At 41.1% G+C, this 66,474-nt stretch overlaps 1 protein-coding gene and 1 pseudogene across 2 annotated transcripts; both read right to left on the bottom strand.

Annotated features, from left to right (window-relative positions):
- Positions 1 to 24,782: 24,782 nt before the first annotated feature.
- Positions 24,783 to 65,376, bottom strand: LOC139016232 (aldo-keto reductase family 1 member D1). 2 transcript variants are annotated; one of them, XM_070423982.1, is made up of 9 exons: positions 65,266 to 65,376; positions 46,254 to 46,421; positions 45,813 to 45,929; positions 40,763 to 40,840; positions 34,639 to 34,761; positions 31,566 to 31,675; positions 30,789 to 30,954; positions 28,275 to 28,357; positions 24,783 to 25,720 (listed from the first exon to the last, which is right to left on the bottom strand). In XM_070423982.1, exons 1-9 carry the CDS (start codon positions 65,356 to 65,358, stop codon positions 25,678 to 25,680), a joined length of 981 nt encoding a protein of 326 aa, XP_070280083.1. In that variant the 5' UTR covers positions 65,359 to 65,376; the 3' UTR covers positions 24,783 to 25,677. The 2 variants fall into 2 exon arrangements, with proteins under 2 accessions (XP_070280083.1, XP_070280084.1); XM_070423983.1 differs by lacking the exon at positions 34,639 to 34,761.
- On the bottom strand, positions 33,414 to 34,000 carry LOC139016637 (small nuclear ribonucleoprotein G pseudogene; annotated as a pseudogene).
- Positions 65,377 to 66,474: the final 1,098 nt, after the last annotated feature.

The following is a 66,474-nucleotide window of genomic DNA, read 5'->3' as shown; positions in this document are numbered from 1 at the left end:
TAATCAGCCCTTGAAGTGACTCAGCTCCAGCTTCAGGTCCACTAACACAGAGCTTACCTCCTCCATAGCTCAACCATAACTCAGGAATGGAGTCTTTTTTGCCTCAATAGTCTTTTTTGGTTGAACCATCCATCGCTAAATCAATCAGAGTGGTCAAAGGAAATAAAAGACTGATTTGATTGCCTTAAGAGAATACTAGTAGAAGCCATTTCTACATGTGGAGTTGGTGTTAATCCAGTGGTTCTCAACTTTCCTAATGTCGCGACCCTTTAATACAGTTCCTCATGTTGTGGTGACCCACAATGTCATTGTTACAAATTGAACATAATTAAAGCATAATGATTAATCACAAAAACAATATGTAATTATATATGTGTTTTCTGATGGTCCTAGGCGACCCCTTTGAAAGGGTCTTTCGACCCCCAAAGGGGTCGCGACCCACAGGTTGAGAACCGCTGGGTTAATCCCTCCTGGGAAGATTCTGGATGTTGTTAATGAAAGGGAAAGAAGTAGTAATTAGGGAAACAATGGTTATTTATTTTAATCTTCCTCTAAAGGACTGTGCAACAGTCCATGATGATGGAAGTGTCCTGAAGTTTGTCTGAAATTGACTTACCCTCTTTCTAGGAAATTCATTCTTGCTAATATACACACAGGCAGTGGACACAATAATTTCCACCAACGTGGGGCAGTGTGCAATGTGGGCAGTAATGGTCCTCAATATCAATTGTCAAATCAGTCCATCACTCATTGCCACCTTTATGTGCTAAGATGTTAGCTAGAATATCTCTTTATTATTGACTTTCTAGCTCTATGAATTTTAGCACATGTACAGATTTATATAACAACCATCACATGTAGGATACTGAAACATTCTATAACCCAGAGAATGCCTTCTTGTTATTTCTTTATAATCACCCCCTCCACCACCTGAACCCCCTGGAGAAGTCACTTCCTGTTGTTCATTCCTATTGTTTTATCTTTTGAGAATATCATATGAATGGAATCATACAGTATATATAGTCTTTTGAAATTGCCTTCTTTCAGTGAGTATAATCTGTTTGAGATCCAACCAGGTTGTGGCTTGTATCAATAGCTTCTTTAGTTTTTATTGTTGCATAGTCTCCTATATAATAAAAGCACAGTATGCAAATTGTCCCCTCAACTGGGATTTCATCTGGGAGTTCGACCAGGGGGCTGGGCCAGCCGGGGGAAGGGAGGGAGGCCCCAGCTGGCAGCAGTGGTGGCAGCAGGCAACTTGGGGAAGGGAGGGAGACTCTGGTTGGCAGCAGTGGCAGCAGCTATAGGCGGCTGGGGAAAGAGAGGGAGTACCGGCCAGCAGCCGGCAGCCACTAGGGACCCTACCAGTGCACGAATTTCTGCACTGGGCCTCTTGTTCCATTATATATTTGTACCACAGTTTGTCTATTTGAAGGACCTTTAGTTGGTTTTCAATTTTTGGTGATTGTGGATAGAACTGCTATAAACATTTGCATACAGGTGTTTGTATGAACATTAGTTTTCATTTCTCCAGCAGTGAGATGGTTGAATCATGTGGTGTGTTTGACTATGTAGGAAGCTGCCAAACTGCTTTTCTCAATGGTTGGAACATTTTGCATCCCCACCAACAATGCATATGAGTTACAGTTGTTCTTCATCCTTGACACAATTTGCTGTTGTTTGTATTTTTTCACTCTTGTCCTTCGATAGATTTGTCATGGTATCCCATGCTTATTTTAATTTTCAATTCCCATGTGGATAATGATGTTGAACATTTTTCCATGTACTTACTTGACAACTTCATTTCTTCTTGCTAAGTGCCTTTTCTAGTCTTTTGCCTATTTTTTAATTTTTTGTTTGTCTTAGTGTTGCGTTTGGAGATTTCTTGGTACATTTTTCATACATGGTATTTACTGTACATGTGGTTTGCAATTTTTCCCCCAGTCTGTAGTTTGCTTTTTTCAATCTCTTAATTATGTCTTTTATGGAGCAGAAATTTTTAAATTTTGTAACGTTCATTTTTTTGTATTGTGTTTTGAATCTGACCTCCAGATTCTCAGGTCATTCAGACTGTGTATGTGGTTAAGTTGAAAGCACACTTGTACCTTACCTGTACAATGATGAGATTAGTAGTATTTAGTCACATCAACATGCAGTTTCACAAAGACTATGACTAGAGAGGACATTCCTAAATGCACAGGGTAATCTGACATTGACTCATAATGGGAGTGCTGACGTCATTAAAGCTAATGGGAATACCTTGAGATGTGGAAATTTAAGTCTTTGAGAACTTCAATAGTTTTTAGTTTTAGAATTTGTTTTCTACATTTTTCAGAAGAGCAAGGATGACGATAGTAGTATTGGGGTAAAAGGCAATAGTTTTCAAAGTTTTTAAAAGACAGTCATTCAAGAAACCAAGATGGTGGCATAGGTAAACACCGGAGATAGCTGCCTCGCACAACCACTTCAAAACTACAACTAAAAGATGGAACAGACATCATCCAGAACCACAGGAAGGCTGGCTGAGTGGAAATTCTACAACTAGAAGGAAAGAGAGAAGCATACCGAGACTCAGAGGAGGTGTGGTGCAGAAGTAAAATACAGAGGTACAGAGGTGCATGCGGAGAGGGTTGGCAGCTGAGGGCACGGTTGTCTTTTTCAATCGGAGGGAGTCTCAAGCTCTGAGCTCCAGTTCCGGGCGAGTCTCTGGGGACCCAGACTCATACGGGAGAAACTGAGCTGTCTGGCATAGATCAGAATTCGAGGGCAGCTTTCTCTTGGGGGTGCTTGCAGCGATTTCCAGAACACTGAGAAGCAGGGCATCTGAGGGCAGGACTGAGAGCAGCCCTAACTGCTCGCACCACCCTGTTGATCCCCTGGGACCCCGCCCCGCCCATAAACTTAATGAGACCCTCAAGAAATCTAATGAGACCCTCGAGGTTGTGATAAAGGACCAACTAGAAATTAAGCATACACTGACTGAAATAAAGAATATTATAAGAACCCCAACAGCAGACTAGAGTATCGCAAGAATCAAGTCAAAGATTTGGAATATGAAGAAACAAAAAACACCCAACCGGAAAAGCAAAATGAAAAAAGAATCCAAAAATACGAAGATACTGTAAGGAGCCTCTGGGACAGCTTCAAGTGTACCAACATCTGAATTATAGGGATGCCAGAAGAAGAGAGAGAGCAAGATACTGAAAACCTATTTGAAGAAATAATGACAGAAAACTTCCCCTACCTGGTGAAAGAAATAGACTTACAAGTCCAGGAAGTGCAGAGGACCCCAAACAAAAGGAATCCAAAGAGGACCACACCAAGACACATCATAATTAAAATGCCAAGAGCAAAAGACAAAGAGAGAATCTTAAAAGCAGCAAGAGAAAGAAAGTCAGTTACCTACAAGGGAGTACTCATACAACTGTCAGCTGATTCTCAATAGAAACTTTGCAGGCCAGAAGGGAGTGGCGAGAAATATTCAAAGTGATGAATACCAAGAACCTACAACCAAGATTACTTTATCCAGCAAAGCTATCATTCAGAATTGAAGGTCAGATAAAGAGCTTCACAGATAAGAAAAAGCTAAAGGAGTTCATCACCACCAAACCAGTATCATATGAAATGCTGAAAGGTATCCTTTAAGAAGAGGAAGAAGAAGAAAATGGTAAAAATACAAACTATGAACAACACATACACATTTATCAACAAGTAAATCTAAAAATCAAGTGAATAAATAATCTGATGAATAGAATGAACTGGTGATTATAATAGAATCAGAGACATAGAAAGGGAGTGGATTGACTATTCTTGGGGGGGAAAGGGGTGTGGGGGATGCAGGAAGAGACTGAACAAAAATTGTGCACCTATGGATGAGGACGGTGGGGGGGATGAGGGTGAAGGGTGAGGGGGGACACAGGTGGAGGGGAGCTATGGGGGAAAAAAGAGGAACTGTAATAATCTGAATAATAAAGATTTAATTAAAACATAAAAAGATGGTCATTCAAGAAAAAGTATTATTTACCCTACAAATAGGCAAAGAATGATCAAAGTTTACCAGAAATCACTGATTGAATCAACATTTGCTGTTTTATTTCATGCTATTTGCAGGCTAGCCCAGATTTAAGGTGAATTTACTTTTGGAAAAGATTCATATGCCAAGAGTGAATTTGAATCTGTGGTAGCATAACTTGCTTGACAAGCTTTAGTTTTTGTGTTTAAGTGTGAACTATTAATGAAGAAAATTAAATTAAGCTTATTAAAAGGTGCGTTACTAAGTTTGAGACAGTGTTTGATTATTGAAAGCCTAAACTCTCAACCCTCCCCAAACCAGGTGCAAGTTATGAATCCAATGACTAATACTAAACATTGCTGGTACATCTGCCCCCAAACAACTCACTGCCCTATGGTTACAGAACTTAATATGTTCTGTAGTAATGTCAAAGTTCAGTTATGCTGTGTGCTGTTTTGGAAATAAGTATTTTGTCATTTCAAACATGCTGAGATTAACCCATGCTCTACAAAGGAAATATTCAAAGATGTGGACAGACATAGACAATTTTTTCACAGAGGTTAAATAATCAAGGTAGGGAAGGAGAGTTGGTAGGTTCAAAATGTCACAATTATGGATAGTGATATGTGAAGGAGAAGCAATGATGGCAATAACCTGTCTCATGGCATTTAATTTATCTCATAAAATGTATTATAATTGTTTCCAATCCTGGGAGGAAAAAATTCTTTTAATACACAATTATTTCACCAGTCCTTTATTTAAACATGGGTATGCTTCTTTTTCCTTTTTAATTTATCTTTATTGTTCAAAGTATTACTGGTGTCCCTGTTTTTCCCTCCATTAACCCCTTCATCTTTCACCTGCCCCTCCCCAGGCCTTCACAACACTATTGTCTGTGTCCTTGGGTTATGCATATATGCATATAAATTCTTTGGCTAATCTCTCCCCATCCATCCTGCCACCCCAGCCTTCGCTCTGAGAGTTGTCTGTTAAACATGGGTATGTTTCTTTTAACCTGAAAAGTACATCATTGTTTATATGTATTCATATTAATATATTTTGCCTTGGAAGATACACTTCAATTTTCATTTATCAGGCTTCTCCCACCCCTTTCCTCCTAAGCTTGGTGAACAAAAATAGTTTGTATAATCATTTCAAATTAATACAAATCTGGAGAATCCAAGCAAACCTGTTTATTTTTATTTACTTTAAAAATAAATCTTAGTAGTACCTAGTGGTCTTTCCAGTAATTCAATGATAGTTCAGTCATTAAGAGACATCTTAAGTAAATAGGTTTCCCAAGTTGGGGCATTTGAAAGCCTCATGAGACTCTATATCAGGTAATGCTTTGATTTAGAGGTAAAGGGTAGAGTGCAGCAAGGCATGCAGGCAAACATGACAGGTTGGAGGGATGACCTCCCAGGCTCAGGCAACTCAGGACCCATATTTACGCACACAACATGCCATGTCTCCTGATTGAACCACCAAGATTGGTGTGCGGTATCTTAGCTCGGGCTAGAACACAAACCTGAAGTTCCCAGCATAGACTTTGATGACTCTGGCCACATAGTCAAGTCCAGCTAACTTAACTGCTTTGGCCAATTGTACTCCATCAGTTAAAAAACTGAGCCGAACAACATAAACTGATGATCAAAAATAAATCCAGAGACATAGAAGCATCAAACACACCATCAAACTTCAGAGGGAAGGCAAGGGAGGGTCAGGGGGAGAGATCAACCAAAGGACTTGCATGCATACATATAAGCATAACCAATGGACACAGATAGTAGGAGGGTGAGGGCATGTGCTGGGGGGTGGGAGTAGCCAGGGAGAGATGAATAGAGGAAAAAGGAGACCTATGTAATACTTCAAACAATAAAGAATTTAAATAAAAAAGGAAGGGAGGAAAGGAGGGAAGGAGGGAGGGAGGGAGGGAGGGAGGGAGGGAGGGAGGGAGGAAAAAAAGGAGGAAGGAAGGAAGAGAAAATAAGTATAAACCACAAAAAACAAAAACAAAAAAACCTGATCTGGGATCAAAGGGATTGGCAGGGGGGGTTTACCTTTTAACCAATTGATCATAAAACTGTTCTCTTCTTGCTCAAGAGTCAATAATGTCATCCTGGAGGCCCAGAGATAAAGATAGAGTTATTCTATCCCATCTGTAAATCAACTGTATTGTCCATATTGTTTCATTTTTCTGAATTTGGGGCCTAAATTTGGGAAAGACAAAGTCAAGTCTTTTAGGGAGAAAAGTTATAAATGTAAGATGAAAGAATCAGAGACAAGAGCTAGTTACAGGAATTTTTTTTCAGGCAGTATTTTAAAAGCACATCACAAACACAAACAATAATTGTTAAAATGAGTTAAATGACCCTGGCCGTTGTTTCTAAGTGGTTAAAGCATTGGCCCATGGACCATAGGGTCGTGAGTTTGAATGTTGGTCAAGAGCACTTAACCTTGGTTGCAGGTTCCATACCTGGCCCTGGTGGTCAGGGTGCCTGAGGGGGCACAACCAATGGATGTGTCTCTCTCACACTGATGTTCCTCTCTCTGTCTCTCTGTTTCTCTCCCGTCCACTCTCTCTAAAAATCATGGAAGAAAATATCCTCAGGTGAGGATTAACAACAAAAAGATTTAAATGTATGCCAGAAATAATGAGGGCTAATGGAATATTGGGACAATAAAATAAAATGTCTATGGTACAGAATAACTGACTTATTTTACAGAAAAAAATCTAAATTGTAATTTTCTTATTTGGTTCACTAGAGATGTAATAATTTGTGATAAAGAATTTGTCAATACTCCTTTACATGTAAGCATTTAGCAGAGATATATAAATATACAACTAGTTCATAAACATAAGGATTTTCATTTTAGTCTTAATATATAATAAATTTATAAGTATCTATACTAATAAAAGTGTAATGTGCTAATTAGACCAGACATCTTCTGGACATCCTTCCGGACGTCCTTCCAGACAAAACCACGGTGGTGGGGACCGAGGCAGAGGCAGTTAGGGGTGACCAGGCTGGCAGGGGAGAGTAGTTAGGGGTGGCCAGGCAGCAGGGGAGGGCAGTTAGGGGCGACCAGGCAGGCAGGTTGGTGAGCAGTTAGGAGCCAGCTGTCCCGTATTGCGAGGGGGGCATGGGGTCCCGGAATGGAGAGGGTACAGGCCAGGCTGAGGGACCCCCTCCTCCCCTCAATGCACGAATTTTGTGCACTGGGCCTCTAGTTTTAAATAAAACTATGTTTATTATATTGAATTTATAATCATAACTTGCAACAATTTCTTTGATAAATAAACAAGTCATATTTATTATCTTATCCCTATATTTGTATTTTTCTGTACCTATTAACATAGGATAGTCAACAATTTACATTAATTTCTGTATTTAATCAAAGTAGCCAATGATTTCAAAGAAATTAAAAATTTTCTTATGTCAGAGGAAACTAAAGGCTATAAACCCAAGAACTGTCACACTACTATTTTTTAGTGAGCATATCTTATATCATTTATATAAAAAATAAACATTATATAAATAAACATTATATAATATGATTCTAAGACATTTATACATACTCTTAATATTATAGAAAGAATGAAGTAACAATGTTTCAATTGCAAGCATTTTTCAACTGGGAAAACGTAAAATATTTATTTTCCTGGAAACCATGTGCTGTACATAACTTTTTAAAACTTTTTTTTTTTTTTTTTTACTTTTGGAAACATCTGCTGTTTGTAAGTATATTCCGTATAGTCCTTTCTTTCTCTGTCAATTCTTATTATTTTCAGTTTTGCACTAGAGAAAAAATACAATGTGCTCTGTCACCCACTTAGCACCAGTTAGAGGTGTTCTATTCTTCTTTACTGATGCTGAAGGTTTCCATCTACGCTCTGCCAAATATGTGTCCCCATAGTTCTGTAACATTTAAAAACATGTGTGTTTGATGGTTATGTCAGGCCCATCTTATATCATGATTTAGTGAAGAGAATTATACCTCAGGGGCTGAGGAGTCCCAGGGGAAGATGTGGTACATTTTGATCACCAAAAAGTAAAACTAATGAATTATTTATTGCAGGTGCAATGTGGATAAGTTTGAGAATTAAAAACTCCAGATGGGATAGCAGTCCCAGGCAAGTTCCCACACATCTGTGAGTTTCACATCCAGAAATGCAACCAAATTCTCACAGTAAAAGTCAAAGGCAATTCCTCTCGTGCTTCTGGCTGGGAGAAGGGAGGAGTACCCTGTTCTTAATAAGGCATCATCTCAAAAGAAACTTACTTCATTAGAGCCTAACATTTCACCAGGGTTAACAGACCTGGGGGAAGGAAAGTACCCAGCTCTAGTCCCCTCTAGCCTTCATATCCCACCTAAGGGGGAGAATAGATGGAGAGCATTTGTGAATGTCATAGCTCAGGGCACAGCCTCACTAAAAGTCTGAGACCAAATTACAGGACTATAGATAGTTTCCCTTCCCCCACATCAATGGGGCTCCTGTGTGATAACAGGATTACAGCAGAAAGAACTGGAAGTCTCAGACTTTACTTAAAAAGAAATATTTAGGGAACCAAAAGACAACAGGTGAAGCACAATCAAGGACACAAAGAAATGTTAGCATCATGTGTTTCGCAAGGAACACAGTTTATCTTTACTTGGTGAGAGATAACTCTTCTTTCCTGGAGAATGCAGGTAATTAATGTAAGAATTTCAATATCACCACCTTACAACTCCCATTAAGTAATTTAGGTAAACATCACAGTGGTTGGAAAAGCTTCTACATCCAAGTACAGTAGGCAACAAGATATTTTGCACCATGTCAAACTATCCATCAAGGAGAGAAACATGCCCTTACATCAGTGTTATCAGGCAATTACCACCTTAGTGGAGCAATCGATCTTAGTATGTCCTAATAACACCACCACCTGCCATTTGTTGCCTACTGATAAGATGACATGAATAAGTCATCCCTCATTAAAAAATATGTTTTTATTGATTTCAGAGAGAAGAAAGGAAAGGGAGAGAGGGATAGAAACATCAATAATGAGAATCATTGTTTGGCTGCCTCTTGCACGCCCCTTACTGGGGATCGAGCCTGCAACCCGGGCATGTACACTGACCAGGAATAGAACCATGACCTCCTAGTTCATGGACAGCACTCAACCACTGAGCAGTACCGGTCGGTCAGTCATCACTTTTTCGGGCACTCTTGTCCAATACGTTTAACTTGAATCTAACCAAATCTTTCAACCCACCTTCCAGTTTACAGGTTGTTAAATTACTATGACTATATATTATGGGTGATTCTGATACTGTTGTAATGAACAAGTTATTTCTAACAGAAAAGGGCCCTGGTCAGTGTTTCTCAGTGGATAGAGTGTCACTAAAGGTTAGAGTGAACCTAAAGGGTTGTGTTTCAATTCTGGTCAAGGGCACATACTTGAGTTGCAGGTTCTCTGCCCTGGTTGGGGCGCGTGCAGGAGGCAACCAATTGATGTGGCTCTTTCACATCAGTGTTTCTCTCTCTCCTCTCTCCCCTTTCCCCTTCCCTTCCTCTCTCTCTAAAGTCAATAGGAAAAATATCCTCCAATGAGGATCAACAATAACAACAAAATAACAGGAAAAGAACTAAGGGAGGGTCAGATATTATAGGCATGTCATTTGGGCAGCTTTGCCAGGAAGCTACAACTTTACACTCCCTAGGGATCCAACCCAAGGGAGATAGATACATGCCCAGTAAAGCTGGGGGTGACATGGGGAGGGTGCTTACTGTCAGACACACTTGAGAACAAAGGTCATTGTCCAGAATAGGCTTGGCCACTACAACGGTGTGAAATTTGGGATATTTAATCCCCTGAACAAAGAAGTTCACTCTCTTGTGCTTTTACTGCTCTTGGGAACTGTGTGACTCTGGGTTTGTGGGGCTCCCCTGTGTTTGCCCCCATGGCACATGGCCATGTGGACCCCACACACAGTGGATTAATGGACTGCAACTAGCCTGATACTGAACTGGACCAGGCTCCAACATGGAAAGGAAACACTGAACACTGGTTTTGTTTCTGGCTCTACTGAAACCCCAGCTACACTTCTTTTATGACTGGACTAAGAAATGGGACTTTTGGAAACCCAGTTCCATGCAAATAAAAATCACTCATTCTCTCATGTGAGTCTCAGAAAATTCTTTTTCTTAAGATATTGTAAGGACTGTACCCCCAGCACCCAGTGGGGAAAAAGACCCTCTACTTCATCAGATAACAATTCTATAGGCTGGCCTTGTCTCTTCATAAAGTGAATGCTATGAAATAAAAAAAAAAAAAGATAGGAGAAATGAGACTAAAAACGCATGACTAATAAATACAATATGTGAATGTTGATTGCATCCCGACTTAAAAAAGAAACTATGAAAGATAGTTTGGAACACTGCAAACATTTGAATATTAATTAGATGTTTGGAAATTATTGATAACTTTTTTAGATGGCATTGTAGTTCCACTGGTTTGTGGCAGTGAAAAAAGAAACCTCTGTGTAAAAAATAACTTTTAAATTCAGGTTAGCAAGTAACAAAATTTATATAATTCTAATGTATAAAGTAATTATTATTTTTTAAAATATATTTTATTGCTTTTTTACAGAGAGGAAGGGAGAGGGATAGAGAGTCAGAAACATCCATGAGAGAGAAACATCGATCAGCTGCCTCCCGCACCCCCCCCCCCCCCGCCCCCAAGGCTCCCTCAACCAAGGTACATGACCTTGACCGGATTAGAACCTGGGACCTTTCAGTCTGCAGGCGGATGCTCTATCCACTGAGCTGAATGGTTAGGGCCACCATCATTCTTTTAATATTGTTTCTGTAAAGGATGACTTGTAAATTCCCATGTAGTTACTGATAAATAGCCCTTATGCTGAAAGGATTCTAGGAGCTAACCTCAAAGGATGTGGGCTCCACCCTGCAGGCATAGTGGCTCTAGGAGATTTGCTAAACCGTCCAGGAAAAAACAGATTATGAGGAAAAACATACCATCACGTGAGCAGCTTTGAGATGGTTATCAGAGCAGACTGTGCTGACTCCAAGGTAGCACCTTCAATGAGAGCCCACAAGCCCTTCAGGTTTCCTTCCTTCTGCCTTCCCCTCCCCTGGTCCTAAAAGCCCTGTGTGTACTGAGATGTTAGGATGGTCTTTGTGGTGAGAGTTCCCCATCTTCTCAAGCTTCCAGCTCCTGAAGTAAGCTGGTTTCCTTCCATCAGAACCTATTTCTTTCAAGAGGCAGGCAGCGAACCTGGGCACAGTATTAGTTTCAAATTGTACCTTCCATCCTCCTTTAGGTAATCTCTGGCCTCCACCACCCTCTCTGTGATGCAGTGCTGACTGCATCCTAAGGGGAGGGCCCTACACTGGTCTGAGGCAAATGGTGGCTTGGGATATTGATTTTGAGCTGTTTACTAGGAAACAAGACTCAGAAAGAACCTTGGACGCTTCCTTCTTTTCTGTTGAAGAGATTCAGAGAAACTGACCTCATAGCTTTAATTATGGTAAACTAGAGGCTTCCAGGAGGTGCCTGCTGGCTAAGTACCCACTGTTTCTGAGTCACTCAGCGAGGATTTCCCTGCCATGTGTGTCCCGCTCTTCTCACTTGTGGAATCCAATACTCATTTCCCCTTTTTTCCTCCTTTGTCCAAAATGTCATACCTACTGGTGCCTCGCTGTCTTGGGGATATTGCGGATTTATCATGTCTATGTGATTTCCCATGCACATGTATTAAACTTTGATTTTCTCCTACTAATTTATTTCTGTTAATTTGGTTATTAGCCCAGCTAGAAGAACTTAGAAGGTGGGAGAAAACTATTATTATTTTTTACGCTGCACAATTGGAAGTCTTGAGGAATTTTCAAGATCTATTATTAAGTGAGAAAAACAAAATTTAGGAAAGTAAACACACACACACACACACACACACACACGGTGACCAATTTTCCTTAGATGCATGCGTATCTGTATAAAGTTAAATGAGCATAAAGAAAAGTGTGGAAAGATACATCCCAAGCTATTAATTATTATTGTTAACTTATGTTGGAGGCAAAAACGGCACCGTTGTTACCTGTGATTGGACCTCGGTTCAGCAATCTCAGATCTTGAGTTCTGGCTACGAGAAGGATTCAGAGCCCAGACTCAAATCATAGAGAAAGTTTATTTAGAAAATCACAGAGGTAGGGAAAATGAGACAGCTAGGAGTAAGTGCAGGAAACAAGTTACAGAGACAAAAGATGGGCCCTTGAAGCTTAGGAGAAAGAAAGCGAAGTACACTTTAAGATTTGAGCAGGAGTGCTCTAGAGAGGGAGAACGCACTGGGTGCTTGGTGGGAGGGGTTTTATCTGAGGTCTCTGGGAAGGATCTTAATAGAATATTCATCAGCTTTCGGGTGTGTCCTTGCAGTCTCCACTGATTGGTCAGTGCCAGGTCAGGGGGCCATTTGTCAATGCAGCTGTCCTGATGTCAGTCATGACATCACTTGTCAGGTTTTATTGCTTTTTGGAGCCTGCAGCTTTGAATCACAACTGAGGTCTAGATGTACTGGATGAATGTCATTGTCATGAGGGTTTAACGCTTAAGGGCTGATCTCTGACTTCCTTGTTTTGGTCCCTCTCAGGGGGTGGAGGGTCTAACTCACATAACTAGCAAAATGCCAAAGGAGAAAAAGGCCGAGAAAGGTCTGAACCACATAACCAGAGATATGAAAGGTCAGGGCTCTAAACTACATGAGCAGTGATATGCTAGGGGAGGAGAGTTCACCCTGGGGCCCAAGGCTTTCCACCCTGGTGACCTTCTGTACCTGGCCTGCTGTCCTTGCTCTGCTCTTGTTTGTCTAACTGCCTACTGTACTTTGTATGAAATGAGAGCATGGGGGAAAAGCAATGAAAAAAAACTTCACAAAAAAAATGATTCAGGTTAGCCATAGCATGTGTAATATTTTAATTCTCTGGGGGCTAAGAAAAACTAATGGTTTCCTCAGACCTTCTAAGTTCTTTTACCTGGGATAATCAAATTTCAGAGACAGAGTAACAGGAGAAAATAAAAATTGTAATATATGTGCATAGGGAATTCACATCAACATGAATATCCATCCTAAAGACAGTGAAGCAACATTGGGTATATGAGACATTATGGTCAAAGGAGAAAAAGCGGGGGACGAAGGGGAGAGTGTGGGGAGACTGTGAGAATGGGCAGTTTACAGAAGTTGATGAAGAGCAGAATGAATTTAGCAGGAAAGTTCTTTCTAGGCAAATGAGAAGCAAGGGACACAGGGTTATCTAGGGGCCTGCATAATGCTGGGGTGAAGATTCTTAAGGTGATTAAGCCAAGGCTCCTTTCCTGAAGCGGGTTTTTCTGTCTAAATCTCTTGGGCAGGACAAGCAGGGAGGGTTAAAGGTTCTTTCTGAGTCTTTTCTTTCTTAATAAGCAGCTTGAAATCAATATCCCAAAATGCAGCTTTCAGGTAGAAAATCTTGGTTGCCTTCTGTCCCACTTGTATGAATTATATATTCTGTGTGGCTGCATGTCTCTGTGAGTATATATGTACTTAGTGGATAAAAAGGGGCCACATACTCAACCTGAGAAGCTAGGGCAGGCCAGCATGATGGCCCTACCAACTCAGAGACCAAAACCATGCAGGATGCTCTGAACATAGAAATTCCTAACTAAGAGCAAATCTTGATGGGTAGTCACAACCTAGGCCTGTAACTTCCTGGACAAAGACCAATCTTTATGAGACCACAGAAACCCTCATTGTTATCTTGTTTCCTACACACCATCCCTATGTGTTATAAATGTTAATTGTTAGCTATCCAGTATCCACCAATGTAAAAGAAGTTATATCTCTCCATTTCACTCCTTATTCAGTCCTACAGACTTCCCAGCTTTGCTTTCTCCCACCCCTTAATCTACCACTAATGGATTTCATGAAACCCTCTTTACATCTCCTCCTTTGATTCTAATGTATAAAATAACCCGTAAAACTGCCATTCTCCAGAACATTTTCTCAATCTGTTGAGATTTTGCTTCTGGCAATTGTCAGTTTGGTTCAAATAAACTCATATATATGTTCTCCAGGTTTGGACATTTCTTACATCAACACATATGTACACATACTAGTATATCTGTGTATATATAAATCTAGGTTTTCCCATATGTTTTCTGCCTTTTATATTATGGTTAGACATCGCTCACACTAAAGTGATAAAATTATTTTATCCTTATTTTCTCGGGGGGGGGTGTGTTTTATTTCATTTTACACTTATATTTTTAGTCCATCTGGAGTTTATTTCCATATAAGTTGTAAGGTGTGTTTTTTGGGGGGGGCGGGGGGTGTAATAAAATATCATTTTTGAACAACTAGCCAGCCAGTAGACTGTGAAAATAAAATGTCCTCTAATGTGTTTAAAGAAACGGTAGTGTGTTAGCAGGCTCGGTTAGTGGCACATTAGTGTGAGCATGGACTTAGAATGTGACTGTGGCACCCAAAGGGGGTAGTTCAAGCTCTTCTGCAGGCAGCAGTGGTAGAACAGGCCAGTGGCCTGTCTGTGCCTGCAGCTGCTCCAAACCATGCCAATAACTGCTGTTCACAGTGGCTCTGCAATTTCTGAATTTGCCAAGATGGGAAGAAGTTTACAGATTTTTATTAGGTTTTCAAAGAATAGCCCTCTCCCTTGGCTTGCACAATCCCTCTCAGAAATCTGGAGACACAGAGACACGCTTCCTTAACTGCAGAGTGGCACCACCCAGGACCTATCTCAGGGGCCAGTCTCCATGAACAAGCAGCGCATCTGAAGTGAAGGCGCTTGTGCCTCCCAACACCTCTAGCTCACTGTCTTCCCAGGTGGACTTCTCGGAAGTGGGCAGCAGCTGCCCTCACCCTACCCTTTGCTTGGTTCTTTTTTTTTCTTTTATAGATTTTATTTCCCTCCTATAAGTATGTGCATTTCTTGAGCTTATCCCAGGGAGAGGAACATTGAAAGTGACTCTCTAATGGGAGCATTTCAGACATTGTGGTACCAGCTTTTGGTAGGATCTTCTGACTCCTCAGATCCAGTGAAAGAATGGGTTCTTCATGGAGAATCAGAAAGGCAGATGAGGAGACACGGCCATCTCTCTTCATAATCAGCAGAGTGGTGGTGAGGAGCCTGTACCCTGAATTTAAGAATTTGACTTTGGTGATTATGGGGCTCACAAATCCAAACTCTGTAGGGCAGTTCTACAGGCTAGAAATTCAGGAAGAGTTGATGTTGCAGTCTTGAGTCTGAATTTTGCCAGGCATTGGGTTGACATGCAGGTAGGGTTTTGCCTAAAACTGGGTGCCAGGGCCCTTAGGGCCCCACATGAGTGACCACAGACCACATCTTCCCAACAGAAGTCAGAGCCATCTTCCAGCTCTCTGAAGTCCTTGACATCAAAGCCTCCTCCATGACCATCCTATCTGGTTTGGCTCAGAGGATAGAGCGCCAGCCTGTGGCCTGAAGGGAACCAGGTTTGATTCCTCAAGGGCACTTACCTCTGTTGCAGCATCCTTCCCATCTGGGCCCTGATCAGGGCACGTGCAAGAGTCAGCCAATTGATGTGTTTCTCTCACAAATTTATTTCTGTCTTATTTTCCTGGTACAAGTACTCTTTCTAATAGAAATTTACTTTATAAATATAGATTTCTCCTACAAATGGAGAAATTTGTACTTTTTATACAATTAAGGGGAAGTTAAGAGCATTTCTCGAGTCTGATGGTTTTGATTGCCTTCAGCTCAAACTAACCCACATACCAAAGTGGCATATTTTGGGGGTGGCATGTTTTTAACTCATTTAATAGTAATAATAAGCTTTTTCTTATTGCAAAATTATCTCTACTTCTCAGCATATAAAGAAATACATTCTACATATATTAAAGAAGTAGCTATAACACTTTAAAAATCTTAGAAGAAACTGATAATATTTTAATAATCCTGGGGGGGGGGCAGAGAAGCCTTCTGAAGTATGACACAAAACCCAGAATAAAAAAAAAAAAAGAAAAAAGATTGAAAGATTTAATTAGGTAAAAGCAAAACACTGCAGTATGACAAAAGGTATCAGAAAAATGTTATTAAAAAGCAACAATCAAGCAGAAAATATTGACAACGAAAGAAAATCAGAAAATAATTGCTTCCCATTGCACTAATTAAATTATAACAGAGACAATGCTTCTTAATCACTTAGAGGGTATATCTATTTGTCATCTATCTTAATATCTTCATTTTCCCTCATTTAGTAACATAATTTGTATCCATTTCCATATTCTTAAGTATGTTTCTGGAATGTAATTGTTAGCACCCCACAGAGTTGTACTGTGCAGAGTGGGGTATGCGAGTTGCAGTTGCTGCAGTGGCATTGCTTTGGAAGAAGTAAGCTGTACAGTTTCTCAGTGACCCTTCCCCATCCTTCCCCACTCTGTGACACTAGCTCCTTGACATTGGACAAATATTTATGAAGTGGTGAAGCCAAATTATTAGCCTACGTGGTATACTGGTGTCTCTTGATCTAGTACTGCTTACTTCTCTTAGTTCAGTTTTAACAAAACCTTTCTTCTTTTTCTTCTTTTTAAAGCAGATGGAAAAACATGCCATAATATGAAACGAGTAAATGTGTGAAAACTCCATGACTGATTTTCTCAAATAATCAGCTTTCACAATAAATAAATATGTCATCCCTCTTGTCAATAGATATTTTCATAAAAGAACAGGAAACTAAGTTTGACATGTAATCAAATGCACTAACTCCCCTCTTCTGATACCTTTACATAATACTTCAATTTACAGAGATTACCTGAAAAAAATAATTTTAAGAGTAGTTTCTCATTTGTAGATTTTGTAAAAGTCTTTTTTATTATAGCAAACATTAAAATTTATTAAACAAATAAAATGAATTAAAATTATTTTATTTGAGTTTATTTCAAATAATTTTTTCAAATAAAATGTTAAAATTTTTACATTTGTAACATGTTAATTGAAAAACAATGAGGTTGATTTAATGAAATTAAAATGCATTATAAAACAATATTTTAACATTTTCATAAGTTTATGACATAGTAATAAATTGTTGTGATTAAGAAGTAATTTTCTCTGCAGAGGTTCCTCTTGTCTATCCTTCATGATTTTTACATTGCATATACAATGTGAACTCTTTACTTTTCATGTGAAATAAAATAATGCATTTTAACAGAGTTTTAATTCTGTGTTAAGGATCGTTCATCTAAAGAATGCACATTTAGATGTGGCCCCTCTAACAAATAGTCAGAAATAACATGTGCTAAAATAGATGTGTTTATAAATGAGTCCTTGTTCAGAACAGAACCTTTTTCGAATTTAGCGAAGACGTTTGGATAACATTACTCATTTCAGCTCTCTTCCCAATGGCAAAGAGAATGGCTTTGGGCAGCTCCGTTTGTCATATACTGCCAATCACCAGAGGCAATGCCTGACAGTTAGGAAATCTCATTGCTTTTGACTCAGAAAAGGAAAGGCATACTTTCCAGTTTATAAATATTTGGCTTATTATTATATGGGAAACAGAAAACAGATTTTGTGAGGAGATATTATGTCAAATACATTCTTAGGTTGGTGAACAGACATCTTCTGTCTACAGATCAGTGATAGTTATAGCAGACCTCTCTTAGGTACAGGCAGCTGTTAAGGTCATTGCATCTACAACTAATTCAAGCATTGATTTGGGCATTTGCATTTGTTCTTAACCTTAGTCCAGAGAGGAATCACTCACTCCATCATGAATTTCCCTCCAATGAAGTCTAGCCTCCCTGGAGAAAGCCTGCTGTGGAAGGGGTGGCCTTCTCAAACATCACTGCATAGAGACTGCTTTGTGCAAACATGATCATTGATGCGCAACAAATAAAATTAATGCAACTAACCCAAATTATTATTTATTTCTTGCACTGGAATTCCCTTCCCAGAAGTAGAAACCCTAATTCTATGAAGAATGAGAAGTACACCATTTCAAAGCAAAACTCACAATGTACACAAAGCACTGCTTTAGATAAAAGATGGCAGCTGCAGAGGGGGAATGATAGCTAGTTGCCATGGTTACCAAGGCTCTGATTCAGGCACCATATGCCCCCTGGTGCTCTCAGCCTGAAAAAGCAGGTCTGTGGTGTCCTAGTGTGGAGATGGAGGGTTTTTTGTTTGTGTTTTATTTTTTGGCTTTTTTTTTCTTTATTGATTAAGGTATTAAATATGTGTCCTTATCAGCCCATTGCCCCCTTACCCCCCCCCCCCCCACTCATGTTGTCACCCCCCTGGTGTCTGTGTCCATTGGTTAGGCTTATATGCATGCATACAAGTCCTTTGGTTGATCTCTCCCCCTTACCCCTGCCCTCCCCTACCTTCCCTCTGAGGTTAGACGGTCTGATTGATGCTTCGTAGTTCCCCAGGGGAACAGTACTGGCCTTAGGTGTGAGGCAGTATTTGTACTATTTTACCTGGTGATAGAAAGAAAATTATGGAGCTATAGCCTTATTAGTTGGGGAAAGGAAACAGACACCTTTCTCCCCTTTTAAAAATTATTATTTTTCTCCATAGAAACACTGCTGTATGGGCATTCATTCTCAAAGATCATTCTTTATCGTGCTTCTAGTCAAATTTGCTACCCAAATATGTTAGGTCATGCAATATTACAATAGCAACAAACTCAAAATGTTGGGTACAGTGATTCAGAATTTTATATTATACCAATGCTCAGGCATCCAGAATCTTCAGTACCCTTATCTCCCTCTAAAAGTACTATATGGCAAGTAACAGCAGTATGACTTTATTTTAATATTGAATTGTGTCCAAATTTAAATAGATATTACAAATCTATACTAATTTTTATACTGTTCCACAATGGAAGATAGAGATTCTGGGCACTTGCCTTGGGATCCTTGAGAATGTTCATAGTCATTTGGTTGTTGTCATTATGCAGAGGTAAGTAAATATACAGCATATTGTATATGATAATATCATAAAAATTTTAGCCCTTACTGTATTTTAGGGGACTCCATGTTTGATTTTTATATTTATGGTAAAGATACCAATGAGGTTTACATATTGCCAGTGATTCAACTTTGAAATAAACACTTTATGTTAACTTTCTCTCCAGTTTTGAGAAATATTAAAAAATGATGACTGATTTCATACTAATGATTTTGCTATTCAAAATTATAGTATATGTTATTTTGCTGTCATTTTTAACAGTGCTGAGAAAAATAATTATCCACATTAAATAAATAAGCTGGTTAAAATATATGAAAATAATTGTTACCCTTGACAACTATTCTAGTATTGTGTCACAAGTTTTAATATTGTGCAGTTAAAAATAAATCTGATCTAGAGATTTCTATAATACAGGATGGGGCAAAATAGGTTTATAGTTGTGAGTACACAAAACAGAGTTTATTCTTGTATTATCCTATATAATAAAAGAGTACTATGCAAATTGTCCCCTTGACTGGGAGTTCACCCAGGAGTTCGACCAGGGGGCAGGGCCGGCTGGGGGAAGGGAGGGAATACCTGGCTGGCAGCCGGCAACCGCTAGGGACCCTACCAGTTCACGAATTTCGTGCACTGGGCCTCTAGTTATTTAATAATTGGTTTTTTAAATATATTTTACTGATTTTTTACAGAGAGGAAAAGAGAGAGATAGAGAGTTAGAAACATCAATGAGAGAAACGTCGATCAGCTGCCCCCTGCACATCTCCCACTGGGGATGTGCCCGCAACCCAGGTACATGCCCTTGACCGGAATCGAACCTAGGACCCTTCAGTCCACAGGCCGACGCTCTATCCACTGAGCCAAACCGGTTTCAGCTGTTTTATTATTTTTCATACAAGCAACTGTAAACCTACTTTTAGCCCACTCTGTATTTAGTATTTTTAATTTTGGTGTTCATCAAGACAGTTTCATTGTCCTAATAATTGACTTTGTGATTAGTAAATGTTACAAATTTGAATCTGTAAACTGCATTATGTCCATTGATATTTCTCTTATGTATTTGGGGTCCCAAATGCAATTTTTTTTGCCAAATGGGTTCTGGTGCTAAAAACAAGTCTGAGAATCACAGACTTGATAACGTCAGGCCCCCAGTCAAATACCTTTTTGAAGAGAATTGACACGGTCTCAGTAGACAGATCAATTGAAGGAATTTCAAGGTAATTTAGCCTCCCTTCTGATCCAGGTAGAAGTACCAGTAGTTTTAATCACCCCCAAAAGAAAATCCATTAGGATTCACTTCCCATTTCCCCCAATCTCCCAACCACCAACGTACTTTCTGTCTTTGTGAATTTGCCAATTCTGGCTATTTCCTATACTAGTAAATGGAATCACATAATATATGGTCTTTTGGGAGTAGCTTCTAAGCATAATGTTTTTGTTTTTAAATACATTTTTAATGATTTCAGAGAGGAAGGGAAGGGGAGAAAGAGATAGAAACATCAATGATGAGAGAGAATCATTGATTGACTGCCTCCTCAAGCCCACAATCCAGGCGTGTGCCCTGACTGGGAACAGAAACGTGACCTCCTGGTTCATAGGTTGATGCTCAACCACTGAGCCACTCCAGCTGGGCACTTGAAGTCTTCTAAAAAGGAGCCTAAATGGGTTAGTTTTCCATTAAATGCAACAAGTTAAGATTATGACATTAGGAATAAGCACATTTTAATTTATTCAAGAAAGACTTGCCCTGCCTGGTGTGGCTTGATTGGAGTGTTGTTCCATGTACCGAAGGGTCTTGGTTGTACTCCTGGTCAGGGCACATATCCAGGTTGCAGATTCCATCCCTGGTCAGGACGCATGTGGGAAGCAACTGATAGATGTTTCTTTCTCACATCCATGTTTCTCTCTCACATCCATCTCTCTCTCTCTCTCTCTCTCTCTCTCTCTCTCTCTCTCTCTCAAAAAAAAAAGGCTTGTGTTAGCAGGGTTTGTTGACACTTTGGCCCAGAAGATAGCTCTTTGTTGTGGGAACTGTCCTATGTAGGATGTTTCGCAGCATTCCTGCGTTCCTGGCCTCTACCTAAGTGTCAGTATGACCTCCCCCACCTCCCACTAGTTATGACAACCAAAAACATCTCCAGACATTGCCAAATGTACCCCAGGGGAGGGTGGGACAAAATGGCCCCAGTTAAGAACCACTGTTTAAAGATTGAACCACTCACCAAAAAGGCTGTTCTGATATTAGATGATAAAAGTTTATAACATAGAATTGTAAGTCCATCATATCCAACTCAGTACTTTAAAGTAGAATGTGTCTTGTCACAATCCCAGGAAATACTAAATACTATCTGAGTTTTGCATGGTTAAAAGTAGAATATAAAAGCTAGGAGGGGGGAAAGCTCTAACACTAGAAATTAAAATAAGACAGCAACTCTTGTAAATAAGTATTAATCAAAGAAGAAAGCAAAACCAAAATTGAGAATGTCTAGAAAATAACAAAATTTGTTTGTAAAACGGTGCTCAGAAGAAAATTTATTATTATCAAGGTATAATATTCTTAAGAAAAAACAAAGCAAACAAACAAAAATCAGTGGGATAGACATTCAAACTAAAGTTAGAAGTCTATAGAAAAACTAAGAAAATAGACAAGAAATAAGTAAAATAAAACAAGATATTAATGAATTAGGAAGCAGAAAAACAGTAGAATTAATCAATGATTCCCCCCCCCTTGGGAAATTTGTTGTAAGTGAAATTCAGAAACAAGCAAAAATGACTTACTAAACCACTAATTAATTAACAGGAAAAACAACAAATAGACATACAAAATAGGAATGAAAGGGGGGAAATAACCACAGGTTAAGGAAAATTAAAGTAATCACAAAAGTACAAACATTGAGGACAGCTTAGAGACTTTTGTTTACTGATATAGCCCAACTGCCTAGGATAGAGCCTAGCAGAGTGGCACACAAAAAAAACTTGTTGACTAAATGAACAAATATATTTACATTTCCTAAACTATATGATATTGATACATTTCAATAAGATAAATTTGAAAAATTGATCCTAGATGAGACAGAATGTGTACAGGCTCCCCATGGACAGAAGTGGAATTCTCAGGTAAATTCCATCAACACTTTAAAGAACAAATCATTTAAATTTAATTTGTTCTAGAGTGGAGAGAGCGAAAGAGAATCTTGCTCTCTCTTTTTAAAAATGGAATGAGCACAATTTGATCATGAAGAAAACTACAGAATAGTTTTATATATAAATATTAATACAAAAATGCTCAGCAGAGCATTATCAAATAGCAGCACAGTTAAAAAATATGTGCAATTATTTCTGTGTGCTCCTGGTAAGGCTGTTCCTCCCTGACCTCTATGTGGCCCTCAGCAGGTCTTAAAGGGAGGTCTGCCCAGCCCCCAGTCTTCTGGCAACTTTCTCTCTTCCTGACCACGCTCACATGCTCCTAAAGATCCCACGTAGCGTTGAATGAAGACTTGCCAATAGCTAGATTGTCCCTACATAGTCCATGTATTTGCTATTCCCTGCCACCATACTCTGCATCTCAGCTCTCAAACTGGTTAAAACCCCAGTGCCAAGGAGGAGATTATGATAAAAGTGATTATTCCTCCCAACCCCATGCCTCAACCAAGAGAAGTGAGAACTTGGGGATTTGGTACATGGAGGTAGAAATGTGAAGTCCACAGTTCAGATCCAGGGAGAGTTCACATTCAAGGACCAGGGCTCCACAAGGCATCCAGATTTAGTTACTAGTCTACAACTATCAGAAATTGAAGCCCCAGCAGGAGCCTGAAATTGCTAGGGACTTCCAGAGAAATACCAAGCCTGAGAAATGATTTTGCTCATCCTTCATTCATTCCCAGAACTGTGGTCATGAAGTGTGCTCATCTCAAAGTGTTGAAGGCTGCAGGCATGGGATCATTGTCTATGTCCCTCTCATGGCCTCTTCCACTGCCCTCAGTGTCATTGCCTATGGAAGATAGTGCCCAAGCGAGGTCCCCTAGGAGAAGAGCCAGGACTAGGCAAATCAAGAAACATTCTGTGGACTGGAGCTGGAAGTCCTTGCTGCTCATGTCCCTGTGTTTTTGTGGATCAATGAGCACCATATGCTTTTGGCCTCTTCTCCTTTTCCAGGCAGCTAATGTCACTATTGACAGACCTTACTCCACAGCACATCAGAGGCCTCTTATTAGACTGGAGTTTGCTTTGGGTTAATAAACATCTCTGGGATTACAAAAGTCCCCAGGAGGGTCAAAAGTATTGGTCAGCAATGCCTGAGCTCAGCAAAGCTTTGACTAAATCAGGTGATTTTTATCGTTGACTTCAGTTGGAGAGGCTGGAAATCATGACAGAGGGATGGGGTATTAGTTTGCTAGGGCTGCTGTAATATAGTGCCACAAACCGGGAGACATACACAACAGAAATTTATTTATTTTAAAATATGTTTTGATTTTTTTAGAGATAAAAGGGGGGGGGGGGCGCAGAGAGAGGCAAACCTGGCCATGTGTCCTGTCCAGGAATCAAACCAGCAATCTTTTGGTGCACTGGTTGATGCTCAACCAACTGAGCCACATCAGCCAGGAATTGAACCAGCAACCTTTTGGTGCACAGGATGATGCTCAACTGAGCCATACATAACAAAAATTTATTATCTCACAGTTCTGGAGGCCAGACGTCCAGCAGAGTTGGTTCTTTCTAAGGGCTCTGAGGGAGAATCTGGTCCATGCCTCTTACTGAGTTTCTTGTAGGTTGCTGTAAATCTCTGAGGTTCCTTTATTGTAAAAGCATCACCCAGATCTCTGCCTTTATCTGCACATGGCATTCTTCCTGTTTGAGTATCTGTGTCCAGATTTCCCCTTTTTATAAGGATACCAGTCCCATATTGGATTAAGGTCCACCCTAACAACCTCATCATAACTATTTACATCTGCAGTGACCTTATTTTGAAATAAGGTCACATTCTGAGGTGCTGGGAGCTAGGACTTCAACATATAACTTTTGGGGGTGCAATTCACCCCAAAATAAATGGGGAGCTTGAGAAGAGTGAGAGTGGAGGGAGAAGTGACACGCAGAAGCTCATATCAGACCTTCAGTCTTTCCTAACTTTCCTGTTTTCTGTCCCCAGGGTCTGTTATGACAGGATCCCCCACTTCCAATCTTTAGGAATTTATATTTTTTCCCTGAGTAATAGTGGGGATCTTTTTCTAATGCCTGTTTTTAAAAAATGGTTTGAGCCCTGGCTAGTGTGGCTCAGTTGGTTGAGCTTCGTCCCTTGAACAAGAGGTCGTCAGTTTGATTCTCTGTTGGGGCACATGCTTGGGTTGCGGGCTCTATCCCAAATTAGGGTGCATGTAGGAGGCAGCTGATTGATGTTTCATTCTCACATTGATCTCTCTCTCTCTCTCTCTCTCTCTCTCCCTCCCTCCCTCTCCCTTCCTCTCTAGAAATCAATGTTAAAAAATGATATGATATGTGTAGTCCCTTCCCCACCCCAGACCCCTCAAAATACTTTGAAGTGATTTGACAATAGAGATCAGGATTCAAATTTCTGTTCTTTTATTTTCATTTCTATTCTCCTTTTTCTTCCCTCTCTTCCCAGTGCTAAATGTGCAATAGGAACTTGATCACGGTTTTTTCAATTGAATTGAATTCATATGATTAGCTCCCTACCCCCATAACAAAATGGAGATCCATGTGGTGGAGCAAATCATCATAGTTTATTAATTTTTGTGAACAAAATATTTTCTAATGCACAGCATTATAAGTATTAATATTGGAAACAGTGGCAATAATGAGTAAAGATCAATTTTTTTAAAAGGATAATTTCTCAGAAATGTATATTTTCAGGTCATTGATGATCATATATAAGCAATTGGTTTGGACAAATACTTTTTAAAGACCTCTCTTGCTCTGTGAAAGTGACCTAATGTGAATGAATAAAATACATTGCTTTAGTTGAATTGAAAATAGATATATTTTTATTGCAGAATTCTAATAATCTTCTTATTCAATTACAAAAACTTAGAGTAAAATTACCAGTGATCTTTGGAACTTGCTATGTTGAAATTTACATAATTATCCCAATAACATTGTAAAAGTCTTATGTATAATAATTTTAGAAAGCCTTTTTCAATATTCTGAAAGCCTGCTTTTCAAATGCCTTCTTTTAAAATTGTTATCTTTGGACCATCTAATAATACAGGGTTTTATTTGTGTATGTTGATAGTCTGAAGCCATTTTGCATAATGCTGGTTGTATGATACATGGGAGCAGGAGTGATAGGCAGTAAGTGTGATCACCAGTTATGTTGAAGCTCGTTCCCTTTAAAGCGTGCAAGAGAAAACTAGCAGTTATCCATCCCTAAAGCTGGGTAAAATGAATAAAAAATGATGGAAATACACAACCACCAAATCATTATGGCTTTGCTGACAATTTAATTATTTAATTCCAAACTATTATTTCAACAGATTTAAACATTCTTTTCTTCAATATAGCTAAGTCAAAGTCACTTCTCTTATACAGAAGTTAAGCCCATCGCCACTTCATCTGAGGATAGTAAAACCCTTTTCACTTCCACATGTGGGGGAATCACCCAGCCAAAGGTCATGGTACACACGCAGAGAAAAATAAGTGCAGGCGCTCTCTGAAGTCAGTATTCTTCATGGAATGGATATTCAGGATGATCAGACCACCTGCCAAAACAAGGGAAAAACTTTCATTCCAAAGTCGCACAGCTGTATGTGTTACTAGCATCTTCTGAGGATTTCAGCGACCACTCCCTCTCTCTGTTAATCATTCCTTAGGTTTCTTACCCACCTCCTCCCAGTTTTCATCAAGCCAGCACTTTTACTAAAGCCCTGGAGGTTTCAGTGTGTGTGTTTGGGCATGGAGGGGGCTGGCTGCCTCTACACCAACATTTTGCTCAGAACAAAAACACAGGAGGTGAGTGAAGCCTGCCTCTTTCCAACTCCTCCCTCCCTTCTGCTGTCCTGATAGAGGAACCACATAGGCACTTCTCTTCACAGCTCTGTCACCAAGCAAGGTCACCCTCTTCTCCGCACAGTGCTTCCTCCCCCTTCTCACTAGGCCTCCTGGGAGTTGATAGTTTGAGATCTAGAAGGTGATGACCAGCAAAGGAAGTTTCTGCTATAATGATGACAGTAATGATGATGAACCTGTCTCTTAAATAGCAATGGTGAAACAGTCTTTAAAAGGATTGGAGTGTGTGTGTGTGTGTGTGTGTGTGGCACCTGTCATGGAGCACATCTAAGACTCAGTTCTCTACAAGTACTATGAGCTTTCAATTAAAATATACAGCCCTAGCCAGCTTGGATAGAGCGTCAGCCTGCGGACTGAAGGGTCCCAGGTTTGATTACGGCCAAGGGCACATGCCTGGGCTGCGGGCTCGTTCCCCAGTAGGGGGTGTGCAGAAGGCAGCCAATCAATGATTCTCTCTCATCATTGATGTTTCTACCTCTCTCTCCTTCTCCCTTCCTCTCTGAAATCAATAAAGAAATATATTTTTTAAAAAAACAAATATATATATATATATATATATATATGGACATGGGCACAGACAATAGAGTAGTGATAGCCTGGGATGGGGCCTGGGGGCAGGCTGGAAGGAGTTAATGGGGACAAAAGGGGACATATGTAATACTTTCAACAATAAAGATTTAATTTAAAAAATTAAAATATAAATTAAAATAAAATATAAATTAAAACAGAAAAAGGCTGTGAAATCTAGTCAAGGATTAACTGGATAAAAAACAAAAAGGAATCATGGCCCAAAGTGCCTAAATAATCTTTTTTTTTTTTTTTTTTTTTTTTTTTTTTTTACTCATGAGGCCTAATTTTTGTTTCTCAATAATTTTTCTATTCCTGGTGTGATGAATTACTTTTTCATTGTTTCTAGAATTCGGTATTAAGTATGTCAAATGTCAAACAAAATAATATTACGAACTAACTGTCTGAAAAAAAAATCAGTACATTGGTGAATTGACTACATCATACTATCTCTTAATTTAATGATATTTATTCAATAGAAATCATTTATCTTCATATCTATATGTTTTTTACTTCTAAGTTGTTTTTACTCTTTCATTCTTGAGATTAGGTGGTACTTTTTGATGTTGATAATATTTTCTCCTGGAAAATGCACATTAGGAAGTTGTTTTATTCATTCAGAAATGGATTCAGAAATTTGACATTCACGCAGTCACAACAGTTTCTGACTCTTGAAATAAAGTGGGGCCCAAAGTGTCCAAACTATAGGAACTATTTTAATGAGCATTTATCAATGCTCACTCAAAGAGAGGATTGAAAAAAGATGACTATCCAGGTGATCTGAAGAACTGGAAATACTAATAAAGAATGATTAAGAAGAAAAATTTGCATGTATGTATATATACAACATGTGTGTGTATTCTCTTTTTATTTTCAAGGACCTGTAATATCTGGAGAATAAAGGGCTACCTCACGAATTAGCTGAATTTGGCAACACTTGTAGGAGTGAAGGAATTTTATTTGTGGATGGATGGAGCTAGAATGGTGGAGCTAGAAGCTTCAACTCTTATAGGCAAGCATTCATCTAAAACTAATTTCTTGATTAGTCAAAGGACATATATACATAGCCCATGGATATAGACAACAGTGTGGTGATGGCCAGAGGGGGCAGGGAGTCTGGGGCTGGGTGGAAGTGGGTAAAGGGGGGATAGGGATATCTGTAATAGTGTCAACAATAAATAAAATAAAATAAAATAAAATAAATAAAACTAGTTTCTTGGCTCTCAACTTGATGCCCTTTCTACTACATTCCCATGTCTCTGTCCCAGGAATTGTTTTTTGTTGATAACTTTGCTCTAATTCCTGCATTACTTTGATTTTTGTAAAGAAATACAAATGGTATTTGAATAATTGTGGTGCAATTGGATTAATTGGAATCATATTATTTGTACACTATGACTAAATATTCTTAAGGTCTTTAGCCTGCCATGCCTTAACCTGTCATGAGATGTGATATAAATGCCAGAAATCCTCTTTTAAATAAAAATGTAGATTTACAGGGAGTTCTTAGAATGAATGTAATTTACCCAGATTGGTTTAATGTTCAGAATATACTGCCCAGTGGCCTTTAGCCTCGAGCTTTCTGTGGACATAGGTCCAGGTTCATAAGAGCCCTCTTGGTGACACTTGACAATCTAACACCACTGGGTGGTACCTGATTAAGGATCCCCCTGTACTCACAAGAGCAGATCCACTAAGCGGACATCTTTATTCAAGGCTTCGATGCTCTTCATTTCTTCTTCAGTGAGAGAGAAGTCAAAGATCTGAAATAACAGAAATAAAAGACAGACATTTATAATGATAGAAAATGGGTCAAGCTTGGGATCAGGGAGTGTGGACAGCAGTTGGAATCCTTCAAAGATTTATGAACATCTCTGCAAATGTCTTTAAAAAGTTGGATTAGCGTTGGGGGTCCACCTAATGGAAGTGGAGCAGGAATTCTCTTTTACGCTTTGTCTTAAAACAATTCTGCTGGGGATATCTTGCAAGAAATTCCAAATGCTTCAAAACAATGCATGTTCAGGACATTTGAAATTCCAAGATTGAAGAATTCTTATTATTTCTGGATAAGATGCTGAACTTTCGATTCTGGACTAGAGCCTGTGTACACTTAAAAAATAAGCCCTTGTCTCTAAATTTGCTTTTGTACTTTTAAAAAACTTTTAATTTGCTTTGTTTTGTCCTCAATCATTTCTCTTATCATTAAAGATATATATTTTTATTGATTTCAGAGAGGAATGGTGACAGAGACAGAAAGATCAATGATGAGAGAGAATCATTGATTGGCTGCCTCCTGCACACCCCCTACTGGGGATCAAGCCCACAACCCCAGGCATGTGCCCTGACCAGGAACTGAGCCATGACCTCCTGGTTCATAGGTCAATGCTCAACCACTGAGCAATACTGGCCAGCCTGAACAGTAAAATTTTGAATACATGCACACATTTGTTTTAGGTACTTCAAAATTTGCTGTTGTTTTAAAAAAATTTTTTTTGATGAGTCTACACATTAGTCATTTAGTGACTCTCTTTTTCTCATTAGATGGCTGAAACAGTGTCAAAGACTTTTTACTATGAGGTATTTTTGTTAAGTGTTAAAATACTGTTAACAATTGATATAACTAACTGTCTAGCATTCTTTCCTCTCTTGAGCCCACTGTTGACATCTGTTCAGAAAAACAATAAATTTATTTCAAAATATGACAATGTACCCAGTCACTCAAGAACTCTGATGGAGATTTACAGTGATATTAATGTTTTCAGGCCTGCTAACACAACATCCATTCTGCAGCTTATGGGTCCAGGAGTAATTTTGACTTTCAAATCTTATTATTTAAGAAATATATTTCAGCCCTAGCTGGTTTTGCTCAGTGGGTAGAGCGTCAGCTTGCAGACTGAAGGGTCCCAGGTTTGATTTCGGTTAGGGCACATGTCAAGATTGCTGGCTTGATCCCCAGTGTGGAGCATGCAGGAGACAGCTTATCAATGATTCCCTCTCATCATTGACGTTTCTCTCTCTCCCTCTCCTTTCCTCTCTGAAACCAATAAAAATACATTTAAAAAAATAAATATATCTTATAAGGCAATAGCTGCCATCAGTAGGGATTCTTCTGATGGATCTGGGCAAAGTAAATAGAAAACCTTCTGGAAGGATTCACCATTCTAGATGCCATTAAGAACAGTCCTGATTCATGAGAAGAGGTTGAAATTTCAACATTAACAGGAGTTTGGAAGAAGTTGATTCCAACCTTCACTGATAACTTTGAGGGGTTCAAGACTTCAATGGAGGAAGCAATCACAAATGTGGTGGAAATAGCAAGAGAACTAGATTCAGAAGTGGAGCCTGAAGATGTGACTGAATTGCTGGAATCTTATGATAAAACTTGAATGAACAAGGAGTTGCTTTTTATGGGTGAGCAAAGAAAGTGGTTTCTTGAGAGGAAACTTACTCCTGGTGAATATGCTGTCGATATTGTTGAAATGGCAATAAAGGATTTAGACTATTACATAAAGTTAGTTCATAAAGCAGGGCCTGAGAGGATTAACTCCAATTTGAAAGAAGGTCTATGGTGAAAGGCTATCAAACAACATCACACGTGACAGAGAAATTGTTTTTGAAAGGAAGAGTTAACCATTATGGCAAATATCATTGTTTTCTTATGTTACGAAATTGCCACAGCCACCCGACCCTTCAGCAACCACCAGTAGCCCATCAACATTGAGGCAAGGTCCTCCACCAACAAAAAGATTGCGACTCGCTGAAAGCCCAATGATAGTTAGCACTTTTTAGCAATAAAGTATTTTTAAATTAAAGTATGTACATTTGTTAGACATAATGCTACTGCACACTTAATAGACTGCAGTATAGTGTAAACAAAACTTTTATATGTTCTGGGAAAGCAAAGCATTTGTGTGACTTTATTGCAATTCATGCTTTATTGTGGTGGTCTGGAATAGTACCTACAATACTGTATTTCTGAAGTACGTGTATAATACAATCAGCAAAGCAACCCCCAAAGTGCTAGCAATAGTCTCAAATTCAGCTAAAATTAAACGCCGATATGGGCAGAGTGGGTCAGGGAGCTGGTATAAAATAAAATATGAAGGTATTACAAGTTTCTTACTAATCTGAACAGAAAATTCTTTAAATAAAAAATATCCTACTTTTTACATTTTTCAGAAGCAGTTCTCTTACCTGAAAGTTTTCTTTGATCCTTTTAGGGTTAAAGCTTTTAGGAATGACAACTATCCTTCGCTGGATATTGAAACGCAAAGCAACCTGAGCTGCAGTCTTATTGTACTTTTTCCCCAAAGAGTTTAGAAGTTCATCCTTTAACAAAGGTGGGATAGATACATTCACCCTTAAAAAAATAAAAACATGCATGATATTTAGCTACATCAGTGAGAACCAGTGGTTAATCAATCCTCCTCCTCTGTCTTCCCATTCACCTGGTAACCTACCAGGACATTTCAGGTCACCTGTAAGCAATTTCTGTGATTGCCGAGTCCTCAATGAAGAGTTGTTCTTAGTGTGGGAAGATCAAGAGAGGCAAATTTATATTGCTGCCTTTTTGAGAAAGTAAATTTGTTTTGATGTGGCTTACAGAGAGGGCTGGGCTGAAAGAAGGCATATGTGAGAAGGCAGGTAGCCTGAAGTGGAATAAGTAGAGGTATGACTCGTGGAATCATAGTAGAGTAGAAAAATTTCTACTTTGGTCTGTGGGTAAAGGGGGGATAGGGATATCTGTAATAGTGCACTGGGCCTCTAGTATAGAATAATCAATTCTTATAACATCTAAGTGAGGAAGGTTTTGTTAGCTCAATTTGGATATATGGAGAATGACCTGAAGAGTTTAAGTAAGTTTCTTAAGATTACACAGCACAATAGAGTCATTTCAATCAAATAATTCACATTAGCTTTATACTCTATATCAAAGGCAACACTTTCTGAAGGGATGTACAACATACTTACCACAATGGATTCCTAGAGGTCCCCAAAGGGCTATATGCAACAATGACAATGTCATGCTGTTGGCAAAATTCCAGGAGTTTTCTCTGGGTGAAATATGGATGGCATTCCACCTATGTGGTTGAATTGGAGAGCAGAGCACAAAATTAAGGCCTTATAGATGAATGCAATTTTACATAGTTTTAAAAAAAATCCTGAAATAAAATTCATTTAAAAGCATTATGGATAGTGAGACAAATTCTAAATATTTTTCCTAACAAAGAAACTTAACACTGTTTAAATACTAGTGAGGTTAATTACAATAAGATTAGTGAGGGCATGCCGAAACCAGTTTGGCTCAGTGGATAGAGCATCAGCCTGTGGACTGAGAGGTCCCGGGTTCGATTCCGGACAAGGGCATGTACCTGGGTTGCGGGCACATCCCTGGTGGGGGAAGTGCAGGAGGCAGCTGATCGTTGTTTCTCTCTCATCGATGTTTCTAACTCTCTCTATCTCTCTCCCTTCCTCTCTGTGAAAAATCAATAAAATATATTTAAAAAAAAAAAAAGATTAGTGAGGGCACCATCTGTGGGTTAATTCTAAAATAATTGAGAAACAAATTCTATTTTGTGTACCTATCATAGTTTCAAACTTGAAGTGAACAGAATCAGTTATTTATAATAAACATCCTAGAAAATACAATTTCCATAATAAACAGTCTCAATGTTCAGATTACAGTCTTAGTAAGTAGAAGTGACATGTCACAGAAGCCCTCTGTCTCTCGCAATCAAACATCCTATCTAATAAAAGAGTAATATGCAAATTGACCATCACTCCAACACACAAGATGGCCACCCCCATGTGGACACAAGATGACCATCACAAGATGGCCAGCAGGGGAGGGCAGTTGTGGGTGATCAGGCCAGCAGGGGAGGACAGTTGGGAGGGACCAGTCCTGAAAGGGAGGGCAGTTGTGGGCGACCGGGGAAGGCAGTTGGGGGTGACCAGGCCGGCAGGGGAAGGGAATTGGGGGCAATCGGGCCGGCAGGGAGCAGTTAGGTGTCGATCAGGCTGGCAGGGGAGTGGTTAGGGGGCAATCAGGCAGGCAGGCAGGTGAGTGGTTGGGAGTTGTCAATGAGACAAATTAGAGAAAAGGGGGCTTTGGAAACAGTTTCAGGGAGTTAGCCTAGGTTGAGCTGCCTCTGGCCATTGCTCCCCTGATTGCAAGTCTCATGGGGTGCCTTAGAGTTTAGGAGATGCATGCCTGAGAGGGAAGAAGAGGGGGAAGGGAAATGTGCTGGTATGCTCTTTAAGATGTTTTGGCTCTTTAAGATGTTGCCTGCATTTCCAGCCATCTCTGGCAGGCAGATAGGAGCCCTGCTGCTTTTCATAGCCAGATGTTTTGTGGGCACCTTTCTCAGTTCTGATTCTCTGGACTGGGGATCCCAGCTTAGTGTTTAGATCCCAGAGTTCTCAGTGGGAATTCCCCACAGCTGAGATAGCTCTTCAGACCTTCAGCTATTATCTGTGGGAACCCAGCTAGCCCTTTTGCACCTCTGCACTTCCTACCAGTCTCTATGAGGTCTCCACTTTTGGTCCTTGGTTATCAGGGTTTTCTCCCGCTTGTCTTCAGTTGATTTTTCAGGGTGGTTTTTCTGTATTTTAGTTGTATTTCCAGTTTTGTCCTGGGAGAGTGTCAGTGCACCTTTTACTTACTCTGCCACCATTTTTTTTAAGTCAATACAAAAGTTTATTTAATAAAAGTTCAATGTGAAAATGGACAGGACTCTATTTTTATATTGTAGTAAAACAGGTGCTGTGGAGAGGGGACATGTGGAAGCAGTTGATTTCTCTGGTAACTACATCCATTCTTTATACTCGTTCCAAGGCTTCTAACATGATGATACTATTTCCTTGTATTAACCACCATTCCAATAGTGTTCTGTTGCCCACAAGTTGCCATCTCCACACATTCATCTATCACAAGATTCATAAAGGGACCAAATCCCCACAACATTCCTTGGACATGTCTGCCACCATTTAATTTCAATGATAACTTCTTGTCTTGATAACTAATTTTTTTAACTTGGGAGGGTGAGCTTTGCTTATAGTATTCAAGCGAGCTCAAAGATATTTCCCTCTGCTGCCATTTTTAATCTCTCATTTTTATTAGACTTTTAATTTACAAGCATATAAACTTTTTCTATTATATTTAAAAATATAATTATGTATATTTTCTTGCTCTTTGCTTCTGATATTTTTAAATTTAACCTTTTTATACTACTAAATTTAACATTTTCTGTATAAATTGTCCATGGCTTCCATTTCTGTCCATAGCTTCAGAAAACTGAAATTATTGTGTAGTCTTACAATGACTTCCTTTTTCTCTTTAACTCAAGACCATAGGGACATTCCTTTTGGAGCATGACATGAGGCAAAGAGCTATATTGTTTCCACATAACTAGTCATTTCCCCCACACCATTTACTAAAAAATCCATCCTTTGGCCATTAGTTTGTGCTACTTTATTTTACATCAAGTTTTTATTATACTTGGGCCTGATTGTTATTTTCTAATTATCTGTATTATTGGTTCTTGCACTAATCTTACATTATTGTAAATACTCTATATGTCTTAATATCTGGCAAGTCTTGTTCCTCTCATTATTTTTCTTCGAAATTTTTGGGGGGTTATTTTTGTTCTGATTTAATCTTTCAAAACTTTTTTTAGCCCGGCCAGAGTGGTTGAGCATCGACCTATGAATCAGGAGGTCACAGTTTGATTCCCGGTCAGGGCACATGCCCAGGTTGCAGGCTTAATCCCCAGTGTGGGGCTTGCAGGAGGCAGCTGATCAATGATTCTCTCTCATCATTGATGCCTCTCTCTCTCTCTCTCTCTCTCTCTCTCTCTCTCTCTCCCCCTTCCTCTCTGAAATCAATAAAAATATATTTTAAAAGAGACATAAGTTGAAAGAAGTTAAAATACCCAAGGTCTTACATAGAGTGACCACAAAACTTTCTGACACCTAACCCAGGGTTCTTCATGTTAAGTAACTATTGGAATCCTTTGCCACGTCCCACCCTCTTGTTAGACTGTACCTGGTTGGAGACTGGCTTATATTTGAGTCCTGGTTTGTTTAGTATTAGTTCCAGCTGCCTGCGGTTAAAATTGGATACACCAAGAGATTTCACCAAGCCAGCATCTTTGCAAGCTTCCAAAGCCTGTAGAGTAAATGCCATTGAATCAAGACAGAAGCCTCAAAACAAGCAAGAATGAATGCTTAGAGGGTTAATATAAATTCTTTAAAAAGGAAAGTCCATGTGTATGTTAATAGTCATTCTGTGAAGAAAAAAAAAGTGGGAGAGACAAGCAGGAATCATGAGTTTGAGGAGCATTTTATAACATATCTCCCCCCTGTATTGTATATAACAATCTTATTTCTTGAAATTTGTTGAGGCTTTCTTTATGTTATGGTACCTAATCAAGTTTCGTAAGTGTCTGATATGTGTACAAATGTGTATTCTCCTATTTTGGGAGGCAAATCTCTCTCCTCTCTCTGTCTCTGTCTCTGACTCTCTCTCATATATATATGGATGTCTACACACACATTATATATAACATTAGGTCTAGCTTTTCCTGGCATCGCAATAATTTAAAGGAATATGTCAGAAATCTCCCACTATAATAGCGGATTTATAATGTCTTCATGTATTCCTTTTTAAATGTTTTCCAAATTTCTGCTTTATATATTTTGCAGATATTTTATTGGGTACATATTTGTTTAAAATTTATATATCTCCCCCAGCTGGCATGGCTCAGTGGTTGAGCCTGGACCTATAGACCAGGAGATCACAGTTTGATTCCTGAACAGGGCATATGCTGGGGTTGTGGACTTGATCCCCATTAGGGGGCTGCAGGAGGCAGCTGATCAATGATTCTCTCTTATCATTGATGTTTCTCTCTCTCTTTCCCTCTCCCTCTCCCTCTCCGTTCCTTTCTGAAATCATTAAAAATATATTAAAAAGTAACATTCTAGAAAAAAGGAATTGTAAATTAGTATATCTTCTTGGTAAATTTAATCTTTTATCATGATGTGGGATCTTTCCATTCCTAATAATGCCTTTGATTCTTAAGACTATGCTGTCTGCCAGCCTGTGTCGCTCAGTGGTTGAGCACTGACCCATGAACCATGGTTTGATTCCCAGTCAGATCACATGACCAGATTGTGGGCTCAGTCCCACATAGGGGACAAGCAGGAGGCAGCCAATCAATGAATCTCTCTCATTATTGATTTTTCTCTCTTTCTCTCTCCCTCTCCCTTCCTCTCTCTGAAATCAACTTAAAAATAAATATGTTCTCAGGTAAGGATTAAAAAAATAAAATTAAAAGACTATGTTGTCAGATATCAATATAACCATACAACTTTTTCTGGTAAGTATTAGACTGTTAAGATTTCCCCCATCCTTTAAATTTTAACTTTCACATGTCTTTATGCTTAGATGTGTCTAATTCTAATATGTAAATCTTGGTATTTAGTAGGTGTATTTAGTTCATATGTATTGCACTATAAATATATTTGTACTGTTTCTACCATCTTAATTTCTTATTTCAGTTTTTCTCACTTTTATGTTTCTTTTTAATACTTTCTTACTTTTAAAAAGTTTATATCTATATCTTTCCTTTAATAAAGACAAGAACTTACATGCTCCCATATTCCATGTTCCCTAACATCTATAATGTTAATAGTCTATGCAGAATTTAACTTCCTGTTATTATAGGTATGTTTTTCTCTTTTTATTTAATACTAGAGGCCCACTTGTGCCCTCTCACAGTCTGGGACCTCTCGGGAGATAACGACCTTCTGGCTTAGGCCTGCTCTCGGGTGGCAGAGGGCAGGCCCAATCCCTAGGTGCAGCCCCTGGTTGGGCACAGAGCAGGGCCGATTGGGGAGTTGGGGCGCCGCCCTCTGTCATGCATAGAGCAGGGCGGATCGGGAGCTTGCGATGCCACCCCCAGTCATGCTCAGGGTAGGGCCGATTGGGGGGTTTGGGCGCTGCCCCCTGTCACGCTGCTCCAGGGGCCAGGAGGCCTTGTGGCTCCGCTGATTCCGGTGCCAGGAGGCCTCGTGGCTCCGCTGATCCCGGGTTCGGGAGGCCTCGCGGCTCTGCTGATCCCAGTGCTGGGAGGCATATTACCCTTTTACTATATAGGATAGAGGCCTGGTGCACGGGTGGGGGCCGGCTGGTTTGCCCTGAAGGGTGTCCTGGATCAGGGTGGGGGTCCTGCTTGGGTGCCTGGCCAGCCTGGATGAGGGGATGATGGCTGTTTGCAGCTGGTCACACCCCCTTCAGGATGGGGGTCCCCACTGGGGTGCCTGGCCAGTCTGGGTGAGGGGCTGAGGGCCGTTTTCACGCTGGCAGGCGACTGAAGCTCCCAACCTCTCCTTTTTTCTTTTTCTTTTTTTATTCTGAGATTTATTTACCTTCTATAGCTGTCACTGGAGCTGAGAGCCGGCTTTAGCTCTGATGCCGGCTCCAGCTTGAGGCCTCGGCTGCTGAAAGCAGGGAGCTGGGTTTGTTTGGGTTCTATAATTGTAACACTGTTTCAGTCCTGCTCGCTCCAGCTCTGACGGCTGAAAGCAGGTTTCTGGAGTTTTGTTTAGCTTCTATATTTGCAACAATGTTTCTTACAGAGCAAGCTCAGGGGCCGGGAAGGCAGGCGGGAAACCTTGGCTTCCTCCGTCACTGGAGCAAGCAAGCCTCCCTGTTCACTTCAGCTGCCTGGCTGCCGGCCGCCATCTTAGTTGGCAATTAATTTGCATATCGCCCTGATTAGCCAATGGGAAGGGTAGCGAAGTTACAGTTAATTACCATGTTTCTCTTTTATTAGATAGGATTAGGTAGTTTTATAAATAATAAAAACTATATCGATTTTGATTTAATCACTTTCACTTTGTACACTTCTTAGAGCATCTTTTAAATTTTTGCTCCTCTTATTTAGTAACTAGAGGCCCAGCGCATGAAATTCATATGCGGGTACAGTCCCTAGGCCTGGCCTGTGATCAGAGCCATCTTCCCAGGCTGCCTGCAGCCGGCCCCACCCCCTGCTGCCACCCACCCTCAGTTCCCCGTTCACCATCAGGTGATCAGAGCATGACAGCTGGGGGAAGGGACCGAGAGGTCGGCCGTTCCCGCTCACTTGCCGGCCACACCCCTGCTGTGGGTTGCTCTCTGTGTGTGGAGCGACTGGTGGGGTGGGGGCCTTGGCCTGGCACCACCTGTGTCCCGCACCACCCACCCCCAGTTCCCTGTTCACCACCGGGCGATCGGAGCCTGCCAGCCAGGGAAAGGGACCAAGAAGTGGTCAGTGCACCTCATAGTGAGTGGTCGAGCGGTTGTTCTGGTCATTCTGCCGTTAGAGTCAATTTGCATATTACCCTTTTATTATATAGAAGAGAGGCCTGGTGCATGGGTGGGGGCTGGCCAGCCTGCCCTGATGGGGGCCCTGGATCAGGCTGAGGGGTGGGGCCGGCTGGAGCGAGGGGCCACGGTTGTTCTGGTCTCTGGTCATTCGCTGTTTTGGTCACTAGGCTTTTTTTATATAGGATAGTTTTCAATGTTTGTCTTTATGTGACAAAATTTCTGAGCAGTGTGTGGATTAGAAAATATTTTTATTATACATCATTTTTATCTTACAGTTTGACTGGATATAAAGTTCCAGTTCAATGTTCTTTAGTCTTCAATACTTCGAAAATACTATTCTTTTATCTCTTTTACACCCTGTGCTACTGATTATAAAACAGAACAAATCAATACAAAACTGATACCAATCTCATTATATATTACTGATTCTTTTACTGTCTTTCCCTTTTCAAATTTCTTAGTTTATGCTTTATGTATTTTTGGAGTTCTGTTATTAGGTACATAGATGTTTAGGATTTATTACTTTTTTATTATAAAACTAAAGGCCCGTTGCAGGAAGATTCCTGCAAGAATAGGGCTTCACTCCCATCTCTGCTGTTCCTACCCTGCCCATCTCTACCCCTCCCACCCCGCCCTTCTCTGCTCCTCCTACCCCGCCCTTCTCTGCCGCTCCTACCTCGCCAGTCTCTGCGGCTTCTCTCCAGCCCTTCTCTGCTGCTTCTCTCCCACCTGTCTCCGCTACCTCGGCTCCGTTGCTTGGCTTCCTTCTATGGTGTCTTCAGTCTTCGTTCCCAGCTGGTATATGCAAATTAGCCACCATCTTTGTTGGCAGTTAATTTGCATATCGCTCTGATTAGCCAATGGTGGATGTAGCAAAGGTACAGTCAATTTGCATCTTTGTCTATTATTAGATAGGACTAGAGGCCTGGTGCACAAAAATTTGTGCACTTGGGGGGGTCCCTCAGCTCAGCCTGTACCCTCTCGCAGTCTGGGACCCCTCAGGGGATGACCACCTGCTGGCTTGGCCCACTTCCCAGGGGATTGGGACAAAGCTGGCAGTCAGACATCCCTCTGGCAGCCTGGGAGCCCTCAGGGGATGTTCACTTGCCAGTGGGGAGCAAGCCTAAGTGCAGTCGGACATACTTAGAGCTGCTGGGGAGGCAGGAGAGGCTCCTACCATCACCGCTGTACTGGCAGCCGTCAGCCTGGCTTGTGGCTGAGCAGAGCTCCCAATGTGGGAGCGCACTGACCACCAGCGGGCAGCTCCTGCATTGAGCGTCTGCCCCCTGGTGGTCAGTGTGTGTCATAGTGACCAGTTATTCCCAGTTGTTCTGCTATTAGGGTCAATTTGCATATTACCCTTTTATTATATAGGATAGCGGCCTGGTGCATGGGTGGGGGCCGGTTGGTTTGCCCTGAAGGGTGTCCCAGATCAGGGTGGGGTCCCGCTGGGGTGCCTGGCCAGCCTGGGTGAGGGGCTGAGGGCCATTTTCAGACTGGCCACATCCCCTTCAGGGTGAGGCGGTCCTGCTGGGGTGCCTGGCCAGCCTGGGTGAGTGGCTGATGGCTGTTTGCAGGCTGGCCAAGCCCCCCAGGGGGGACCCTCACCTCATGAGGGTGTGGCCAGCCTGGGTGAGGGGCTGATGGCTATTTGCAGGCTGTCCACACCCCCTTCACCATGGGGGGTCCTGCTGGGGTGCCTGGCCAGTCTGGGTGAGGGGCTGATGGCTGTTTGCAGGCTGGCCACAGCCCCAGCCACCCAAGCTCTCAGTGGAGACTGGCTGGAAGCAGGTATCTGGGATTTATTTATCTTCTATAATTGAAACTTTGTTGCCTTGAACGAAGGCCACAGCCAGCCAGGGCAGGTGGGAAGCTTGGCTTCCTCCATCGCCGGGGCAACCAAGCCTCCTGCTTGCTCCAGCTCAGTGTATCTAGGTATGGGTTTCCTTCTCTTTCCTCTTTGGTAGTCTATGCCTGTTCAATATCTCTGTTTTTTTTCTCCTTCAAATATTTCCTCTTTTTCTTTTTTTTTTCTTTCTTGTTTTTCTATTATGTGAGTAGTGAAATTCTAATTGTATCCTATACATCTCTTAGCTTTTCTTTCATATTTAATTTTTTCTTGTCTATTCCTACTTCATATTGGGAGATTTCCTCATTCTGATCTTTCAATTTGATCCCATTTTCCTTATTTATATCCATTTCACTTTTATCCCATCTATTGCATTGTGTTTTATTTTTCCCAATTATTACTTGCTTACTGCTTGTTTTTAAAAAATGTTTTCTTGTTCTTGTTTCACATTGCTAGTATCTTTTCTTATCTCCTTTAATATATTATTTGGCTAATTTAAAAGTTCTTGGTCCTCTGTTCAGTTTATGTTGGGATCTGTAATTGAGATATGTTGTTTCCTTGTGAAATAAATACCTTGTTATTTTGAGCTATGAGCTATTTTCTCCTGGGGATACTGGCTACCCTGTCAGGCAGACTCTTAGACAGAAACACCAAATCTACTCAGCTCCAATGACAACACGAGTGAGTATATGTTCTCTCAGGTAGAGAGCCCCAGGGACCAGAAAACTAGTAGCTGCCTCCTCACCCCTCAAAACAACTCTAGCCTTCAGGTCTTCAACTGTTACCTAGAGGGGAACACCCATTAGAAAGAGATACTGTACTCATTAGAGTATATTCTCTGGGAGAATAAAGGCTGCATCTCTTCCTACTAAATGAAACAGGAATAATCAGATCACAATTCAAAAATGTAGTCTTTTAAAATAAAAGAATAAAAGGACCATTTGAACTTACCTCCCAAGTGGCACACAGATTTGAATTGTGATATAACCAATTGCCATACTCATCTTTAGGATAAAATTCATCTCCAGGCTAAAAAAGAAAAAAACAAAAAACAAAAAAGGATAATTCCTTTTATTTATATCTGGGAATTAAAATGATGGAATTTGAATTGTCTTTATGCCAATATACCCTAGCCATGGGAAAGCAATAAAAGTTTAGTTATTTGTTAGTATGATTATATAATTATATAATACATTATATTTTTATATATTTCTCACCTTTGTGGGACTGTCCAGAAATTCTTTCATTTTTCTAAAATATGTGACACATTAATCCCATTATCCTACACTGGCATTCATTTTCTCTTTATTTATCAACAGATTATCCTTATTCTTAATCCATGAACTTTCTCCTAATGACAGAATTACTCATCAAAAAAGAGTAGAGGTTGAGAATTAGGACTCTGAGACTCAGTGTTTTGACAGTTGAGGACAGCACAGCGTGTTACTTCTCAGTTCTGGCAAACTTGCTCACTGGTTTTTTTCCTTTCATTTTGGGGCCCTGCAGGAGTTCAGCAATTTTTTTTCCTACTTCACACGTTAGTGTCAACTTTCCTTCTCTTGTTTTTGGGTGATCCTTTCCCAACTAAGGCTAACTGGTGTGGAACATTATCTTTCAGATTTCTCTTTTTTGGCTGTATCTAAACATGGGATCCATTTCTTATGGGCTTGAAAATGGAATACAGTGGGGCCTTGACTTACAAGTTTAATTTGTTTCGTGACAAAGCTCGTAACTCAAATTACTCGTATGTCAAATCATTAAAGTGAATGAGTGAGACACGTGATGCTGGGCTGATGTTGTGGCGTTCACTGTGACGTTCGTTGCGCCAACTAGCGGTGGGGTATCTGAAGCTGGTTCATAACCTGAATTTTAGCTCGCAACTCAAAGCAAAAAATCAGCTGAGAGACGGCTCATATCTCGAAAAATTCGTTAGTCGGGACATTCGTAAGTCAAGGCCCCACTGTAGAGAGAAATGAAAGATGATTCCTAGGCTCCTGGGGTGGATGGTGGTAATCATTTCCTGAGTTTGGGTTAGCAATCAAGAGTTTTTTATGAATATTTTGAGTTTGAAATGACCAAACGTTCAAGTGGCCATTTGAGAAGGCAGTTGAACAGAGAAATCTCAGAAAGAGGCTCAGAAAGAGGTCATGGCTATAGACAAAATTTGGTAGCCCTTACATATAAAATAATAATCAATCCTTGCAACTATATTAGGTCTCTTATAGACACAGTGTGGCTCAGTAAGACAAGAATATTGAGAATAGAGGTACTATTCTGGGCATAACAACATTTGGAGGTTGGCAGAGAAGCTACCAAAGAATCAAGAGAGGGTGGTATTATAGAAGTCACAAGAAGAAAATGTATACTGGAGATAGTAGACAACTGTGTTGAAAGGTATCAAATAATATGAGGATACAGTGTCTATTGGGTATGGTTGTCAGCATACAAGTCTTTGTAGACCTTGATAATAGGAATTTTTATTGAAAATCAAGCAATTGGACAAAATTTATTATTATTATTATTATTATTATATATATGAGAGAAGGGAGAGGAAGAGAGAGATAGAAACATTAATGATGAGAGAGAATGATTGATAGGCTGCCTCCTGCACGCTCCAACAAGGCATCGAGCCCATAACCAGGCCATGTGCCCTTGCCTGGAACTGTATGTTCAGTCCGCAGGCTGACGTTCTATCCACTGAGCCAAACCAGCTAAGGCAAAATTCATTATATTAAAAAAACCTTTTTTTTTTTCTTCCACTATCTCACCTGAATAAAACTTTCCCCTGGTGATATCACTTTCTTTAGCAAACACAATTTTGACTCAATTTCTTCCTGTCTCACTTAGAGCAGGAAAAAGGGTCCTTATTCCTCAATGCCACATAATCATTCATGTTAATTACCCTTTCTGTTTCTGCTTCCCAAGCTCTTTGAAATTCTCAACACTATGGCCCACATTTCCACTTCAGTCTCCCTCCATATTTCTTGCCTTTTGCATTTTCCAATTTTACTTCTGTTTGGAATGGTTTTATGCCTCTATCATACACTGTGTTAAATACTTTTTACTTTCCAAGACTTTAATTAAGTCCTATCACCCCTGAACCCATGTTAGCTATTCCTCTTAAGCATGTTCCTCTTAAGCTTCCATTGTGCCTCCTTTACTCATCCCTCATCTGAATCATTCCATGGTCTTTCTCCCTCCACTCCTGCTCATACTGAAGACAGTATTAGAAGAATAATTCAACCCTCTAAAAATCTATGCTATTGATTCTCGTTCCTATTCATCAGTATCTTCATTTATTTTTTGAAAATGCCATTCCTCATTTTAAAAAAAATAAAGCAGAAGGGACTGTATATTGTCAGAAAACAAATATGGGAATGGCATCAGGGGTTTTAGAATCTGATCCCAGTTCTGATGGATTTTAAACCTGAGTTAGCTGTTTCATTGCCTGGGGCCTTAACTTTCTCTTTTGTGAAATGAAGATATTCTATATATTGGAATATATATTTCCACCGGATCATTTCATAATATTATTTTTTATTATCTATGAAATGTCAGGCATTGTGTCAGTAATTTCATATTATAATTTTAATGACTCCTCACAACACTAGGCAAGTGAGTTATTATTGTCTCAATTTACCAATAATGAAATTGAAAGAAAGTTCAGGAATATCAAAGATACTATGCTAATACTAGTAGGTAATAAAGCTGGAAGTCCCTCTTCTGCGTGACTCCGAAGTCCATTGGACCATGTTTAGGTGATGTGTAAAGGAATCAGGTAATAACTTGACCAAGTCATCTGGCTTACATGTGACAGAGCTGGGATTCAAACAAGGCACCCTGGTTCTGGAGCTCATGCTTCGTATCACCATGCGTGCTAAGTGACCTCTGATTAATGAGTACAGTGGCAATCTGTTATTTTGCTTTCTACCATTCTTATGCCTTCTTCTATAGAAGAGCTCATTCTACAGTTCCAACTCGTGGCCAGAGATGTCAGTCAGCCATGTCCTTACACAAAGATTAGTCAGCAAAAGTTACATGACCCAAGCAAGGCTGATCCATGTTTCTCTGTGAGGTTTAATGTGTAGTCTCTCTTCCTCTGAATTCTTAAGTTGTATTGTGAAGTGGTCTTGGCATGTCAATGGGCATTTTGCCATCATATAGAAAGAAATTTTTGAGAATTAAGCCACCAGAACACAGGAATAGAGAAAGGGCCAGAGTGTAGATACATAGTTTGAACTTCTGGATCCAGTCCTTCGGAATTAGATATGCCTTGGAATTTTTAGTTCCATTTTTTGCTAATGCCAATTTGAGTTGGGTTTCTGCCATTTATAACAAGAGTTCTGACTAAAACAAAGGTGTTGGGTATGGCAAGTAATGAACAAAGAGTGTGGAATTGGCTAGGTCAGTATGGGATTGTGGATAGTGAGGATTCTCCAGCTGAGAATTGGATATTCTTGCTATGCAATAGCATGGCATCTTGTTAAATTGTTGCCTTGTTGTGTCTTGAGACTCTGACAATGGGCATACTACGATTGGAGCTTTAGGAGACTTAGTAGGAAAACATTGGGTGTTAGTTTGTTGGCCATTTTTGCAGTCTTCAGTCAGGTCCTGAAGAAATATAAATGTGTTTATTGCTACTTGGCTTGTAAGATGAGTGGTAAGATCATATTTTGCTAAAACAGGTACTTTCTGCTTCTAGATGCCTCCCCAAATGGGAGAAATTAAGCTCTGGGCCTTCTAGAGGTAGAAAAGTCTGTGTCAGCCAGGACAGGAAGGTAAGAATCCTAGAGGGAAATAAAATTGGACTTTGGGAGAATCCTTGTCCATTTCTGTCTGAAGACAAGATCTCAGGCCAATGATGCCACACCCAACAAAGGAGCACCATCCAATCATATGGAGACTGGGTGCAAAGAATGCATGACCTGTGCCTTCCTGTTTTGTATTATTTCAAGCCAGATGGGGGCAGTAAACTGAGGACTGGGCAGATGAGCAGAACAAGGAGGTTCTTTACTCAGATGCAGAAACCACAGGCTAAAGATTCGATACAAGAAGATTTCTAGTTTTAATTACTCTTTAATGCAGCTGACTGAATGTGAATTTACTGAAAGCCAAGCAAATTTTTAAGGGATGTGGACTGTCCACGAAATCCCAAACTGGCCATTGAAAGCCTTTGCTTAACCAAGGCCATTGTGAAGCTTGTGAATTCATATCAAGGATGTGCAAGAGGAATCTTTCCCAAAGTCTCTCTTGGATGTTACCATAGAGAAGAGTCATCAAGGAAAGAGCTTCCAGAGAACAGAACAGGGGCAGCCAGGTTGCTTGTGTGAAGGAAATCTGGGCACCTCAATGACCAGTTTCATTTTCAGTCTCTCCTTTCTTGGAGACATTTGAAAGCAGTTACTTCTTCTCTTCAGCAGTGTATATGGGATGTGTTGTTGGTGGTTAAATTAACACAGAGTCCATAAATTGAGAAAGTTTAAAGAAGAAGTGCATTTGAATTAGAGGAATAGCTATCACCCTGATCTTGTTGCTGACCCCCTCTCCCCCAAAACCTGACCATTCTTTGGGTTATGTCCCTTTGGAGCGGTGGAAGGTGAGTAAGTTTTCAGTTGTATACATTATTTTGCATTATGTCATGCAGAAACATTTTCATGACTATGTGAATGGGAAGAAGGGTGTGTCTGGATGCTGGACAGGTAAAATTGGACTACTGTTTGGGGACTACTTGATGGTTTGATGGACAGCTTAAACTACAGTTGTAAAGACATGCTATAACAAAAAGTGCATTAGATTAGGAATCAAGAAACATGGGATCCAAGCCTAAGTCTGTTACACATAATCTTTCTGGGCATTTGTTAGGCTAGCCAATGTTGTCTAACCTATGGTAATAAAATGATAACATTCTATGATGCTAAGTAATTAACTAGTTTCGTGCACATGGCTGCTGGCTTGTGGCTGCCAAAGAGCAGAGACCAAACCTTTAGGTGTCTGAACTCACCTTAAAAGCCATGGGCATTTCAATGATATAAAGATCAACATAATCTAGCTGGAGGGTCTTGAGTGTCTTCTCCAGGTATGGGCGGACCCTCTCTGGTTCAAAATGGGTAGCCCACAGCTGAAAGAATAAAAAGGGGATAGTGAACTAACATTCACGCTATTAAAAAAAATAATAATAATGTAGCTCTTTATTCTTTTTCCCACATATTTTTTATTGATTTCAGAGAGAAAGTGAGAGGGGGAGAGGGATAGAAACATCAACGATGAGAGAGCATCATTATTTGGCTGAGTCTTGCACGCCCTCTACTGGGGATTGAGCTTGCAATCCAGGCATGTGCCCTTGACGGAATCAAACCATGAAAATATTCTGAAATTAGGCAGAGAAAAGTGACATCAGGTCTATCATTAATATGCGGGATGGAGGGTGAAGGGAAGCGCTCACCTTTCCGCAGTAGAAAATATCCTCTCTCTTCACCCTTCCTTCTGCTATCTTCTCTCTGATGGCCTCCCCCACTTCGTCCTCATTCCGGTAGATGTAGGCCCCATCAATGTGCCGGTACCCAACATCGATGGCCATCTTAACTGATGTCTTACAGCTCCCCTTAGAGGTCTGAAATAACAAAGGGTTGAGGTTTTGGAGAAAAGGAATCAGTCCTTGGTTCAATCATTATTAATGAAGACGCTTTGCTGTACATTGTTTTAGAGTGAAAATGACAAATTCCCAATTCCATGCTGTTGTGATTGGAAGATAGTATCGGCTGGAGAAACTGACCTTCTAGGCAGCATTCCATCCTCAGTGGGAGACTCCATCCATCCCAGGTCTGCCCTTAGCTTTGTGGTTTCATAAATGTGACTTGATCAATGTTACCAATGAAAAGAGTTTTTATGATATCCATGCTATAGGACGGCACAGTTCATTGACAAAGGTTCAGTTATAAATCAAAGGTTTGGGTGAATAAACTGAGATATAGCCACAGAATGGAACACTAACAGGTAGTAAAAAGGAATGAACTATTGATAGACACAGCATCATGGATGAATATCAAATAAGTATACCGAAGAAAAGAAGCAAGACAAAAAAGAATACTCTATGATTTCATTCATATAAAATGCTAGAAAATGAAAAGTAATCTATAGTGAGATTCAGATCAGTGATTGCCTGGGGTGGGGGTTGTGGACATGGGATTACATGGGATCACAAAGAAACACAAGGAAACTTGGCGGTAATGAATACATTCACCATCTTGATTGTGATAATGGCTTCATGGGTGCATACATGTGCCAGATGAATCTGATTGTATACTTTAAATATGTGCAGTTTTTTTGTACGTCGATTATGCCTCAATAAAGATGGGGGGAAAAGGTTGTTGAGTAGCATCCTAGATTTTTCAATATATATACTTATCAAATTTGGTAGCCAAAATTTTGTTCATTTTATTAATCTGCATGAAGCAAAGAATGAGAATATCCTCTCCCCTGTACATTGACAGTAATGAAAACAAAATAAACAAACAAAAAACACCTGAAAAATTCTTGACACTTGAGTTGTGAGTTATCCATCTTTCAGATTACACATAAATTACTGTTCTTTAGTTATGAAGACATTTTATTTATTTTTATTGAAGTGCCATTGGTTAATAACATTATATAAATTTCATGTGAATAACCTTGTAATTTGGTACCTGTATACTCTATTGTGTATTTACCACCAAAAGTCTCGTTTCCTTTTGTTATGATATATTTGACCCCCTTTCTTCATCTTCCTCTCCCCCAACCACCTTCCCTTCTGGTAACCAACCATTCTGTTGTCTGTATGAATGAGTTTGTTTTTGTTTTGTTAGCTCATTACTTTTTTTGTTTTATATTCTACATATGAGTGGTTTGGGGCCTTTTCTGTCTGACTTATTTCACTTAGCATAATACCCTCAAGATTCATTCATTTGTGACAAATGGCAATATTTCATCTTTTTTATGGCTGAGGAATATTCCTTCATGTTTATCTACTATGTCTTCTTTAGCTATTTATTTACTAGTAGACACTTAGGTTGTTTCCAGTCTTGGCTATTGTAAATAATGATGCAGTTAACATAGGGGTCTATCTATCTAACTATCTATCTATCATACATAGATAGATAGATAGTTAGATAAATAGATAGATAGATAGATTTTAATATTCTTTGGATGAATACCCAAAAGAGGAATTGCTGAGTCATATGGTATTTCTATTCTTAATTTTTTGAGGAAACTCCATACTGCTTTCATAATGGCTGCACCAATTTACAATCCCTCCAACAGTGTACAAGGGTTACGTTTTCTTCACATCCTCCTCAACACTTGTTATTTCTTGTCTTTTTGAAAACAGCCATTGAATAGGTGTGCGATGATATCTCATTGTGGTTTTGATGAGCATTTCTCTAATTAGTGTTGTTGAACATTTTTGTTATTGGCTCCTTTTTTTATAAATTAGCTGCCCATACATATGTGGATTTATTTCTCAGATCTCAGTTCTGATCCCTTGGTCAGTTCTTTCATTTTTAAAAAATCTGAGTTTTCTCTCCTCTTCCACCTGAATCATTTCTAGATTTCTATTTTCAACCTCATTAATCCTCTCTTCCACATGGTTTGTCCTTTTTCTTTTCTTTTTTTTTTTAATATATTTTATTGATTTTTTTTTTTACAGAGAGGAAGGGAGAGAGATAGAGAGCTAGAAACATCGATGGGAGAGAAACATCGATCAGCCGCCTCCTGCACATCTCCTACTGGGGATGTGCCCGCAACCCAGGTACATGCCCTTGACCGGAATCGAACCCGGGACCTTTCAGTCCACAGGCCGATGCTCTATCCACTGAGCCAAACCGGTTTCGGCGGTTTGTCCTTTTTCTAATGCTTTCTTCACTTCATTTACTGAGTTCTTCAGCTCCAGACTTTCTGTTTGGTTATTTTTTATAGTTTAAATTTCTTTGGTAAATTACTCCTTTGGTTTGTTCATTTTATTCCTGAGCTCATTGACCTGACTTTCTGAGTTTTCTTGTATATCACTGAGTTTCTTCATGACTGCTATTTTGAATTCTGTATTATTTAGATAATTCTATCTTCCATGACTGAGTTTGGTTTCCAGAGAATTGTGATTTTCTTTCTGTGTTCCCATGTTACCTTAACTGTTCATGGTACTCAATGGGTTGTTCCTCTGCTGAAACATTTAAAGTAGTGAATATCTTTCTTATTTAGGTACTGTTTTGATTTTAACAATTCAGCGGGTTGATAATTAGAGGTCTTTGTTTTCTCCACCAGTAGATGGTGCTCTAGTACAAGCTTCTGTTTTCTCTTACCAATTCTACTTGCCCCTGGGGTGGGGGTGGGGGGGTCACCACTGTGGTCATGGGAGTTGCCACCTGGGTGATAGGGTGGTGAGTGCTCTGCTGTATTTTGGTCCTCTGGGTCTGGAGGCCTCACTACTATGGTGTGAGGATGTGGTGGCTGAGGGGAGAGTTTGCTTTGTGAACCCATTGCTGGGTTACCTGGTTCCCTTCCTGGCTGGTGCCACTGCGCTATATAGAGCTGGGAGACCAGAGACATGTCTTTGCTTTTGCTACCAGGCTCCACTGCAGTAAGGGAGGAGGAAGCAGGTTCTCAGGTGCCAATGCTGTTTCTATCCCTCTTACTGTCCACTGGGCCATAGTGTGAGGGCCACACCCTGACTCCTCCACCATGACCCCATTAGCTGGGGCCACAGGCTAGCCATGATGGCTGTGGAACCACATCTGCAGACACCACCCCTGTTTTCTCCCTCATCTTGTGTCCCCCAAGTGTTCCAATACACCCTCCTTCAGATGTACCAATGTGTGTCTCTCAAGCTTGCTAGTGTGTTGAACAGAGTAACTTTTATTGCATTAAAGATGTCTGATTAGTTATAGATTTAAGGGAAGATATACATGGGTCTATTTGTTCCACCATGATGCTCTGTGATGACATTTTAAAAATAAAAGGGTGTGTCTCAATAAACAGATGGCCAATAGATATATGAAAGGATGCTCAGTGTTACTAATCATTAGGGAACTGCAAATTAAAATCACAATTAGATATCACCTTACACCTGTCAGATTGGCTATCATCAAGAAATCAACAAATAACAAGTGTTGGCAAAGATGTGGAGTAAAGGGAACCCTCATGCATTATTGGTGGGATTGCAAATTGGTGCATCCGCTATGGAAAACTGTGGAAGTTCCTCAAGATAATAAAATAGAACTACCATATGACCCAGTAATTCCATTTCTGGGTATGTGTCTGAAGAAACCCAAAATATTAATTCAAAAAGATAAATGTTCATTGCAGCACTATGATTCCATAGCCAAGATATGGAATCAACCTAAATATCCATCAGTAGATGACTGGAAAAGAAGATGAGGTACATATATACAATGAAATATTACTCAGCCATAAAAAAAGAATTAAAGTATACCATCTGTGACAGCATGAATGAATCTAAAGGGTATTATCCTAAGTGAAATAAGTCAGCCAGAGAAAGCCAAATACCATATGATTTCACTTATATGTGGAATCTAAAGAACAAAATTAATGAACAAATAAAATGGAAATAGACTTAGAGCTACAGAGAACAAATTGATGGTTGCCAGATGGGAGGGGTTGTTGTGGGGACTGGGTGAAAAAAGTGAAGGGATTAAGAAGTACAGAAGGCAGTTACAAAATAGTCACAGGGATGTAAAATACAACAAAGGGACTGTAGTCAATAATATTGTACTAACTATGTAGGGTGCCAAGTGGGTACTAGACTTATTGGAGTCATCACTTCAAAAATTACATAAATGTCTAATCACTATACTATACTCTTGAAACTAGTATAATATTTAATGTCAACTGTAATTGAAAAAAGTCTCTACATTTAGTTCCATTTTTTCTTAATGAGAAACATAATTCTTGATGGAGAGTTCTTTGAAGATAAACACATATCCTCATCAAATAAAATTTTCAAATCATATTTTAGGTTTTGTGTGTGGGAGAGGTTTAATCCTTCTTGTTGATTTTTACTGATCTCAAATTAAGATGATCATTCTGATCTCTTTCACAAATGTTGAGAAGTACTTGTGCTTGCTTCTAGAATTTCAGTGTTCTCACCAAATGCTCGACAAATCATACCAGACCTGTGAAATCTGACTCACAGCTATTGATTTGTTGTAAAATTAGTGAGGCAAGAAATTTCATGTATTTCTAGTGGCTTTTTAGTCTGGGGCTGAAATACAAGGTCTTAGGAGCATTAATTGTATTCCCCCCCCACCACCACCTCTATTTTAGCAGAAAGTTAGCATTATTGAGAAAATAAGTGATATGAAAAATGAACAAAGTGGCTGCACAGATGGTTAGATAAAGGATTCATAGTAACAAATATCAAGTTGTTGGAGAAAGAAACACACCTTCTAGAACCTCTTTGATTGACTATGTAATTAATAGGGCTTGAACAGAAATCGAAGCCAAAAAGAACCCCAAACTGTAAAATGAGATATTATGAAAGACAGCACAGAAATAAACTCATGCCTTTATGAGTCAATTAGTATTTCACAAAGGAGGCAAGAACATACAATAGTCTATACAATAAATGGTGTTGGGGAAACTGGACAAATACGTGCAAAAAAAAAATGAAACTAGACCACTAACTTACACTACACATGAGAATAAACTCCAAATAGATTAAACCATAAACTCAAAACCATAAAAATCCTAGAAGAAAACATAGGGAGGAAAATCTAAGATATTCCTCATAGCAATTTTTTTTTCTGATATATCTCCTTGGGCAAGGGAAACAAAAGGAAAAATTAATAGGATTACATCAAACTAAAAGTTTTTGCACAGCAAAAGAAACCTTCAACAGAATGAAAAGATAACACTCTGCATGGGAGAACATATTCACCAGTGATACATCTGATCATCTGATACATCTGATAAGGGGTTATATCTAAAATTTATTTTTAAAAAAAAACAGAAAACTCAACACCAAAAAGCAATCCAATTAAAAAATTGGCAGAAGACCTGAATAGACACTTCTCCAAAGAGGATGTACAGATAGCCAAGAGCTATATGAAAAGACAGATGCTCAACACCACTAATCATCAAAGAAATGCAAATTAAAACCACAATGAGATATCACCTCACATCTGTCAGAATGGCTATCATCAATAAGAATCAACTTTCATCCTCCAGGATATAACATATATTCTAGGACAACATCTTTTGTATGGTGTTGTGCCCCCAATAAGTACAATATGTGAGTCTGAAAACCCTGTAGGGGTGATTCATCTTAGCATCACTCCCCTTTACCCACTTGGAAAATGTGTGCTTCCCATTCCTAAATTTTAGGCTCTAAGGATCTAAAGGTCCTAATTCCCAGGTGAAACCAGCCTCCTTATTGTAAGGGAAAGAGTTGCCATATTGGAGGGGTAAGATGCCTTATCATCACAAAGGGATAGGTGAACCAATGATATACTCATTACCAGTTGTGATTGTTAATGGACAAGGCAGCAGCCATGACTTGAGAGGGTAGTTGACTAGGGATTCAGACAATTCAGAGATGAAGATTTGGGACATAACACTAGGTAAGTCTCCCAGATTAGCAGAGATATTGGCTAAGGATACAGGGAACTTAGAATGGATATTCTGGGAGGAAGTAAAATGCTTCAGCTTTGTCTTATATTTTGGTTATATGTGTATATATTTTTGCTGCCTTGGTCATCCATGTACAGATTTTAAATTCCTTATTCCTTTTTGTTATGTACAAAAATGTCTCACATGTGGTAGGCACACAATAAATATTTATTGAATTGAATTATTGTCCATTGTCCAAAATATTTACCATTGGTTCTGGATTTGTATTATTTGCACACCTGGTAATATTCTTGAGCTTTACTTGGAGTTTTTTCTTAATATTAGCTATTAACTCCATGAGCTGATATTGATAAGAAGTGAATTAATTTCTGCCCCACCATAATTGCTCAGTGGTTGAATATCAACCTATGAACCAGAAGGTCACAGTTGGATTCCCAGGCAGGGCATATGCCTGGCTTGCAGGCTCAATCCCCAGTGCGGGGCATGCAGAAGGCAGCTGATCAATGATTCTCTCTCATCATTGATGTTTCTATCTCTCTTTCCTTCTCTGTTCCTCTCAGAAATCAATAAAAACATATATATTTTTTAAAGTGAATTAATTTCTATCAAAGCAAAAAAAAAAAAAAAAGGAACAAGACTCAAGACTCTTGCCTATCAGACTTACCCAAATGGAGCTATGGGGAGAGAGACAGAAATAAGAAATTTGTTGGAGGCTATTACAGATGATTTTACCCCTACATAAAAGCATTCATCCCTGCATGAAAGCATTTTGGGAAGCTTTCACAGAGAAAAGTTACATAGATAATTTTTACACTTTAGTTTTTTTCATTAGTGATCATCAGATGAGGTAATGCACAGAGTGCCTAGTGCCACTACACACTGGTTCATCTTAAATTCTCTAATCCACAGGCATGAAACACCCTTATAAGAAAGTTGGTCATATGAAGAGAGAGAAAAAATATTTGTAAGTCAGGAGAAGCTGGGCTGGTAAGCCTCACACAGCTCCATAAAACTGTCTTCCCACAGTTCCTATCTCTATATGTTCCAGTGAAATATAAACCAGGCAAAAGCTGGAGGAGTCAGCGTAGATCTTCCTTATGTTAGCCTCCCATCTCTGCTCCAACCCCATCCATCCCTGAAGACAAGCCCACAACTTTGCTGGGTTCCCTGCTGCCCTCTAACTTCTGTATCACAACGGAACAGGCTCCCAGGACAAATATTGACTGGCTTGGCTTTGTACACAAAACATGAATGAGTTCCAGTTAAAGAGTTACCTCAACCCAGCCTTCATTTTGTATCTCTTGTGGAATCAAAGGTTTAGAAAAGGCTCTCAGGCATGTTTAATGGAGAAGACTAAATTTTGTCATCACCTCCAGGAATAAGACTGATTTTGAAGTTAAATCTAATTTAGTACTTTCATGTCAGGGTGACTGACTTGGGGACAAGTGGTTCTAAGCCTCCACCTCATCAGCCCTGGGTAGATGATAAAGGAGTTTTCATTTGTTTGGCTTGGAACAGAAAGCCATGAGCCTGCTCCGTCTGAGATACTCCATTCTCCCCACTCCCATCTTGCCCATTAATCCCAGCACTACCATTTCCCCTTCCCCAAATCTTTTGGATACATCTTGTGTATTTTTCTTCACATTAGAGTTTTTGTGAGACATACCATTAACTCTCTATATTATTTTAAAACTGATAATATTTCTGATCACAAATGTGGTTTGTGCACACATGATCTTCATTTCTAGTAGTATCCCTCTTATGTCATATTCTTTAATTAATATATATGTCAAAGTAACTTACAGCTCTTTTTGGGAACTGGCACATGACTGCTTTTGAATGTCTTTAACTCATACCATTTATATATCCTAGGATAGATATTTCAGGGCATATATTTCTAAATACTTTCATATTTAGAAATATACACAGAAAGTCATAGTTAGAAATATGCAGCTCCATTGATAAAAGAAATATTCATAACAGGCAATATTGTATAGGAATTAGACAGAGCATAGAATCTGACCCCAGACTTCATTGGTTCAAATCCCTATTCTGTTCCTTTGCATTATAAATTTGGGGCAATTTACTTAATCTTTCAGTTTTCTCATCTATAAAATTGGGTAATCTGGTATTTCTTTCATAATGTTGTGAGAATTAAATTAGAAAATGCATCTAATGTGAAGCACTTCCTGGCACATGCTTAAGTGTTCATAAAGTTTTAGCTATTACTATTGCATCCATTTGCATCTTCATGTTCTCTGCTCACATACATATGCATCCCCTTTCACAAACACTCCCTAATTTGACAAGCATTAGTTGAACACCCATCATCTACTAGACCAGCCGTGGCCAAACTATGGCCCGTGGGCTGGATCCGGCCCGTTTGAAATGAACAAAACTAAAAAAAAAAAAAAAAAAAGACCGTGCCCTTTTATGTAATGATGTTTACTTTGAATTTATATTAGTTCACACAAACACTCCATCCATGCTTTTGTTCCGGCCCTCCGGTCCAGTTTAAGAACCCATTGTGGCCCTCGAGTCAAAAAGTTTGCCCACCCCTGTACTAGACACTATGCTGGGAAGACAGACCTAAACAAGACATAGCCTCTTTCCTAATGAATTTCAGTTTTGTAGGAAATATTGCAAAGAAACAATGATTAAAATATAGTATGATTAGTGCTACAATGGAGTTGAGCATAAGGGACTATGTGAACATGCAGGAGGGGCAAGCAGCAGTGGCTGGGACATGGGGGGTGGGCCTGCTAGGTGAGAAAAGTAAAGGGATTAAGAAGTGCTAATCAGGAGTTATAAAACAGTCACAGGGTTATAGAGTACAGCATAGGGAATATAGTCAATAATCCTATCTAATAAAAGAGAAACATGGTAATTAGCATACTACCGCTACCCTTCCCATTGGCTAATCAGGGCGATATGCAAATTAATTGCCAGCCAAGATGGCGGTAACCGCCAACAAAGATGACAGTTAATTTGCAATGATGGGAGGCGAAAGGGGAAGGACTGAAGAATGGTGATCAGCAACCTAGGCAGCAGGCAAGAGCTAGGGGGTGGGCAAAGGCCGCCTTTCCCCACCCCTCAGCCAGTGATCGCCATGGCGATAGGAGGGCAGGAGGGCCGGGGCGCAGGCCAGGTGGCAACCTCTGACCCCCAGGGCGGGGTTGCCAGCTGGCCTGGCACCGCAATTGCCATGGAGATAGGAAGGCCAGAGGGCTGGGGTGCGGGCCAGGAGGCAACCGAGGACCCCCACCATGGCAATTGGAGGGCGGGAGGGCTGGGGCGCAGGCCAGGAGGCAACCCGGGTCCCCACCATGGTGATCCATGGCAATAGGAGAGCGAGAGGGCCGGGTTGCAGGCTAGGCGGCAACCCTGGACTCCCGGAACCTCTCTTTAAGGTTCTCTTTAAGAGGTTGGCGAGGGACCTCAGAGAGCCCCAGGGGGCCCTGGTGCCAGCAAAACTGAGACCTGGGGCGGCTCTCCCCAGGAAGGTCCAGGGAACGGCCACTGCAGCCCGCCCCCACCCCAGTGCAAGGCAGGGCACGCTGGGCCCGAGGACCCACCTCCTCCTAGAGGCCCCTCGCTTGTCCATGCAGCCCTGGTCACCGGAGCAGCTATAAGGCACAGAAAGCACCAGGGACGGCCGCTTGCCCCCACCCGCATTTGCAAAGACAAGGCCGGAGGGTGTGAGGGCCAGCTCACATCTCCTTCTCCCTCCTTTTGCTCCTCCTCTGGCTGCTTAGCTCGCCCAGCTTCTTATCCAGGCTCCTCTGCAGCTGGGCCCTCTTGGTGGGGTCCAGGGACCGGTCCTTGGCCCCACTGCCAGCGTACAGCACTGCCTCCCGGCTGATTCTCTGCCGGGCGTGGGTGCGGGCCCTCTCCCCACAGCCATGGATCTCGGGCGGGCAGTGGCTGAGGCAGTAGCGGTGGCTGCAGTGTGGGCAGAGCTGACCCAGAGTCACGACGCTGGCCCGGCACTTGAGGAGGCCACAGGTGTTATCAGCCCTCATGGCGGCTGAGACCAGGGCGTCGAAGTCCTCCGTGGAGGGCAGATCCAGGGCCGGGGTCCTTTTTCATCTTTCTTCTTTTTCTTTTCTGGCAACTTCCGCAGTCCCGGGCCTGCGGCCCGTGGGCCCTCCTTGGCTTGCTGCTCCTGCCTGCCCCTCTCCCTCTGCAGTCGCTCCAGGTGCACAGCCCTCAGGTCCACGCTGCTCGGCTCTCACCCAGGGAGCTCCGTCTGCACGAGTCTGGAGGGCTCGGGATGGAGAGGGGCTTTGCTGTCAGTCCCTGCCCAGACGGGTGGGACAGGTGGGACTGGTGGAGCCCATTTTTTTTTTTGGCCGTGTGCACATAGCTTTAATTCTTAAATAATTTATACTCCTCTGAAACAAATAAAACTGTGGCCCCGTGATCGCCAAGGCAATCGGAGGGCGGGAGAGCCTGGGCGCAGGCCAGGCGGCACCCGGGCACCCCAGAACCGGACATGCAAATGACTTATCGCAACCACATCTGCAAATATCCTGGGGAAGGCATCACTGAAGAGTTCACAACAACTCTCTTACTTGGCAAGGAAGAAAACAGTTGGCAATGGAAACAATCCCTGACATCAAAGTTAAGGTCCCTCTGGGTAAAAAAGAATATTTACAATGTAAAGGAGGGAGCAGGCAAAAATGATAGGTTCTCATGACTTCCACTGAAGATTGAGCATATGACAGAGTCAAAACGAACATACAAATTAAAACAGACAGTGGACATTCAAATGACCTGAATCAACTGTCACTGTTTGTCCCAATAGCAGCAATGCTTATGTGATAAGATAGTTTAAAGACATACAAAACAAGTCACATGATAAGGTAAGTTCGGCTTCTAAAGTAAATTGAATATGTTCTTTTAAAATTCTAATGTCCTTTCCTCTGACTGTAATTCTTAATTTTCCAATCAGAAAATGACCCCAGGTGATCCAGTAACATGTAGAACTCCAGTAACCTAACTTATTTAAAAAAGACAAACATCCCAACCATTTTTAATATTTTAAATAGATATTTTAGGGTTAAAATTATAGAAGATATTTAGATCCAAATATATTTTCTGAATTTTTTTTAAAAAATATATATATATATAAGTGATACATTTTCTCAAGGAACTCTGAATTAGTACCTTTCCCTCTAACTTTCTTCAAATTGAGAGAATCTATGGAGTTCCCTATACTGCACAAGTTTTAATGAAAGAAAATAAGACTTTCTAAGAGCATCAAATACATGTTTTCTTATTTACAAACATATACACTCTTCTCTCTCTCTCTCTCTCTCTCTCTCTTTAAAATATATTCTTACTGATTCAGAGAGGAAGGGAGAGGGAGAGAGATAGAAACATCAATGATGAGAGAGAATCATTGATCGGCTGCCTCCTACATGCCCCGTACTGGGGATCAGGCCAAAACCTGGGCATGTGGCCTGACCTGGAATCAAACTGTGACTTCCTGGTTCATAGGTCGATGCTAAACCACTGAGTCACATCCGCCGGCCTCAATTCTTATTTTAAATTCATTTCAAGGACATATACAGCTTGAAAAGCTCTGGAAGCAGTTTCAAAAAAAAACTAGCTTTTAAGTAACAAGAAACCAGTTATAGAAGAAAGTTTAAATTAAAAGAAAAAAATTGTTTTAATTTATTCAAGAGTGGGAACATCCTCCATGAAAATGTGTGCCTTGACTGTGGATGGCTGGGTGGCCTTATCACACCTTAGGAATTCAAATGCTTTTTTACAATGACAGGAAAGAGAGTTTCATCTCATTTCTCTTCCAGGGTAGATGTCTGTCAACAGAAGGTGGACATCAATAAAAGGAGGGGCTTGCACAATCAATCCAGAAAGTCAGCAATCTATGAATAACCCAGAACCCAGTATTTATCTCCTCTGCCACACACCCTCCCTCCCAGCCAGGGAGCAAGATAATTACCCTCAAGTCAAGCTAAGTGCCCCCCAGTCACAGTGGCCCAATGCTGACATACAAAGCATACAAATAATTCTCACTCTGGCATAAAAGTGACAACTTTCTTGGAAGAAAAGCAGATACTGTAAATTTCTCAAAGTCTTCCTGAAACACTTTTTAAAGTAATTTTTACTTCTTTAGAAAAAATGCATACATGGCACACCATCTGTAATAAAAGGCCCATTCTAAATATATATTTTATTTATTTTTTTACAGAGAGGAAGGGAGAAGGATAGAGAGTTAGAAACATTGATGAGAGAGAAACATCGATCAGCTGCCTCCTGCACACCCCCTAACTGGGGATGTACCCGCAACCAAGGTACATGCCCTTGACTGGAATCGAACCTGGGACCCTTCAGTCCACAGGCCGATGCTCTATCCACTGAGCCAAATCAGTCAGGGCAAAAGGCCCATTCTATAAAATTTTACCTGGTCCTACTCATATCTGCAATCATAACCATATTTACAGACAAATATATCTATACTAAGAAAAGAGTAATATGCTAATTAGACTGGGAGACCTTCCAGGAGACCTTCCAGATGTTCTTCTGGACAAAGCCATGGTGGTGGGGCCGAGGTAGAGGCGGTTAGAGGCCAAGAGGGGAGGGCTGTTGTGGGTGATCAGGCTGGTGGGGGATGTGGCCATTGGGGGTAAGCAGACCAGCAAGGGGGGCAGATGGGGGCAAGCAGGCCATCAGTGGGGGTCAGTTGGAGGTGATCAGGACAGCGGGGGGGTGGGGGGGCAGTTTGGAGTGAGCAGGCCAGCAGGGGGGGCAGTTTGGAGTGAGCAGGCCAGCAGGGGGGGCAGTTTGGGGTGATCAGGCTGGCGGGGGGGGGGGGCGCATTTGGGGGCAAGCAGGCCAGCATCAAGGGGGAGGGCAGTTGGGGACGAACAGGCCAGCAGGCAGAGTAGTTAGAGGCAATCAGGCAGTCAGGCAGGCAGGTGAGCCGTTAGGAGCCAGCAGTCCCGGATTGCGAGAGGGATGTCTGACTACTGGTTTAGGCCCAATCCCTGTAAACTGGCAGGACATTTTTTGAGGGGTCCCAAATTGGAGAGGGTGCAGGCCAGGCTGAGGAACACACCCTCCCCCATGCACGAATTTTGTGCACCGGGCCACTAGTCCTATCTAATAAAAGAGAAACATGGTAATTAGCGTACTAGCGCTACCCTTCCGATTGGCTAATCGGGGCGATATGCAAATTAATTGCCAGCCAAGATGGCGGTAACCGCCAACAAAGATGGCAGTTAATTTGCATACTCGCAATGATGGGAGGCGAAAGGGGAAGGACTGAAGAATGGTGATCGGCAACCTAGGCGGCAGGCAAGAGCTGGGGGGTGGGCAAAGGCCGCCTTTCCCACCCCCCAGCCAGTGATTGCCATGGCGATAGGAGGGCGGGAGGGCTGGGGCGCAGGCCAGGTGGCAACCTCTGACCCCCAGGGGCGGGATTGCCGGCTGGCCTGGCCCCGCAATTGCCATGGAGATAGGAAGGCCGGAGGGCTGGGGTGCAGGCCAGGAGGCAACCCGGGTCCCCGCCATGGTGATCCATGGCGATAGGAGAGCGAGAGGGCCGGGTTGCAGGCTAGGCGGCAACCCTGGACTCCCGGAACCTCTCTTTAAGGTTCTCTTAAAGCAGTTGGCGAGGGACCTCGGAGAGCCCCAGGGGGCCCTGGTGCCAGCAAAACTGAGACCTGGGGCGGCTCTCCCCAGGAAGGTCCAGGGAACAGCCACTGCAGCCCCCCACCCCCCCCACCCCAGCGCAAGGCAGGGCACGCTGGGCCCGAGGACCCACCTCCTCCTAGAGGCCCCTCGCTTGTCCATGCAGCCCTGGTCACCGGAGCAGCTATAAGGCACAGAAAGCACCAGGGACGGCCGCTTGCCCCCACCCGCATTTGCAAAGACAAGGCCGGAGGGTGTGAGGGCCAGCTCACATCTCCTTCTCCCTCCTTTTGCTCCTCCTCTGGCTGCTTAGCTCGCCCAGCTTCTTATCCAGGCTCCTCTGCAGCTGGGCCCTCTTGGTGGGGTCCAGGAACCGGTCCTTGGCCCCACTGCCAGCGTACAGCACTGCCTCCCGGCTGATTCTCTGCCGGGCGTGGGTGCGGGCCCTCTCCCCACAGCCATGGATCTCGGGCGGGCAGTGGCTGAGGCAGTAGCGGTGGCTGCAGTGTGGGCAGAGCTGACCCAGAGTCACGACGCTGGCCCGGCACTTGAGGAGGCCACAGGTGTTATCAGCCCTCATGGCGGCTGAGACCAGGGCGTCGAAGTCCTCCGTGGAGGGCAGATCCAGGGCCGGGGTCCTTTTTCATCTTTCTTCTTTTTCTTTTCTGGCAACTTCCGCAGTCCCGGGCCTGCGGCCCGTGGGCCCTCCTTGGCTTGCTGCTCCTGCCTGCCCCTCTCCCTCTGCAGTCGCTCCAGGTGCACAGCCCTCAGGTCCACGCTGCTCGGCTCTCACCCAGGGAGCTCCGTCTGCACGAGTCTGGAGGGCTCGGGATGGAGAGGGGCTTTGCTGTCAGTCCCTGCCCAGACGGGTGGGACAGGTGGGACTGGTGGAGCCCATTTTTTTTTTTTGGCCGTGTGCACATAGCTTTAATTCTTAAATAATTTATACTCCTCTGAAACAAATAAAACTGTGGCCCCGTGATCGCCATGGCGATCAGAGGGCGGGAGAGCCTGGGCGCAGGCCAGGCGGCACCCGGGCACCCCAGAACCGGACATGCAAATGACTTATCGCAACCACATCTGCAAATATCCTGGGGAAGGCATCACTGAAGAGTTCACAACAACTCTCTTACTTGGCAAGGAAGAAAACAGTTGGCAATGGAAACAATCCCTGACATCAAAGTTAAGGTCCCTCTGGGTAAAAAAGAATATTTACAATGTAAAGGAGGGAGCAGGCAAAAATGATAGGTTCTCATGACTTCCACTGAAGATTGAGCATATGACAGAGTCAAAACGAACATACAAATTAAAACAGACAGTGGACATTCAAATGACCTGAATCAACTGTCACTGTTTGTCCCAATAGCAGCAATGCTTATGTGATAAGATAGTTTAAAGACATACAAAACAAGTCACATGATAAGGTAAGTTCGGCTTCTAAAGTAAATTGAATATGTTCTTTTAAAATTCTAATGTCCTTTCCTCTGACTGTAATTCTTAATTTTCCAATCAGAAAATGACCCCAGGTGATCCAGTAACATGTAGAACTCCAGTAACCTAACTTATTTAAAAAAGACAAACATCCCAACCATTTTTAATATTTTAAATAGATATTTTAGGGTTAAAATTATAGAAGATATTTAGATCCAAATATATTTTCTGAATTTTTTTTAAAAAATATATATATATATAAGTGATACATTTTCTCAAGGAACTCTGAATTAGTACCTTTCCCTCTAACTTTCTTCAAATTGAGAGAATCTATGGAGTTCCCTATACTGCACAAGTTTTAATGAAAGAAAATAAGACTTTCTAAGAGCATCAAATACATGTTTTCTTATTTACAAACATATACACTCTTCTCTCTCTCTCTCTCTCTCTCTCTCTTTAAAATATATTCTTACTGATTCAGAGAGGAAGGGAGAGGGAGAGAGATAGAAACATCAATGATGAGAGAGAATCATTGATCGGCTGCCTCCTACATGCCCCGTACTGGGGATCAGGCCAAAACCTGGGCATGTGGCCTGACCTGGAATCAAACTGTGACTTCCTGGTTCATAGGTCGATGCTAAACCACTGAGTCACATCCGCCGGCCTCAATTCTTATTTTAAATTCATTTCAAGGACATATACAGCTTGAAAAGCTCTGGAAGCAGTTTCAAAAAAAACTAGCTTTTAAGTAACAAGAAACCAGTTATAGAAGAAAGTTTAAATTAAAAGAAAAAAATTGTTTTAATTTATTCAAGAGTGGGAACATCCTCCATGAAAATGTGTGCCTTGACTGTGGATGGCTGGGTGGCCTTATCACTCCTTAGGAATTCAAATGCTTTTTTACAATGACAGGAAAGAGAGTTTCATCTCATTTCTCTCCCAGGGTAGATGTCTGTCAACAGAAGGTGGACATCAATAAAAGGAGGGGCTTGCACAATCAATCCAGAAAGTCAGCAATCTATGAATAACCCAGAACCCAGTATTTATCTCCTCTGCCACACACCCTCCCTCCCAGCCAGGGAGCAAGATAATTACCCTCAAGTCAAGCTAAGTGCCCCCCAGTCACAGTGGCCCAATGCTGACATACAAAGCATACAAATAATTCTCACTCTGGCATAAAAGTGACAACTTTCTTGGAAGAAAAGCAGATACTGTAAATTTCTCAAAGTCTTCCTGAAACACTTTTTATTTATTTTTTTTTTAAATATATTTTATTGATTTTTTACAGAGAGGAAGGGAGAGAGATAGAGAGCTAGAAACATCGATGAGAGAGAAACATCGATCAGCTGCCTCCTGCACATCTCCCACTAGGGATGTGCCTGCAACCCAGGTACATGCCCTTGACCGGAATCGAACCTGGTACCTTTCAGTCCGCAGGCCGATGCTCTATCCACTGAGCCAAACCGGTTTCGGCCTGAAACACTTTTTAAAGTAATTTTTACTTCTTTAGAAAAAATGCATACATGGCACACCATCTGTAATAAAAGGCCCATTCTATAAAATTTTACCTGGTCCTACTCATATCTGCAATCATAACCATATTTACAGACAAATATATCTATACTAAGAAAAGAGTAATATGCTAATTAGACTGGGAGACCTTCCAGGAGACCTTCCAGATGTTCTTCTGGACAAAGCCATGGTGGTGGGGCCGAGGTAGAGGCGGTTAGAGGCCAAGAGGGGAGGGCTGTTGTGGGTGATCAGGCTGGTGGGGGATGTGGCCATTGGGGGTAAGCAGACCAGCAAGGGGGGCAGATGGGGGCAAGCAGGCCATCAGTGGGGGTCAGTTGGAGGTGATCAGGACAGCGGGGGGTGGGGGGGCAGTTTGGAGTGAGCAGGCCAGCAGGGGGGGCAGTTTGGGGTGATCAGGCTGGCGGGGGGGGGGGGGGCATTTGGGGGCAAGCAGGCCAGCAGCAGGGGGGAGGGCAGTTGGGGATGAACAGGCCAGCAGGCAGAGTAGTTAGAGGCAATCAGGCAGGCAGGCAGGCAGGTGAGCCGTTAGGAGCCAGCAGTCCTGGATTGCGAGAGGGATGTCTGACTACTGGTTTAGGCACAATCCCTGTAAACTGGCAGGACATTTTTCGAGGGGTCCCAAATTGGAGAGGGTGCAGGCCAGGCTGAGGAACACACCCTCCCCCGTGCACGAATTTTGTGCACAGGGCCACTAGTCCAATATAATAAAAAGCTAATATGCAAATTGACTGAGCCACGGAACGACTGGTGCTATGACATGCACTGATCACCAGGGGGCAGACACTCAATGCAGGAGCTGCCCCCTGGTGGTCAGTGTGCTCCCATAGGATGAGTGCCGCTCAGGCAGAAGCTGGGTTCATGGTTGGTGAACGCAGCGCAAATGCATTGGCAGTGGCAGTAGCCTCTCCCACCTCCACAGCAGCACTAAGGATGTCGGACTGCCTAAGCTATCAGCTGGACATCCCCCAGGGCTCCTGGACTGCAAGAGGGTGCAGGCTGGGCTGAGGGATTCCTCCCCCCTTCCCCTCGAGTACATGAATTTTAGGCACCAGGCCTCTAGTATTGTAATAACTATATATGGTGCCAGATGGGTACTTGAAATATCAGGGAATCACTTTGCAAAGTGTATGATTATCGAACCACTATGCTGTATACCTGAAAGTAATACAAAATAATATTGCATGTAAACTGTAATTGAAAAAGAAAATTAAAACAAACAAAATTTAACCATTCCCTTTCTTGTGTTTTCAGAGAGATCCTTTTTGTATTTTTAGGATACCATTTACTCTCATCTTCCTTGTCCAATAGTTAATTATTAAAAAGTGTACTTCTTACCCTGGCCAATGTGGTTGGGTGTCATCCCATGTGCCAGAGGTCACAGGTTCAATTACCAGTCAGGGCACATGCCAGTAGGGACATACAAGAGGCAACTGATTGATGTTTCTCTCTTGTCATTGATGTTTTTATCTCTCCTTCTCCCTTCCTCTTTCTCTAAAATCAATAAAAACATATTTAAAAAATAAAAAGTGTATCTCTCCTGTTAGATTTTTAATCCTCAGGCAGCAAGACTATTCTCTTCATATTTGAAGATTCTGGAGCTTAGTGCTTCATACATGGTAGGTTTTCACTGGATGTTCTTTAGACTGAACTAAATGTGCTCAAATACAAACTTAAAAAAATCACAGGCCATAAACTCAGTAATTTCACGTGCCTGAGATCAATAAAATAATAAACATCAGCTGAATTTTAGTAAAGAAAGCAGAAAGGTCCCATTCTCTAATCCAAGACCATTTTAAATCACAAAATGATTTAGTTTAATATTTGACTCAATACTCATTCAGCCAAACAATAGCCCTTGGAGGTTGCTTTCATTATTACAAAAAGTGAATCAATGAGATCTATTCAAAATGAATTGCAGATTATACTTTATAAAAGTTTCTTTTTTTTTAAATATATTTTATTGATTTTTTACAGAGAGGAAGGGAGAGAGATAGAGAGTCAGAAACATCGATGAGAGAGAAACATCGATCAGCTGCCTCCTGCACATCCCCCACTGGGGATGTGCTCGCAATCCAGGTACATGCCCTTGACCAGAATTGAACCCGGGACCCTTCAGTCCGCAGGCCGACGCTCTATCCACTGAGCCAAACCGGTTTCGGCTTTAGAAAAGTTTCTTACTTGAAAACAAAACAACACAAAAAGAGAGATAAACTTACCTGTTTAGGCTCTGAGTAAGTACCAAGCCCAATGACAGGAATGCTGTTTCCATCACTTAGAGGTATGCGGTGATTTGCTGCTGTGAGGTCCATCTTGGAGAGCCTAGGATGGCAATATTCTAGGAGTGATTCAGAACACTTTTGGACAGGTGTCCTAGCACCTATTTAATCAAAGAAAGGAGGGCCAGAGGGAGGAGCAGTGGGAGGGAAGAGAGATTGACAGATCTATTTCTCAACCTGTTTTCTTCTAGGTTGTTATGGAAATACTGAGATTGTCCTTTGAACTTTACCAGACACATAAGAATAACTCATTGAGAGTTTATGCTTACTCCACTGCAAAGATTGAACAACAACAACAACAAAGGAAAGGAATCGAGTGGGGTTCTGTTAGGATGCTTTTGTTGCCAACTAACAGGTCTATCTCAAATTCTCTTAGAATATAAAAGAAACTTATTGGTTCATATTTCTGAAAACATCAACATTAAGACTAGCTTAAGGTGAGACTAGAGTAGTTCCTTTCCCAGAACCTCCCTGGAGATTCTGATGCAGCAGGACTGGGCAGGGGTCTGGATTGCTACCACCTAGGTCAGTGGTTCTCAACCTTCCTACTGCCGCGACCCTTTAATACAGTTCCTCACGTTGTGGTGACCCCCAATGTCATTGTTACAGATTGAACATAATTAAAGCATAGTGATCAATCACAAAAACAATATGTAATTATATATGTGTTTTCTGATGGTCTTAGGCGACCCCTGTGAAAGGGTCGTTCGACCCCCAGGTTGAGAACCGCTGACCTAGGTAAACTTGGAAACACTGGGCCAGAGGAACAAAGGAAAAGGCAGGAAACACTTTCACACCCTCTGCCTCCTGGCTGTCTCAGCTGACTCTCCCCTTATCATTGAAAGACAGTAATCAGCCCTTGAAGTGACTCAACTCCAGCTTCAGGTCCACTAACACAGAGCTTACCTCCTCCATTTGTACTGATGGACATTTGTACTGCTGCTAAATCTTGGCTATTATAAATAGCACTGCAATTAACACAACCTGTCTTCTAACCATGAAGGGATTGAGCAAAAAAAAAAAAAGAGAGAGAGAGAAAGAACTCATGGACACAGACAATAGTGTGGTGATTGCAGGGGAAGGGGGTGGAAAAGGGGATGGGACGGTTGTGGGAGTGGGGGGAGGAGAATAAACAGTGATGGGGGAAAA

The sequence above is a fragment of the Myotis yumanensis genome, unplaced genomic scaffold, assembly GCF_028538775.1.
Source record: "Myotis yumanensis isolate MYYU_CA2020_CCGP unplaced genomic scaffold, mMyoYum1.0.hap1 SCAF_9, whole genome shotgun sequence".
Taxonomy (NCBI): Eukaryota; Metazoa; Chordata; class Mammalia; order Chiroptera; family Vespertilionidae; genus Myotis; species Myotis yumanensis.
The sequence above is the reverse complement of the archived record's forward strand: the minus strand, read 5'-3'. Positions and strand labels throughout refer to the sequence as shown.

What these genes read in the sequence shown, in the direction of transcription:
- LOC139016232 (XM_070423982.1), bottom strand. Translation starts at nt 65,358, where the DNA reads ATGGACCTCACAGCAGCAAATCACCGCATACCTCTAAGTGATGGAAAC. An exon ending in ATCTGTGTGCCACTTGGGAG is followed by an intron (nt 34,762 to 40,762) that starts GTAAGTTCAAAT and finishes TTTACTCTACAG; the next exon opens with GCTTTGGAAGCTTGCAAAGA. An exon ending in ACCTCTAGGAATCCATTGTG is followed by an intron (nt 30,955 to 31,565) that starts GTAAGTATGTTG and finishes TATTTTTTTAAG; the next exon opens with GGTGAATGTATCTATCCCAC.